Here is a 71742-nt window from a genome sequence, read left to right on the forward strand (position 1 = left end):
CTGCAGAATCCAGAATCCCAGGATAGGGGGATTGGGACTGGTTCACCCTGAGACCCTCTGAGGCCCTTCTTGGGGCGCCCCTGCCCTACCAGTATCAATGTCTCTCCAGTGATTGTCTCTAGGCTCTCAGGGGTACTCCTCCGACTCAGAACCTTCGAGAGCCCCTGGGAACAGCCACGTTAAGGGTCTCAGGAGAGGGCTGAAATCTTGCTTCTGTCTCAAGCTGTGTGGAAAGGCTCTGCCCACCAAAAGCATGACTGAGGGTTGGCCAAGGATCCGCAAGCAGGTGCTGGCTCGGTAGGCGAACTAACTCCTATGCTTCCCCACTCGGACCACATTAGTCATTCAAGTGCCGAGGAGCCATATAAATTCCTGTCACCCTGGTTTATGTGACCACTAAGATTTATTCCAGGCGACAGGTCGTTACGGTTTCTTCTCTTTATGTTTTTTGTCTCAGATTCACTGAAAACTCGTATTTCTGCTCCAAGTTATGGATTGCGAACAGCTATGTTTTTGGTCAGAGAGGCAGTAATAAATCTGAATTTAATAAACTGACAAAAGATCACTATCCCAGAGACAGCCTGAGCCCCTATTCCTCGTCTCCTTTACACAAACACTTTGTATTGAGATGTCTTTCACATAAAAGCCACATTTGCCATCTAACTGTGCACCTCCCCCAATCCATGTTTTGCGGTACCGAGGCTGACCATAGAGTCACAGATGGTCAGAGTCAAGGCTAGTCATAACCCTTGTGTGGGGGAACCTCCCAACTCCAGAATCTGCCAGTCCCGACCGTGTGACCTTGGCATGTCTTCCAACCTGAGCCTCCGTTGCTTCATCTACAGAATGGAAGTCTTCAGCCTGTGCACCTCTCAGGGGTCCTGCAAGGCTGGATTCAGATGAGGGCAGGATGGGCACCATGAAGCCCTGTGCAGTTGGGGAGAGGGGTGGCTGCTCGGTTAGTTTTACATTTTCAGCACGTTAGAGCTGGGGGCCCCTTAGATTCTTCACGTTTTGGTAGAAAACATGAGTTAGCAGCAAATGGACACCTACCCCAGGCCAGCCCACTTGCCTTTCTGGGGCGTGTTGTTACACCTGCCTGCTCCCCACCTCACCTGCCTGCTCCGGGGCAGGTTTGGGGCGAGAGTTCTCTGCAGTGCTGAAGTTTCCTGGGAAGTCTGACCCACGGGAGACGGCTTGGCCCAGGGCCTCAAAGAGCTTTCTGGCTGGACCTGGAGTCAGCACCTACCTGCCTGTCCACCCGTCTGCAGTCGGGAGGGGCTTCGGGGCAGTGTCTGCATAGAGCAGACCTTTAGGAATGACTATTTGAGTGAATTCCAAATTAATCCAAGGAAGCTGATGTTCTGGCTAAACTCCAGGGGAGCATTCTGGTTGGCTGGGAAGCTTTTATTCTAATATCCCATCAGCCCTCCCGAAGTAAAGATGTATATGGCATTTTTGACTTACTCCATACGGATTCAAGGTGAAACATTCATCATTTTATTTTATTTTAATTATTTTATTATTATTAATTTTTATTTTCTAAAGTTTTACATATGTCTCCCCCCCACCCCCCGCTTGATTCCCAACTCTCCCCTCTTCCCCTTCCCCCTCTCTCCCCCCAAGCCATTCCCACCCCGGGCAAGCCCCCACTGCCCCAGTGTCTGTGTCCATTGGTTAAGCTAATATGCATGCATACAAGTCCTTTGGTTGCTTTCTAAGCCCCCCCCCCATTTTCAATGTTAAAAATCATCGTTGATTTTGTTTCCCTCACAACAACATGTAAAACAGTCATGTCTCCAATGCTAATACCCTTGGGTGGTGGGCAGAGTGGGTGTGAATTTAATGTGATGCATCCTTTTATCCACATTTACAGAGTGTCATTTATAGAGTGTTTTTCCTTCTAAAGTTATGGAGATTTATGAAATCCTTATTCTCTTTTCCACCGTGGAACCAACTATTATGAATCAGGTCTTTGACTCCTCTTCAACCAAACCTAACAATAAGCTTTTAAAATCAAGTTATACAAGTCAAAATCCCAGCTGATGACAAGCACAGGTGTGTGCTTTTTATTGATGGTGGTAGTGATTGCTTTGCTTTTGTTTCTGTTTAACTTTGCCTCTGACATTAAAAAAGCAGTTACGGACCTGGCATTATGGTCCTCAGGTAAGAGGGTGGACAAATAAGGCATCCACAGGGACCTGTCCCCACATTGTCACTCTTGTCTCCAGTCTCCTTGTTTGTGTCTCAAACAAATAGCTCTTGTCTTTTGACACCAAGCCCAGAGCAGCACTGAAGCATCCTTCCTACTTGAGAGGTGTAATTTATCATCCGACAGTGTCTGATGCAAATGATTACTCGACAGCCCTAAATGAGGCCGAGTGGACTGATGCGGGGCAGCAGGGAGCCATGAGAAGATAAAGCATTGGAAGGCAGGAAGCTGGGTCCCAACCTCGCTCTGCCTCTAGCTCACTGTTTAACCTGGAGCCTGTCCCTGCCCTGCTCTCTGGGCCTCAGCTTTTCCATCTGACCTGGGTGCTGTCTGGGGAGCCTCGCAGCTCAGAGGAACTCAGGCCTTTCCTAAAAGGGACTTTGATTAGAAGTTGGCCTCCAGGTCTCCAAGAGCTTTGCAGGCCTCAGGGAGTAATGCCTACACAGGCAGGAGGGAGGAGTGGTCCAAGGGAATGGAGGCTCAAGTCCACCCAGAAGATTAAAGACAGAAAAGAATGCTTAGGCAAGAGCCCTTCCCTGACAGTGACTGGCTTACAGCAGAGGATGCTGGGAGCTGGGGCTGCCTCTCAGCTTTGCCAGCAGTCACAGCTCAGCCTCCGTCAGCAGGGCCCCCACCCACCCAAGCAGAGGAACACAGCTTGATGCAGGGGTCATAGTTTTATTGACATAAATGGGATCAGACTTCACCTAAAGTCCTGCAACCTGCTATTTTAAATAGTGATTATGAACATTATTCATTTGTATTATTATGAACATAGAGATCTACCTCACTCATTTTACAGGCTGAGTAGTATTCCATTAAGTGGATGCACATAGTTTATTTACATGAGCTGCTCTTATTGGGCATCTGAAATATTTCCAAGTTCTTCCAAAGCTATAGTGGCAATCCTTATGCATACTTTTGTGTCCATTTTTGTTAGCATTTTCTAGAAGATGTGAATACCTTTTCCTTCACTTTTCTACTATAATAAACAATTAACACCTTTTTGCATATATCTCTGCATATGTGTAGCATTTTGAAGAATATATCCCTTGAAGTAGAATCGCTGAACCAAAGGGGATGAGTACTTTATAATTTACCATTAAATTGCCCTCCTAAAGACCTTATGGATTTATATACTCTTACCAGTGAGAATATGAGAGAATCTGCTTCCCTCTTTATTTTTAAGCTTCTTTCAAACTTTTTAATTTTTGCCAATTTTTCAGGTGGAAAGGGGACTTAAAAAAAAAAGAACTATGTTTCCCTGGTTATTGTTGAGGTTGAGTGTCTGTTTATATCTTTGTTGACATTTTTATTTCTTCTTCAGTAATTTGCCTGTTCAGAGCCTTTGCTGTGTTTTCCTGTGGTGTTATTTGTGTTTTTCATGTTGATTTGGAGAAGCTCTTTATACAATTCATGCTTTATTAATGCTTTACCTGTTTATAGCCTCAAACATTTCCTGCTGGTCTGTCACTATCCTTTAACTTTGCTTATCTCCACCCAATTTTCAAAACTTATTCAGATTTTCCTATTGATTTGTAAATCTTCAGAATATCTACCTTGGTCATGATCTTGCATGTGTGTTTGTGTTTTCCATTTTGTTTTGGACTTTCGTTGAGTCAGAGAAAAATTTATGTTTATTTAGACACTTATACCTTTGCATATCATAAGTCTTTAGAAAGGTTTTCCCCACTATGAGATGAGACATTCACTTTTTTACTGTCATAAACAGCACCTGGTGTGATTCTTTAATCCACCTGAAATGTACTGTGTTATGTGGCATGCCATAGGCATTTCACTCTTTGTTTCCAAAATAGTTGGTCAAATTTTCCAATATCTTTCATTAAACTAGTCATCCTTTCCTCTCTGGTTTATAATCCCAACTTACTCAGATATTTTTTATTTGGACTTAAAAGAGGTAGAAATGATTATTATCAACAATATTTACTTGATTTGCAGGGGTGAGATGAATTGTTATTTGTTTTGGATGGGAAGGGACAGGGATGTGGGATAAAATCAGGGGGAGGCGGTAAAGGCAGTCATGGAATTTGTTGTGAAAAAAGAAAGTCTGAGGAGGAAATGGCAAGAGAGAAAAGTACTGAGTCATAGAAGGAATATGTTATCAGAAGAAATGATGGCCAGGGGGGAAGAATATTTGGGAGGGCCTTAAAAAGAACATGATGCAAACAGAACTGCGTTGGTTCTCCTGGGCCCCAGTGGAAGGGAAAAGGACCACAGTCAGTCCCCTTGTCCTATAGCTTAAGTGGCTGTCACAAAGCCTAGCATAGAATGCTATTAGGTCACGGTTTGTTAATTAACACATATAAGGAAGTAGCGTTGTGGCCATCCATGCTCATTATTAAAAAGAGAGAGAATATAGAGAAGACTAGAGTGATGTTAGCTTCCCTCGATTGAGCATCTACTATGGTCCAGCACTTTATTAGCTGCTTAATATGTATTGTGTTTTATAAAGAAGAAAATTACAGTTCTTGTCATCCCACCACCTGAGATTAACCACCATTAACACTGCTGAATTCCTTCCAGTCTTATTCTTCTGATGTGTTGTATGACAGTAGGTAACATTTTTGAGCCCTTACTTCCATGCCCAGAATTAGTAAAATACTTTATTTAAATCTTTTTTAAATATATTTAAACCTTGTAAGAATCCTAATAGGTTGGCACTATTTGATTTGTATTAAAATTTTTGGAGTGGCATTGGTTAATAAAATTATATAGGTTTTGCCCTAGCTGGTTTGGCTCAGTGGATAGAGCATTGGCCTGCAGACTGAAGGGTCCTGGGTTTGATTCCAGTCAAGGGCACATGCCCAAGTTGCGGGCTCAATCCCTGGTGGGGAGCATGCAGGAGGCAGTCAATCAATGATTCTCTCTTATCATTGATGTTTCTATCTCTCTCTCCCTCTCCCTTCCTCTCTGAAATCAACCAAAACAATTTTTTAAAATTATATAGGTTTTAAGTACACAATTATATGATACATCGTCTCTATATTGCATTTGTTTACCACCCTAAGTCAAATCTCCTTCTGTCACCATATATTTGACCCCCTTTGCCCTTTACCACCCCCTCTTCCCCTCTGGGAATCACCATATTATTGTGTGAGGCACTACTGTTTTAATTTACATATAAGGAAATTGGGACTAGAGAGGTTTTTAAAATGTACCTGTTCTGTATATCTAGTTTTGTAGATTAGTTTTTATCACTTATATCAGGAATGTTTTCCCACAAAATTAACTATTCCACAGGAGAGCTCACTTAAAAGCTTCATAATATTCCATCAAGCTGGGCATGTCATCATTTATTCATCCATTTCAGTATTTCTGTTCAGTGGTTAATGATTTTTTATAGAATAAGTACTGCTGTTAGGAACACCCTTGTACTTAAAACACTTTGTGCATATTTAAGCGCCAGATTTTTTTTTAAATAACAGTGGAATTACCCTGTCAATGTGTATTCAGGGTCTTTCTACATATTATCAAATTGCCTTCTGGAAAGTTCTACCGTTTTATACAACAACAGCAATAAATGACTTTGCCAACACCATTATTAATTTTAAATCCTAAACAATATAAATGGGTAAACAATTATAAATCATCATTTTAGTTCATTTTTATCATAAAGGAGAAACAAAACAGACTGGTTCTTCCAAAATATTTAATTCAGTGCCAGGCACTCTTGTGGGGGCCAATGATGGGACAGTGAACAAGACAAACTTGCCCTAACCAGTTAGCTCAGTGGATAGAGTGTCGGCTTGCAGACCGAAGGGTCCTGGGTTCGATTCCAATCAAGGGCACATACCTCGGTTGCAGGCTCCTCCCTGGCCCAGGCCCTGGTCAGGACTGGTGCAGGAGGCAACCAATTGATGTGTTTCTCTCACATCATATTTCTCTCTGTCTTTCCTTCTCTCTTCCACTCTAAAATCAATGGAAAAAATATCCTCAGGTGAGGATTAAAAAAAAAAAAGAAGAAAAACCCAACCCCAGCCTTCCTGGGACTTGCAACCTAATATCAGGCCATTCCACACATCGTGAATGAATCCAGTTGTAACTTCTACAATGAGCACTTAGTGTTTATCAGCCCCTTTCAAAGTAAAATACTAAGAACTCGTTTAATCCTCACAACCACCTTTCAGGAAGGTACTATTACCTCCATCCTACAGATGTGCAAACTGAGTCACCAAAAGGTCAAGTAAATTGCCCAAGATCTTACAACCAGTAGATAGCAAAATCAAGATTCAAACCCCGGGCAATCCAGCTCGCTGCCCTTAACCACAACCATGCTGCCCTTCCTCGGCTGGAGGACAGAAGTGCAGGGTGTGCTGAGACATGAAAAAGAAAAAGTGGAAAGAAGATAAAGGAAAAGAGGAAAATATAAATAAAATGGATTCAAATAAGCAGTAAAAGAATGAGAAATGGAAGTTCATTTGGGTCAGAGGTATTACCATGAGGTGCTAAACTGTATCTTTCCTCTCCTTTTTTCATAGGAGCAGGTGAGCACAACATGGGGCAAAAATCAACAGATCATACATACACTGGACAATAAACCTGGAACAGTCTAAACGCAGAGGAATGGAATGGTTTAAATTCTCCTGCTGTGAGGCAGCAGAGCAGGGAAGGAGAGAGAGGCCTTTGCCTTTCTAGACCTCAAGGAAAGAGAAATGTAAAGAAACAGCTTGATCCCAGCAGCATTCAACACGGAGCAAATGAGGAGGAGGAAATGGAATCTTGTACTTTTCCTGGGTTTCTGGCCAAATGATCTCCCAGCTTGGCCTGACGCTACCGCCCCCACAGGCTGACCTGCACTTTTGCAGACCTGGGAGCGACATTCCTGTGGGCTGCAGCGCCATCTAGCAGATGTGACGGAGAAATGGCACCAGAACCACTGGGGCCACCCTGGAGTCCTTCTAGACAAGCACCCATCCTGCTAAGTGCTGAGGTCACCATGCACAGACAAGTCCCTGTCCTCGAGATGTTCACCGTCCCTCTGGGGAGAAATCACAGGTTCTAGAGGAGATTTATGCAGGCGTTTGGGGAGCAGGGAGGAGCGAGGCTACACAGAGGAAGCAATATTCAAGTCAGGTCTCTAAAGATGAGTCATTACTTGTCAAGCAGTAAAAGCTGGGAGAAACTTCCGGGAAATGGGACTGGAAGCTCAACGGCCCAGAGTTGGGAAAGGGTTTTGTGCATTCAGGGAAGGTTGAAACGTTCAAACTGAAAGCCAATAGCAACCTCACAGACCTGCTACTTTAACTGCTTTGTTTCAGGCAAGGAGGGGACCTCGAGCATTCACACCACAAGCTGGGAGTGTCCATCCTGGAACCCATGTCTCCTGACTCTTGGCCCAGTGTTCCTTCCATTGAGCACAGGAGTACAAGGCCTGCAGCCAGCTCCCTGGAAAAGGTCACTGCTGCTGGGAGGGCCCGATGCTAGGCTGTGCGCATAGAAGTTAGACCTGGGACTCAGGAAGATGTGCTGGGTTCAAAACCCACCTCTAGCAGTACCCCTGTGACTTTTTCCAAGTCATTATGCTTTGTAAGTCTCAGTTTCTTATCTGTCAGGTGGGAATCATAACTGTCCTTACCTCATATGGTTGTTGTGAGACGGCAAAGAGTTAATCCATGTGAAGTTAATCTGGTTTGGCACAATGTCAGGCATATGCTAAGTGCTCAATAATAAGATGTTAAAATGATAAAAATGGTCACTTTTATTATCATATTATTAGTATTTCTTACTCAAAATTATTTATTATTATTAGTTGATTGATTATTTATGATTTCCTAGTCTGACTGTTTCTTAAGTATGGAGAACTTACTGAAGCCACCGGGGCTAGTCTGTCCGGTAAGAACAAACACAAAAGCCACAGTCCTGTTTCAGACGCGCAGGAACAGAAGGAATGGGGGTGATCAGAAGGCCCCGGGCGGCCGCACCAGACACAGTGGCTGAGAGCTGCAGGGTGGCAGGGTTTACTCCATATAAAGCACTCGCCTCCCAAGGCAGCCTCGGGAGGAAGGGATCTGCTTGTTAGTGGAAATGTCCGCCCTGAGACCAGATGACTGTCAGGGCTGCGCCTTACCTTGGTGAGGCAGGAAGTCATCTCGTCCATTTCACTATCTGCGGCCTTAAACCACCTAATTGAGCTCTGCTTTCCAGGGGAATATGATTTGGTCGGTCATCTGGGAAGCTAACTGTCTGTTTACAGATTTCAAAGTCATGAGCAATGCTCAAAGAAGTCAGGACCCAACATGCATAACCTTGTTTTTCAGAGTCACTCATTCGATTTTAGCTGGAAATGTGAGGAAGAGGCTGAGATGACTGTGCCAGACTGGAGACAAGGCTGGGCCAGAGGGACAGAAGGCAGCTCAGCCTTCCTCCCCAAGTGCCGCCTGGAGAACGCATCTTCGTTTTGAGAAGAAGGGAAGGGCTTTGCGATCCCGACAGCCACAATGGGCATAGGGATATCACCCTAAAACCATTAAATAACAGAACGCATTGAACACTCACGACTCTAACATCTATTTAGAGCAGTGGTTCTCAACCTTCCTAATGCCGCGACCCTTTATTTAATACAGTTCCTCATGCTGTGGTGACCCCCAACCATAAAATTATTTTCGTTGCTACTTCATAACTGTAATTTTGCTACTGTTATGAATCGTAATGTAAATATCTGATATGCAGGGTGTATTTTAATTGTTACAAATTGAACATAATTAAAGCATAGTGATTAATTACAAAAACAATATGTAATTATATATGTGTTTTCCGATGGTCTTAGGCGACCCCTGTGAAAGGGTCGTTCGACCCCCAAAGGGGTCGCGACCCACAGGTTGAGAAGCGCTGATTTAGAGTCTGTCATATGCAAAGCACTTGGAATATTAGTAAATTCAAACACCAGAGTCTAGATGAGGCGAGGAGTATAGTCTAGGAAGGTAAGGAGACGTGGGCAGAGAATACTGCAGCCCAACGCCTGGTTGTCAGGAGACAGGCAGGAAGGGCAGCCTGGCTCTCACAGCAGGAGGCAGCGTGGGAGGAAGGTGTTGAGAAAGTGACAGTTGAGATGGGCCTTAGTAACACACACGATCTGGACCCAAAATGATAGGAGGAAAGAGCTTCTCGGGGGAAACAGCAGTGTGGGCAGACGTGTGAGGGCCTGAAAGTATGAGCGGGGGCCAGGGGGCAGAGCCCCACCATGCCCTGACCGACTGGAGCATAGGGAGTGTGAAGGAGTGGTGTGGGCTATAAGGCCAGAGAAGAAATCACGCAGCAATTCCACTCCCAGGGGTGCACCCGAGAGAGTGGAAAACATGCCTCCACACCAAAGCCTGAACACCAACGCTCATAGCTGCGTTACTCATGAGAGCTCAAAGTGGAAACGCCCCACACGTCCCTCAGCTGATGAATAGATAAATAAGATGTGGTCTATCTACAAACGGAATGCCACTTAGCACCTATAATAATAAAAGCATAATATGCTAATTAGACCAGATGTCCTTCCGGACGACCTTCCGGATGAAACCGGGGCTGCGAGGGAAGCCCAGGTCCTGAGTGCAAGAGGGAAGCTGGTGCTGGCAGCTGGAGGAAGGAAGGCCTACTCTTGCACGAATTTCATGCATCGGGCCTCTAGTTTGACAACAAAAAGGAATGAAGTACATGCTACAACATGGGTTAACCTTAGAAACATACTAAATGAAAGAAGCCAGACACAAAATTATATGATTCCATTTATATGAAAGACCCAGAATAGGCAAGTATATAGAAGCAGAGGGAGAGGGGGGAATTAGGAGTGATGGCTAAAGGGTATGGGCTATCTTTGAGGGAGAATGTTTTCATTCTAAAAGTGATTATGGTGATGATGGCACAACTCCATTAATATACTAAAAGCCATTGGACTGTACACTTTAAACGAGTGAATGGTGAGGTGTGTGAACTGCATCTCAGTAAGTCTATAACTTAAAAAATGGCCCTTTCCCAGAGCCAGTGTGAGGAGCAGTGGGATAGAACACAGAGAACGCCTGGTCTGGCGGCTCCGGTGCAGGAGCGGACATCAAGGCCCAGAAAATAGAAGGATTTGTCCAGGGCCCCTCAGTAGGTCAACAACAGAGCTGGGTGGAGGACGCTAGGCTCTGCCTACAGGCTTGGGGTCCCTCCCTCGCACGGTGCTATTCCCATCGCTTTTACACTCCTGGAAATGGGTCCCTCAAGGAGACTTCATAGCCACACTGCTGAGAGTCTACCTGGACACACGGGGGAAGAGACATGGAATCAGAAGACTTGTTTTCAGATCACAGGGTTGGGAGAAAGGCCACGGTGAGGGCTGCCTCCCCTTTGTAGCATTCCCACCAGCTGGTCACCCAGCAACATCTGAACATCCTGATGACAGGGTACGTGGCACCTCCTGAATGTCCCCTTCCATCTTTGAGCAGCTGTGTAGTAACCAATCCCATCTCCCTTCAGCTTTGTCTTTACAAAAGGAGACCTCAGGGTCATACTTCAGCCAGACCTCTGGGAGGCCTTAAAAGGAACTGCAATTGTGTTTGCATCTTTCCCTCTGACACCTTCACCCCTATCTTCTGCCCCATGAATGATGGCATTTTTGAACATTAAACTTCAGGCTTTCTGGCTCTTCCCACTCTTCGAGAGTTCCGTACCCTCAGCTCACTCCAGGACTCTCCGGCCAGACTCGCCCCTCGCCACTCGGTGAACTGAGTGGCAATTCCGAGTGTCCCCGGACATTTCAATTGGATGTCCCCCTACCACTGCAGCTGTTGGGAACTGACTCATCATGCGTTTACCAAAAGCAGCACCCTCCCCAGACTTCCCTGCCTCTTGTTGGACCAAATGTAGCAGAAAAATATTTTGATACGTTAACAAGCACATTTTCATTCTCTTTTCTTTTTTCAATGCACAGCCTTTCTGCCATTAAAACAAAATCAGGAGGCTAAGACATTCAGGACTTACTGCCTTCGAGCGAAGCTGGCATGGTTGAAATGTAACAGGAAAGCAAAGAATCAAAATTCTTGGCTTTTGAAGTGGGCTTTTGAAATTCACAGCAAAAAGAGTTTTGAGAGCCAAGATTTCGGTTTGGGAGAGCCAGGCTTTTGCAGATAGAATAGGGCCGTGAGCTCTAGAAGCTCAGTTGGGGGCCTGAAAAGCAGAGTCTAAGGAATCAGGGCTTTAATTCCAGCCATTCCATTAAACACATCCTTACCACTGTAGCCCAGCCACTCCCACATCTTCACTCCCTGCCACCTGCCCCGCTCCCCTCAGAACCCTCCCCACTCCAGGCCTGGGACATCATAGCAAAGCCTTACCTGAGCACAGCCTCTATCTCATTCTCTCCCACCCCCACCTGTCCATCTTACACAGCCCACCAGTGATCTTTCTGAAATCCTCCCTCAGACCCCTCCAATGTCTCCTCTTGGCCCTCTAGAAATAATTATAACAACTCAATAAATACTTATTTGTTGGATGTCAGGCATTGTGCTAGATTGGAGTCAGCCAACTAAAGATCCCTGGGCCAAATCAGGCCCACGGCTTGTCTTTGTAAATAAAGTTTTATTGGCATACACACCCACTCACCCATTTGCACATTGTCTGTGGCAGCTTCTGGGCTAGAAGGCAGAGGCAAGTAGTTGTGAAAGAGGCAGTACAGCCCCAAAAGCCTCAAATATTTACTACCGAGCCCTTAACAGAAAAGAAGAAAAAACAAAACTTTAATGACCCATGAGCTAGATGCTGCAAATACCACGGTGAGCAAAACAGAGAGACCAAGGCCTCCCTCCTCCCTCCCTTGCCCACCACTTCCGCCCTTTCTCCCGCCACTCTCTGTCCATGAGCCCTGTGAGAGCACACAGATTCCTAGGTGTTTGGAATTCATCTATCGGTAAAAATAATTTCTTTAATGACAGAGGATTGTCATAGGGTTGTCAGGTACATTTAAAAACCCACCTACTATCTAATATCACTCTCATTTTATATGGGGGGGGGCATTTTATGCTTCAAAAGGTTATCTCTAAAAATAAATAAATAAATCCTCAAGCTACATTAACTTTATGAAATTCATTCTATTGACCTGACTTTCCCCCATTTTGCTGTGAATGATGAACATTCTTCACAAATCATCACAGACTTGTGGTCAGACAAGTAGGAACTGTTAAGTTGGTCAAGGCAGACTGGTTTACTTTGAATTACCCGAATCTGTTATGATCTTCCCATGCAACTTTGCATCCGGAAGGCGCCTCCCCCTTCTCTCCTGCTCACCGTTCGAAGCCCAGCTCAAAAGGAGCAGGGACGTAGGGTTCCCTCCGGCAATAACCCCGGGCCCAGCTGCTCAGACCAGCACCCAGGCTGCCGGCCGCTTGGCGAGTGACAAGGCTGTGAGTATCTGTCAGCCACAGAGCACGGGGACAGCAGTGCCAGGAGGGCTGCCTAGAGTGTGGCCCTTCCCCTGGCAGCACCCTTTGACAGGCATGCTGACAGCTCCATGGCCCAGGTTCACAGCCAAATGCCAGAGAGCTGAGCACCAGCTTCCTGACTAGTCCCTCACATGACCGGGATGCCATGCGGGCCCGGAGGTGCAGCCAACCCAATCAGCAGGTGGTGGCAGAGCCCCAGGACACTGGATACTCAGTGCTCACACGAAGCTTCTGGAACCCACTTAAAATCTATTATAGCTCTGCCATGAAGATAACCCCACCAGGCCTGGTGCCATGCCCACTGTTCTGCATTCAGGGACAAGCATTCTCCAGAAGGCCCACTGGCCGAGCCTTGGAGTGTGCGTACGTCTGTGTGTATGTGTGTGTGTGTGTGAGCACTCATGAAAATCCCCACCGTGGCTGAGATGAACATGAAGCAAGCAGGGGAGGGCCAGCATTTTGGCGGCCGCCCTCCACTGTAGAGGTTAGAGGTTTCATTGTCCTTCTGAGCCAAGTTGTTCCCATTCTCAGTCATTCCCATTTAGTCCGTTTGTGAGGCCCGGGGTGACGTCAGGTTAAAATTCCAGGGGAAATTAGAGACCCTGAGGCCAAACTGGAAAGAAATTTTGAGATCGCCTGGACCCAACACTTCACACTACCAAGAGGGAAACTGAGGCCCAGACAAGAAGAGAATTAATTGGTCAAGACCCACGGGTAGATCTGGAACAAGAAGTAAGACCACTTTTGGTCAGTCCAAACCTCTTCAATGACACACTGAAATGTCCTGATTATCATTCTCCGTAATCCAGAATGAAGGTCGTTTTCCTTCTAGAAAATGGGAGAATAGGTACCAGCTCAGAACCAAGATGTGGTGAGGAAGGGGAGGCTGTGGGGAAGGGGTAGCATGTTCAAGGCAGCAGATAGTTACGCATGATACACTTAACCTTCATAGCACCATTTCCATTAAAGGCTGAAGGAACAGGGTCCTCACATTTGAAGAAAAGACACCACAAAATTTGTTCTCTTAGCTAACAACTTCATATCCAGACCCGGTGGGGAAGCCGAGGTCCCAGGAAGGAGCAGGAACCAAGTGAAGGTCGCACACAGCCAGGTGGAGGGCGGGATCGGGGGCTTGGACTCAAACAGCCCAGCCCAGCTCTTTCCTTGGCCGAGGGTCAGACCATCAGCAATCTGTCCGGAGGCTACCTGCCAATCTTGAACTCGGGGCTTCATCTCAGCTTTCTTACCAGAGTCAGCTGTTCTTTTAGGCCAGTTGGTGCCAGGTTGATATTGTATTTCTCTCCTTGGCCCCAGAGCCAGGGACACTCTCGGAGCCCAAGGTGTGATGTGATGTCTATGTAGTGACCCAGGGAACAGCTAGCTCCGGGCTGGCAGGCTGAAGCTCTGAGTCAGGCCTGGCTAGCTCCGTGAGGATCACCTGCCCGGCAGGAGGGCTAGGGTTTACTGCCCTCCAGCCATGTGTCCCGGCAGAACAGGCCAAACTCTCCAGTAATCCAGGCAGCACCCCTCTCCTGGGGTGTCTTCAGGGCATGTAGAAGGAAGGCTCCGGTCGAGTCTCCTGCTTTCATGCAAAGGGAATGCACAATCTTGGCCTCAGAACCCCCAGTCCCAGACTGGTCTCCAGCACACCCTTCTGTGGGGCCTGTCTAGGAAACCAGCAGGCCAGCTCAGCAAAAGGTGGAGTGGAGGGACAGGCCTTCTCCAAAGAAAGAGCCACAGGCATCAGAAAGTAACACCCTGCCCATGGCCCAGATCCCCCAATTTCTGTGGGCTGAAAGACCTCAGAGATCTAGCCCAAGTCCTCTATGGCACAGGAAAGAAAACAGAGGCCCAGAGAGGCAAAGGAGCTTGCCCGGGGTCACACAGCACTTAGAGCCAGGCTGAAATCTGGTCCTGCTGTCCAGTCATTCTCAGCCCATAGGTGCTTGCAGGGCCCGGAGGTGACAGACCTCACTCAGGCCCCCAAAACACCACGAGGGAAACCTCTCTAGGAGCCACCAGTGCCCTTGCTGCATCAAGTGCAGTTATAGTCATTGCCTTTTACAGCCTCAGGCATCGCACAAAGCACATAGATACACTGCCTTTTTTCATATGTTCAGCATTCCTGTAAGTGCAATTATTACCATTTACATGAAAATTAACCCAAAGGCCCCCACTGGGCCCTCTCTAGCCATCCCTTGTCTCTGTGTCCCCTCACTGTCAAGGCCAGGCCACTGAGCCACGCCAGCCGGGCATATATACATTCTTATCACTGCCATCTCCAGAGAACCCCTGAGACAGGAGGGAAGGACCGCAGACTTCCAGAAGCACAATATGGACTCTCTGATAAACACCATGCGAAATCCCTCTCCAGCCACTGAAGGGCACAGCCTGGGGATGGCCAGCACTCCCCGCAGGTGGCTCACCCTGCGACCAGCACAGGGCCCCGTGGGCTCCCCTAGCCGGAGCCTCCTGGAGAGAGCACGCTGGGAAGAAGCTCGGCCCACAGTAACCCCGGCTCCTCTATTTTTGTTCCATCACACAGGCCAGGGCTCTGTTTCCTGCTCCTCCCCTCCCCTACTCTCCCCCTCCTCCTCCTCTTCCTGCTCTCCACCCACAGTCAGCTGCCTGTCCATCTGAGAAAGCCGCAATTAGAGGCTCTGCAAGCCTTCCTCCTGCCAGCCCGGTGATGCCCTGTCATGGCTGTGCCCTCGCTGTCACTCAGACCCAGCCAGGAACATATCTGGAGAAGGTGGCCCAGAGCGGCAGGGCTGGGCTTCAGGTTCCAGGAAAAGCCATGGCGGAGCTTGAGGGCGCTGGAGCCAGGGACCCTGAGGAAGGGGAACACGTCACTGTTGCCATGTCCCTGGAAGGACGTTGGAGTGTCGGAGCAGATAGAGCAGGGTCACTCTGCCAGGCTCCATGGGACAGAGTGGGAGGGTAGTCACAAGGGGAACATTTTGTTCAAAATAAGAACAATCTCCTTCTCTCCCAAGGTGGCCAGGGTACTTCAGATCCAAGGGCACGCACATAATACTTTGAGTCAGGGAAGTCCAGACTGGAGCCCCTCCTGCCTGTGCCCCAGGGAGCAAGGTACTCAGTAGTCATCTTCTCCAAAATGGATCCGGTGAGGTGTATAGACTCGCTTGGAACTCCTTGAAACACATCGAAAGACAACCTGGAAATTCCCCAAGAGGAGAGAAGCTCAGGATCACATGTGCCCGTCTCAGCCTCCCACACACAGAGGCTGCGATGCCAGCCAGGGCAGCCACAAAGAGCAGAGCCTACCAGGGCAGTGGGCACTGAGAAAGCAGCCCTGGTCAGGAGCCAGACCTTCTTGGGATCAAGTCCCAGCTCTGCTTCTTACCATCTTGACCTCTAGCAAGACATTAGGCCTCTCTGAGCGAGTCTCAGGTTTTTGACCTGTAAAATGGAGCTGTAAACCCAGCCCTACCTCCGTCATAGGGCTGTATAAGGATCAAGTGAGAGAGAAGAGCAAAACCTTGGAGGCTATAGGTTACATATACTCAAAGCAATGATGTGTTGAGAATTTCTGGCTATAATTATTTTTATCCCAGGAACATGGGTGACACACAATCGCGTTCAATAATTAATGTCCATGTAACAAACTTTCCCCGGGTACCTATTGTGCCGGGTTCTGGAATTGCAAACATAAATAAGACAAAATCCTGTGTCCTCCAAGAGAAGCCAACTGGGAAGACAGACTGTAAATTCTTCACTGCAGCATAACGCAGTACACAGAGTGGACACAAGTTACAGTGAAAGCACAGAGGAGAGGAACTTCGCCGGCGCTGGGGGAGGCAGGCATGAGGGCAGCGGAGGAGGGAGCATTAGAATAGAGTCTTAAAAACCGAGGACGAACATGTATGCATCCAATAAGAGGCCACCAAGATATATGAAGCAAAAATTGACAGACTGAAGAGAGAAATAGACAGTTGCATAGTAATAGCTGGAGATATCCACACCCCACTCTCAGTAATGAATGAAGCATCCAGACAGCAGATCAGTAAAGAAGTAAAGGCATTGAGCAGCACAATAAACCAACTGGAGTTAACATGGCACAGACATAATACAGAACACTCCACCCAACAGCAACAGCATATACATTCTCTTTTTTAAAATATATTTTTATTGATTTCAGAGAGGAAATGAGAGGGAGAGAGAGAGAGAGAGAGAGAAACATCAATGATGAGAGAGAATCATTGATTGGCTGCCTCCTGCACTCCCCCTACTGGGGATCGAGCCCGCAACATGGACATGTTCCCTGACCGTGAATTGAACCATGACCTCCTGGTTCATAGGTCGATGTTCAACCACTGAGCCACGCCGGCCGGGCACATATACATTCTTATCAATTACACATGGGACATTCTCCAGGACAGACCACATGTTAGGCCACAGATGAAGTCACAATAGCCAAAACATGGAATCAACCTAAGCAACCATGGACAGATGAAAGAACAAACAAAATGTGGTAGATGTACATGGAATACCATGCAGCCCTGAAAAGGAAGGAAGTTCTGACACATGCTACAACATGGATGAAATGCCAGTCACAAAAGGACCAATATTGTCTGATGCCACCCCTAGACACATCCAGAGAAGTCCGATTCATAGAGACAGAAAGTAGAATGGTGGCTGCCAGGTACTACGGCGGGGAGAGGGGGATGGGCAGTTAGTGTGCAGTGGGTTTGGTTTCAGTTAGGGATAATGAAAACGTTCTGGAGATGGATGGTGGTGATGGTAGCACAATGATGGGAATGTACTTAATGTCACTGAACTGCACACTAAAAAAATGGTTAAAATGTTCAATTTTATGTTATCTGTATTTTACCACAATTTTTAAAAATAAATAGGTTTGAGAGTGGGAATTGGCGGTGTCGGTGGCAATCGTGGACACATTGAGCCGGTCACTAGTGGACGGGGTTGATGAAGAGTCATGAGGGGGCGACAGGTTAAGGTTCTGAAAGGGAGGCGCCAGTGGCGGGACTTGATCTGCTGATTCTCAACTTTTCCTGGAAAAATGAACCATTCCCACCATATGGGGATGAACTCTGTGGACCACACCAGTACCATGCCACCTTCTCACCATCACATGGCCACTTCAGCTTCCCACCTCCACGGAGCGGGGGGGATGGTAACATGATGATGATGCATATGAACTTCTACTTTGGCTTTATGAATGTGGAACTATTGTTTTCTGGCTTGGTGATCAATACAGCTGGAGAAATGGCTGGAGTGTTAGTGGGAGTGTTTTTACTACCAATGTTCTATGAAGGACTCAAGATAGCCCGAGAGAGCCTGCTACGCAAGTCACAAGTCAGCATTCGCTACAATTCCATGCCTGTTCCAGGACCAAATGGGACCATTCTTATGGAGACACACAGAACTGTTGGGCAGCAGATGCTGAGCTTCCCTCCCCTCCTGCAAACAGTGCTGCATCTCACCCAGGTGGTCATCGGCTTCCTCATGCTCCTCTTCGTGACCTACAGTGGGAACCCCTGCGTTGCTGCAGCAGCAGGGGCCGGCACAGGAGACTTTGTCCTCAGCTGGAAGAAGGCAGGGGTAGTGGACATCACAGAGCATTGCCATTAACATCAAACTCCAGGGTGCGGCCTTATCTATTGCAGTGGGAAGCGGTTCAAAATTGGAAGACATTATTCCTACTTGAATCTTCCCTCCTTGCTCCTTAACTCCTTACACACACACCTTCTCAATAGAGGTTTAGCTTACAGTCTCTGAGCTAAAGTGATAACCCCTGACTGTTCTTCTTCCTGCGCTGAGATTCCCATTTCTCCTGAGGTGAAACCACCCATGAGATGTCTTCTCCTCCACCACCATCTTAGATCCAAGATACATGTTCTTGTCTAATCCAGGTAGCTGTCTCTTCAGTGACTTGATCACCTGCTTTCTTTTTTAGTTTTCTGTTTTTATTTTTAACAGACAATCTGAATTTGGTGGGATTTTCCCGGGTTAGTGGTGGAAAAGGATTGACTTTAGCTAGGATTCATGGCAGCTGAGGGAAATTCTTGCCCAACTAAACCCAGAACCCAAACTTAACACTAAAAAATAAGTCTAGTCCTCGGACTCCACGAGTGGGAAATACGTTGTGCCTTTCCCTGGGTGTGATGTGTTGCACCAAAACCTGAGTAGTGCACAGGGGGTGGTTGGAGACTATGAGTCTAGAGCTTACAGAAGTGTGCGTTTTGGGGGTGGCTGACTCATTTATGGTGATCTCACTTAACATTTTGATTAGAATGGACTTGCCAATAAAAACAAAAAAGATATGACAATCAAGTTGAGAAAATAGACATAAGTATTTTAAAATAAAACCATTGACATTTTAAAAAATAATAATAATAAATAAATAGTTTTTTTAAAACTAAAGAACGAGGAGGGAGTATTCCAAGTAGTCCAGGTGGGGGAAAAAAGTCCAGAAAAAAAAAATTGGTTGTGCAAAAGCACAGAGGTACAAAAGCAACTGAATTAGCAAGGTGCCCCCAACATGTAAGACACACAGAGGCATGGGGGGGAAGAGTGGGCGGAGGGGGGCTGTACAAGGTCCCCAAATGTCCTGCTAAGGAGTGTGCAACCCACTCGGTGGGCTCTAGGGAATGACAGGATCGCAGTGTAGCTTAGAACAATGAAACTAGGAGGAGTCTGGGTAGGACGGACAGACAGGCGGGGGAGATGTGTCAAGAGCCACACCTGATCCAGACAGACGTTAAAAGGGAAACTGCTTTCCAGACCACCCCGGGGCTGTGGTGAGAGTGACTCAAGCCATTTGCCTCACGGGGCCACCAGCTGAAGGCGGGCGGGATTCCCCTGAAAATGAAACCAGGACCTGATGCGTTGGTGGGGACCCTGAGCAAGAAGCAGCTCTGCCGTGTGGTCCTCCCTGCACCGCGATGCCTGTTGGGATGACACCGAGCCATGATGAAGGGGCTTGTCTCCCTGCAGACACACCCTGTGGTTTCCACCAACTCACAGGAAGACACGTTCAACTGCTCGAATGTGCAAATGGGCATAAGGAGTGGGCGGGGGCCTCTGTGAAGTCTCTGAATCAAGTCAGTGTGGGAAATCCCAACTCTGAAATTTATAAACGGTGACCGTGGGCTGCCCTGTGTCTATATGGGTCTCCGGTTGCCAATCTACAACATGAAGGAGTTACCCACAGCTCCATGGTTATGCCCCTATCACGGGGAAGGGCAGGACAGTGCCAGACACGGTCAGTGATTAGTCGACCTAGCATGCACACAGCTGCCCATGGATGGGGCACAACGTTCTTCGCTTTTCCCCTTGAGTGGTCGTGGTCTACGATTAGTCTGCCTCTGCCAACTGTAGGTGAGTGTCCCCTCTCTGATTTCCCTTCTCTCTTTCTCTCTCTCTAGTTCCCTTGTGTTTTCCCCCCTAAGTTTTCTTCCTCTTATGAGTGGGGGGCTTGGAATCCTATGGATGGAAGGAGAAAAATAAAGGCAAGTCCTCCCCACCTACCCACAGGGCAAAAAAGCTATGAAATAATCTATGAGTAACATCAGCTGCCTCTTTGCTAAAACTGGCGTGTCATTCCACTCAAAGCACCACTTGGTCTTTCCAAAGGAAGCAAGCCAAGCGAAATATACATATATAGATATCCTCGAGGCAGAATTTGCTGCAAACCGGATTGTCAAAAGTCAATTTGCCAGATGATCAATTCGCTGCCTTGCTGAGAAAGTTCCTCACATGACAGTGTAGTTTCGCCGCCACCATAGCCCTCAGTAGGTGGGCTAGCCCCGAGTGACTAAGGGTCTCCCATGTCACCAAGTGACTTCCGGGATTGCCCCAGGGGGTCACCTACAGTCCAGCCAGCTGGAAGGGAAGAAGCCCATGTTGGAGATGAACATCACCGTCACTTACACTCCATGGCCTGGCCCTAAGTCTCATGTCTGCCTACAACGGGGACTGGGAACGCAGTCCCTGCACAGGCAGCCTCTCCCCAGTGACAACTCTGGGGAGTGACAAGCCCTGCAAAGGAAACACTTATCTTCAGTGGGCAGCTAGCCATCTCTGGCACGGATGTGCTTCAGACACCACGCTTCTCAAATGCTCCATCACACATAGCCAAATGTGGGCCTTTTCTTATTATACACGGCTGCCTCCTCTATTTTGGCAAACTTAGTGTTCCTGCCCCAGCCCCTGCCCCAGCCCCTGCCCCAGCCGTGGACCACGCAAACGAGTGGACTTTTCCTTAAACACTGCTCACACGTGGCCTTATGCTCTGCCCCAGCTTTGACGTCTTCATCTACTTGGCCTCAGCCTGTGTTTCCACCCCAGCCCTGGTCTGCCTGGCATCTCCCCCGGCCCTGCCATTTCACCGATGGACTTCCCTTCAACATAGGCTACTGTTTTCTCTCTTTTTAAAGAGCTGTGCCATCCACCTTGGAAGGGAAGGCCTGTGGAGCTCTAGGAAACACAGTCTAGAGGCGGAAAGCTTAACCAAAGACACTAGGTGAATGCACAGAGAGGCCACATTTTGAGTTCTTTTTGGTAATAAAGGAAGAGGAAACCCTTGCATTTTGAAACTGGGAGAGCTAACCTGGCCTCTCTTTGCCCTCACCACAGAAACCTCCCTAAATAGACCATTTAAATTTGGAACAAAAAAAAAGAATATGGGGACTTCTGCTTCTAGCCATGCTGGGGTAACGGGGACTGACTTACCCTCCAGTCTGAGATGACAACAACAACAAAAGAAGAAAGGGAGGGAGGGCAGATGCTCTTGTCAATATTTATGATTTTCACATGTGGCTATTCATGGGATTAACTTTCTGTGAACACAGGGTGGGGGTCAGGGAACCTGCAGTAAGAGTGGGCCACACTGCAGTATATTCATACAATCAAATACTCCTCAGCTATCAAAATGAACAAACCATAGCCACATGGCCAACATGGCTGATCTCACACACATAACAGTAAAAAATGCTGGTCACAGAAGACATACAATATGATCTCATTCCTATAAAATTCACAAACAGGTGACTTAACTCCATCATACTAGGTCATAAAATAAAAAGAAAGGCAAGAAAATGATTCTCCCCAAAGTGAGAACAGTGCTGACCTGGAATGGGGAAAGAGGGGGCGTGGTCAGGGAGGGGACCCTAGGAGATGACAGGTGTTTGCAAGGCTCCAATTCTTGACCTGGGTGGTGGTTATACAAGGTTTGCTTTATAATTATCCATTAAAATGTATAATTTTTAAAACTTTTCTCTTTGTATAAATCACATTACTAAAAAAAAATAAGAAAAAAGCTAAAGCAAATATGATTAAATATTAACTGTTCTCAATCCTGGCAGGTCTATGTTACATCATTAATCACACTTCTCGGTAATTTGGGGTTTTTCTTTTTCAAATTATTAATTATTATGCTGAGTGAAAGAAGTCAGGCAAAAAAAAAGAGAACATGCATAATATGTGAAATTTTCTATTCCATTTGTATAAAGTTCAAGAAAATGCAGATCAATATTTTACATTAATTAAGCAGAAAGCAGATCAGTGATTCCTGGGAGTGGGGGCAGGGAGGGACACGAGGGAGGGAGCAGGAGTTAACTTTTGGGGGTGACAGATATATATGTTCATTATGTGGTTAGTTTCACATGTGTATAGTAATGTCAAAACTAGAGTCTCAGTGCACAAAATTTGTGCACTTTGGGGGAGTCCCTCAGCCCAGCCTGTGCCCTCGAACAGTCCAGGAGCCCTCAGGGGATGTCTGACTGATGGCTTAGGCCCGCTCCCCTGCCACGGAGGTGGGAGATGCTCCTGCCACTGCGGCTGTGCTCATCAGCAGTAAGCCAGGCTTCTGGCTGAGCAATGCTCCCTCTGTGGGAGTGCACTGATCACCATGGGGCAGCTCCTGCATTGAGCATCACAGCAACCGGTTGTTCCACTGTTTGGTCAATTTGCATATTAGCTTTTTATTATATAGGATGTATCAATTTATACAACTTTAAATTTGGAAGTTTATTGTATGTCAATTATACATCAATAAAGCTGTTTTTTAAAAAATAAACTTTGTTTTGAAATGAGGGAGCTGTTTTTAAAGTCAGAGAAACCTGAGTAAGGAACGGTGATGCTGGCTCCCAGAGGGCTGTGTGTGCCTTTTGGTCCGTCATGGCATCCAGTTATGTGAATGTAATTTTATTCTACCTTTGATGTTAAAAGGGCCTCCAGTCTTCTCCCTCACTCCTTTCTTCTCTCTCCTCCACCCCACCCCTCCTTCTTCTCACTCTATCTCCTCTCTCTCTCTCTCTCTCTCTCTCTCTCTGTCTCCCTCCTCCCTCCTTTTCTCTCTCAGCTTTAGGCGACATGACAACACTCATAATAATGATAAATGATCATTTCTGTCATCGAATAGCATTCTATAGTTTATAACATGCTTTCTCATCTCTGTTGATTCTCACAGCAATCCTTGGGTGTAGTAATGGGAAAATAAAAGGCAACTGTAACCACCTCTGCCTCCTAAGGAGGGTGGTAAATTTCATACCAGTGGGGAAATCAACCTCTCTGCTGCCCCTTCCACTTTCAGACACGGATAATGAAGACAACAGATGAAAGATGCAGCCAATTCTTTAGCTCCCTCCCTTCAGCAGTGTGACAGCCTGTTTTAATGAAAATTTTTTTTTATTTTATTGATTTTTGGAGAGTGGAAGAGAATGGGAGAGAGAGAAACATCATCAATCCGCTGCCTCATGCAGGCCCCCTACTGGGGACCGAGCTCGAAACCCCAGGCATGTGCCCTGACCAGGAGTCGAACCAGTGACTTCTTGGTTCATGGGTTGATGCTCAACCACTGAGCCACACCAGCTGGGCAAAAAAAATTTTTTTAATAAAGTAAGATTACATCTACTAAGCTCTAAATGGAAATAAACTGAGCTTTACATAAATGTAGGCTACGTAACAACGGGAATCCACTCTTTCATAAAGCACGCTCTTAGGAGCACAGCGTGGATCTGCAGTTAGATGAGCCGTGAACGCACAGGCCCTCGTCCCTACCCTGCACTGTCCTCATACACGTGATAGCTCCTCACATATAGGTACGAAGGTACGTTTACATGGACAAATCTGCTTTACACCTTGAAAATCATTCCCTGTAAGTAGAAACAAAACAGACACAATGGAAATTTAAAATACATCCTGGTACTGTCCCAATCAAGAGTGTGTGGCTGAAGCTGGTAACATCGGCAGGCCAGGGGAGGGTTTTATTAGACAAGTCGGGCTGTGGGTTAAACACCCCAGGGCCTTCTCATCATAAATGCAGCCCTGCAGCCCTGCAGTGATGGGGACGGAGCCCCTCGTGAGCACTAAGCTCTTTGGCAGTTAATCGGTGTGAATAACCAGGGATAGATGGGACCATGTATGAGTCCCTGTGATTTCAGAGGTTCCTTGGGGCCAGGCAGGCCTTGTCTAAAATACGTCTGGATGAGCTGGGCTCCTCCTCATCCTCAGGACCTTGTCTTTGGCTGGACTAGACTCCCAGGCTGGGTAAGGAGACAGTTGAGTCTGGAGCCCTCACCTATGAGTGTGCCATTGAGTTGCTTGCTGAATTACCCTCCAAACGATGATTTGGTCCTGTTCTCTGGCAGCCTGCATGATTGGAGTTGAATAGGGAAAGGCTTCCTCTTCTCCACAAGTGGAAAGCAGTTTAAATACAGCAGGCCTGTCAACAGAGCCCCTACATCCGTAGAGAGGCCCAAAGAAGGCAGAGATTTCCAAAGAGCAGTGAGCTCCCCATCGCAGGAGGTATCCAAGCAGAGTATGAGACCAGATGAAAGATTTCCTATTCAAATGGGAGGAGGGAGTGGAGGGTGGCCTAAAGACTTCAGTTTTCCTTTCAGTCCTCAAATGTGGGGCTCCTGTGACATATAGGACCAAATGCTTCATTTACTTGTCATGAACATTAGTACTCATCATTTAAGTTGATCACGTGCCAGGCACTGTGTTGGATACTTTACTGAACCTTCATTTAACCCTGAAAAAAATAAAAATAAACGTCTGCTTTTCACCCCTTTCGCGCAAAAAGGGCATCTACTATATCCGAGTCGGTAGACAATGGAACGGAGGCTCAGGCAGCTGAGCAAAGGTGTCACAGAGCTCCTAAGTGCCAGGCTGGGTCTCGGAACCCAGGGTCTGTGCTCTCTGCTCTCAGGGCACTTCACTCACCCAGGGGCAGGGCTGCGGCAACTGGATCATACAGGAACCGGGCCGGAGCCCCACCTGGGACTGTCCCTCCTCCTCTGGCAACCGTTCAGTTCTCAAGGCTTTTATGCAGAGACAGAGATCAGGGTAACAGAGCTGGGGAAAACAGCGTGTGAGACTGGCGGGGGTGGGGGAAGCAGTCTCTTAAAGGTCAAAGGGCTGCTGTACTGAGAACCGGACAAGGACAGTGAGGGGAGAACACTGAAGCGTTGGTTTCCCGAAATGGACAGTCCAGGGAAGGGAAAGTCTAGCCCAGAGTGTTTCTGTTCCTTTGAGCTACAGCCTTGGTTCCTCTGAGAGACCTTGGCCGGGTGGGATGCTTGAGGCCAGAGCCAGTTCCCGTTGCCCCTCCTCACCATCCCAAACCCCTCCTGGCAGAGAACCCTCCGCCCTCAAGCCTGGGCTGCTGCCTGCAAGCCCCCTCCCTGGGCAGGGCCTGAGCCGTCCTGCAGAGCCTGGGGTTGTCCGGCTGCTCTCAGGTTCTGTGGATAAAAACAGTAGAAGGTGGAAGAAAAATGTCAGACACTTGGCTTTCTCTCTCTCCAAAGGCAGCCCCCAGCGGTGTGCGTTCTCAGACAGGCCCTGGGAAGAAGGATGGTTACTTCCCTTTCTTCCAGGGATAATTACAGAGAAGTAAGAAAGTACCTGTGTTTGAAGGCAAAATGACGGCAATTAATCTCTAAGCACAGGGCCTGGCCGTGAAATTCTTTGGAGAAACAACTTTAGGAGCTTAACGACAATCAAGAGAAGGGAATTGAATTAAGAGAAATGATAATTAAATCAGGAAAGAAGTTTTTGCAAAGGGGATGGTAAAGGAAATTAAAACCAGTAACGCTGAAAAATGTGGAGAGCAGAGCGGGGAGAGGAGAGGGTGTGAAGGGGAAGAGCCAACCGCAGAGCGGGAGATGCAGAGAGTTGGGCGCTCAGGAAAGGAACGTGGAAGCTGTTCTTGAGAGACCAGGTGTCTGAGCTCTCCCAACGTAGGTCTAAATAGGCCCAACTCCTCATGGGGACACGCTCTCCTTTAAGAAAACAGAAGTATCCAGTCCGATGAAGTGTAAAAAAAAGCTGTAGACTTGAAGGAGAGTGGCCACCTGTCCCTGTTTGCCCCGGGCCATGCTGGTTTTAGCATGCAGAGTGCCATGTCCCAGGAAAGCCCTCAGTCAAGGGCCAATGGAGAGGGTCGGTCACCCTCCCCGTGTGGAGGCAGGTGGCCCTGGCTCCCCGCTCGCTATGCAGTCAGCAGCTCCATGGCTTTGGAGGAGCCACGCCATCTCTGTGGGCCTCGGTTAAAATGAGTTGCAGGGGAACCTCAACAGATAAAAGAAGTTGCTGTGTGTCAAGATAGTTGGAACAGTGTCCGTGAGGTAAATGGAAGTTACTAAACAGGAGCTGAACTGAAGAATATTGACAAAGAAAACAGAAAATATTAACAGACACAACGTAACGGTACCTTAAAATAATACATGGTGAGTATGTCAGGGGCCCACAGATTTTCTGGAATGACGTAGGGAACTCAGCACACAGTTGTACGCACAGCGAAGGTTTATTACAGTGAAAGGATATACAATCGGATCATGAGGGGGGAAAGTCTGAGAACTTCCATATTTTCATTTCCCTCTGAGAGGAGGTGATAGGAGAATAAAAGCCATTCAGGCTAGAGTGGGGAAGGGTTTTTGGAGTTTAGAGATCAAGAAGTTCCAGAGGGTCACGAAGATGAACAAGGAAGACGAAAAGGGGGTTTCTAACAGCATTGCTGAGCGTTGTGGGTTGGCTTCCGATTTGATATATTTGCATGTAGTCTTGCTAGGGCTGCTGTGACAAAGTACCACACATGGGGCAGCTTCAACAACAGAAATGCTTGGTCTCCCAGTTTTGGAGGCCAGAGGTCCAAAGTCAAGGTGCTGGCAGGTTGGGTTCCTTCTGAGAGATGTGAGGAAAAGAGCTGTTCCAGGCCTCCCTACTTGGATCGCAGATGGATGTCTTCAAGTTTACATGATGTTTTGTGTCCAAATTTCCCCTGCTCATAAAGACATAAGTCATATCAGGTGAGGGACCATGCTAATGACCTCAATTTAACTTGCTGACCTCTGTAAAGACCCTATCTCCACATAAGATCCCATCTGAGGTATTAGGGGTTAGAACTTCAACATATAAATTTGGGGGGAGGGGGGGACACAATTCAACCCACAACTTGGAAAACATGTAAAAATCAGAACTACTTTCAAAAAACTTTCATTGGAGGGTTGTTTGTGCATTCTGTTTGCACACACAATAGCCCAGGAATATTTGAGTTGTACAGAACCGAAGAGAGTAAGGGAAGGGTGGAAGGAGAGGAGGGTCTGGAGGAAGAGGAGCTAGAAGAAAAGAAGAGAAGAAGGAGGAGGAGGAGGAGGAGGGGAAGCGGAAAAAGAATGAGAAGAGCAGTGGGCTATGTCAAACACCACTCCTGCATCAGTTTTACCTAAGTGTGCTTAAATTTTGGTTTACTGCTAAGCCCACCAACAAGCATGCAAAAGATGTACACAGAATTAATACAAATGCCCATGGCTCCTGACACTGTCCCTGGAGTCTCACAGAGGTATACCCCCAGTCTGGTAGATTCAGCAGGTCTTCTGTTGCAGTGAGGCATCTGCCAGGCACGGGAGCAGAGAGCCATGGTTCCCCGCCTTTGACACCATTGGGATGGATGTGTGGGGGCCACACCAGCCCACCTAGTAAGGAAATCCTTGCCCGGCACAATCATTACATACTTGTGCCTTTCACTTCTCACTGCCTCCTGGAGCCCACTGAAGGTCTCAGTGCAAAGCCTGCTATAAAAGGAAGTCTGACAAGACCTCATTCTGTTCATTCGGGCAGCACGTCTTCTATAAAAAGAGGCACTGCTGCCCTAACCGGTTTGGCTCAGTGGATAGAGCGCCGACCTGCAGACTGAAGGGTCCCAGGTTCGATTCCGGTCAAGGGCATGTACCTTGGTTGCGGACACATCCCCAGTAGGGGGTGTGCAGGAGGCAGCTGATGGATGTTTCTCTCTCATTGATGTTTCTAACTCTCTATTCCTCTCTGTAAAAAATCAATAAAATATAATTTAAAAAAAAAAAAGAGGCACTGCTGAGTCAAAGGGAGAGAACTGAAGGGAGAATCAGGGCTCTGCGGTCTCTCAGGGCCTGCCAGCCCCACGGCTAGCTGACCAAGCATAGCGCCTGGTTATGAATAAGCAAGACGCAAAATCACAGAAGGCAGGTGAAATTCCCCAGGGGCAGCGCAGAGGCTGCTACACAAACAGCATCGTGGGGGAAACTTCAAAGAAGAGCAAGGGACAAAATGAACACACTTGTACAGGTGATGAGCCTGGAATAAACTACAGGCCCAGCCACCTCGGCCCCGCGTTGTGACTGCTGCTTTTGAGAGCCAGGACTCCCAATCTGGTGCTGGCCAAATGTGCGAGGTAGCAGAGGCAGAAACCTTCAGGATGCATGCCAACATCTGAGAACCAATGATTAAATTTCCACAACCCAAACCAAACTAGATAGGGTCCTGGGAGAATGAGTTTGCTTTCTTTTCAGAAATCACATTACCGAGTAAAACAGGTGAGACAATGGGGACACACAACCATGGGATTTATTCTCTATACTAGTGGCCCAGTGCACAAAAATTCATGCACATTAAAAGGGAATTAAAGGAAATATTTTAATATTGCTATTTGCCCTTTCTCTATAATAGAAGTGTCAGAGGTGAAAGAAAATTAGTAAAATGTATATGAAAATCTCCCTCCTGTCAGAATCTGGGACATGCCGCGGGACCCAGAGTCAAGTCCCCGCCCACCCGTGCACGCCTCGAAATAACGCAAGACCCAGACCCAGCCAGACTCACCCCCGTCAAGCCTCACAGGGCAGGGGGTGCAGTCTCAGGTCTCCCGGCGCAGCCTCAGGTCCCCCCCTGCCCGACGCTGGGGTGGGGGGCATGGCCTCAGGTCCCCCATCCCGACCTCAGGTCCCCTGGCCCCGGAGCGAGGTTGCAAAGGCACAAGGACACGAGGGCATGGTGACCATTTGCATATTAGCTCTTTATTATATAGGATTGCCTATGACAGTCAATGGGAAGGAAAGCAAGTGTGCTTGCAGGACCAATTTAACCCTTTCATGTGTAATTCAAGTTCTTCCCCTTATCTCTTCATTTGCTTTCTGAGTACAAACTTCTAGATCATTCCCCAAAAAGAAGCAATCTATGCCTATACCTTTGATTCCCATTTAGTTTATTTGCATGCTTGATCTTGTTTTAATGTCTCTAGCATGGCAAAAAGACCTAGTTGCCAGAGTGACCAGGAAGTTATTTAAACAGTTTGGCCTCTACCTTAACCCTACTTGGTCAACCTCACTGTGTCTTGGTTCACCTACTATTTGTGGTCAAGAGAATGCAAAACAGTGCCATTCAGCTGGCTGCTTTTTCCTATTTTGCCTCTCCATTATTAAGTCTCATGCACCTGTTGACCTCCTATATTTACTAATTCATTGTATTTTTACTAGCTCACCTTGCTGCCGTTACACCCCCACCCCACTTTGATTAACACTGCCCAGCAATCAAAGCCCAGCACTCAGTTTACCTAACTCCCAAGCCTTGCCTCTAGAGAGGTGGGCTGGCTCATGCACAGGCCCAAAACAGGGGGTCACAGTGCAGTTCTAGAAAGCAGCTCTGGGCTGGAACAGGAAGCCTGGTTTGGCCTCTCTTCTGGTAAGAAGATAATCTTGAGCAAGTCCCTTCTCTGGGCCCCAGTCTACTCTGTTGTTTAGGGGAGGACATGGTGAACTCTCAGCACTCCAGCTGAAGCATCCCAGGGTTCGCTGGCTTTGCTATCTGACAGGTGATCATATAGTATGGCCTTCCTGGGGGTTAGGGGGAGGGGAAAGTGCCAGTTTTGCAATCCCTGGCACCACTGCCCACACACTATGAGCATACCAGTTCTTAAACTCTGGTCCCAACTATCGATTCACTAATAGTTGCCCCCTTGAGAGAATTTCCTGTCTGATTTCTCCATAATCACACAGCTATTTAGAACTTGTAGCCCCAGGCAGGACTAAGATCCTAGCATCCAAATGTCCAGCCCTTTTAAGCTGTAAGAGGCCAGGCCAGGTCATTTGTAAAACCCCAATAGAAGGGCAAGGCACACAACAATCAGTAAATGTTTGTTGAACGAATAATATTGTGCTTTCTCTACCACCGCAAGTGTCCCACACAATGAACAAAGCTCAGGACTGAAACAGAGAAACCAATTCCTTCTGCGGGACCTCATACCTCAAACTAGCTATGTAATGCCTGAAGTACACCAAATGGTTGAGTGGCACTTCCTGGAATTGTGTTCTTTTTAAAAGCTCTATTGTGGGACCTCTAATGCTATGACACCCTCCCCTTGCCCTCACACCAAATACTCAATAGTCCATCTATGTGACACTAGTAAGTCAGAGACCTAGAATTAAATCCCAGCTCCTTCACTTACAAGCTAAGTGGTTTAAGCTTCAGTTTCCTCTTGTGTGAATGGGGCGAAGAGTAAATTCATTAGATTGTTGATTGAATAAGAAACCTACTTCTCTAAAATTATTGAGAATAAGCACTGTGAATCGTTCTTCTCATTTAATCATCCTATTTGATGGATCATACTCATAGTCATTTACACATAAGAAAAATGAGATGCAGAGAAATTGGGTCTCCCACATTCTCACAACTGGTAAATTGCAGGGCCAGCAGTGGAACCCAGGTCAGGCAAGCTCCCAGCCCGGAAGACGGGAGTTAAGTTTGGAAGTCCTAGCGTTGCAGCTCAAGCTCCCCAAGGGCAGCTGTAAGGGGATCATGGACATAGGACTCCACATACCGTATTTTCTGTTGAATGAAGCCAGCTTTGTAGACCTTTTCAACATTTTAACTTGATGCCAACACTGCATGATTTCAGAATGTCTTTTTTAATTCTTCCTCTGAGGACATTAGCACCTGGGACAGCTATGGCATGTTTCACCTCTCCCAGGAACAGATCTTTCCTCAACTACTCTTTTACTGAAATGGAAATTTTGGACTGGAACCCAGATTCTTTGTCTGCCGGAGTCGAAGAATGAATCCACGGACAGAAGATGGTATGGTAAAGGTGGAAATTTATTAAAGAACAAATACAGACTCCCACGTGGGGAGAGGGAAAGAGTCCCACAGAATGGACTCCCACTTGGGGAGGAGGAAAGGATCCCACTGAGTTCCTTTTCCCTATGGCTTACAAAGTCTACAGATCCTTGTGCCTTGATATCCCCTCTGATTGGTCACTATTCCCTTGACTGGTTACTATAGTAACTCCTGAGCTCAAAGGTAGAACCTCACATGTGACATGTGAGGTTCTCCCCACCTCTTTCCTTATTGTTTTCCTATTCCCTTTGGGCTTTCTTCTCCTCCTTGATATCCCCTCTGATTGGTCACTAATCCCTTGACTGGTTACTATAGTAACTCCTGAGCTCAAAGGTAGAACCTCACAAGTGACATGTGAGGTTCTCCCCACCTCTTTCCTTATTGTTTTCCTATTCCCTTTGGGCTTTCTTCTCCTCCTTCTGGATGAAGGGCTTCCTTCTCTTTATTTTGTAAATATAGACCTTTTGCTGTTCCCAGCTCCCTCATTCTATGGAAATGTACCTGTGGCAGCTTTTCAGCTCCCTCATTCTATGGAAATATACCTTCTGCTGCTCTGCAACCCTGTGCTTCCTCCATGGTCCCCTTAATTTCCAAAATTTCTAAAATTTCCTAAAACCTGTCTTCTTCACCCCCCAAAATTCCTGTTTCATTACCAAAATGTGTTCTGGGCACTATTGTGTCCAGACGTTCTCGTCTTTCCATCCCCTGGCAGTCTCAGGGACTTGCCCTTTCCGTATGTTGGTTGTTCCTCAATGACTTAAAAGGTTCAGGCCAAGCTGCATTATAATATAATTCATTTTCCTAGTTTAAACACTTAGAATAGAGCCGCTGACAGCATGTGTTAGCTTTTGTCCATCACTCAGAGGTGGCTAGAATTATAGCCCAAAGTCAAAGGAGCCTGAGGATTCTGTGGGCCAACGTAGTCTTAATGCATATCAATTTGTTAGGCTTTCGGAATTACTATAAATAGCTCAAGAAACAATCTAGGGATCCCTATTTAAAAAGAAAGCAACACAAAATGTGTTATATACATACAATGGGATATTATTCATCTTAAAAAGGAAGGAAATTCTGACACGCTATAACATGAACCTTGAGGACATTATGCTAAGTGGAGTATGTGGACAAAAGGGGCCACATGTTGACCTGACAAGCTCAGGGGAGGCCTGCATGGTGGTCTTGCAAACTCAGAGACCTAAAGTAACCACAAAGGATGGTCTGAAATTAAACTTTAACTAAAAGCAGTTATGGTGGGCAGTTACGTCCTAGTCCTAGGCCGCTATCTTCACTGACAAGGTCAACCTTTACCTTAACTGAGCCTATCTGTCTTTTTGCATCTATGATAACATACCCTTGAAATGTTTGGGTAGCTTGTAACTTCCCTTTTTCTGGAGCCCCTGGGGCACAACCAAATGTGCTGGGCACCAGGACAGACACCACAAATTCCTTCATTATCATGTTAATTGTTCCTGCACCCACCTAAGTATGGGTCCATCATTTTACTTTTTATCCAATCCCAGGGGTTTCCCGCTCCCCCCACCCACCCACCCCCACCCTCGCTTTGCTTTATCCCATCTCCTTAATCTATCACCAATGAATTTCCTGTAACCCACCTACATCCCTCCTCTGGTTGCAATGAATAAATACAAATGTAACCGGCCATTCTCCAAAGCATTATCTCAATTCATTGAGGTTCTGCTTCCCGGCATATGTCGACAGTTTGGCTCAAATAAACTCACAAAAATTCTTTACAGGTTCCAATGGTTTTTTTACGTTAACAAGTAAAGCAGTCACCAAGATACAAAATACTGCATGATTCCACTTATATTAAGTACTTAGAGTCAAGTTTACAGAGACACAATGTAGAATGGTGCCAGGGGCTGAGGGAAAAGGGGGAGGTTATTATTTGGTGCATTTAAGTTTCTGTTTTGTAAGATGAAAAAGAGTACTGGAGATGGATAGTGGTGATGGTTGAGCAACAATATGAATGCACTTAATACCACTGATGTGAACACTTAAAAATGGTTAAGATGATATACTTTATCTCACATGTGTTTTACCACAATTTTTAAAATTTGGAAAAAAAAGGAACATCTTGAACACTAAGACTGCATTAGCATTGTATTGTCAGAGCCAAAAGTAGCTACATAATAGATGTTGTACATCGCTGTATCCAACCCCCAATTTTCCTTCTGCTGAATGAAGCAGCTCCTTGCTCTGCCACTACAAGCAGCATTTCTTATAAATTGCTAGCTCAGAATTCAGTGACTTTCCACTATCAGTCCACCAGAGACCACAGCTAAGCAGACAGGGCTAACAGGCAGCACTATGCAGTGAAGAGAACGCACCCAACAACACAACAGCTCCCCCAAGTGGCTCCAGCAGCTCCCCCAGAGAAAAACACACCCGTCTGGATAGAGGAACAGATTTGTTTTCCAAATTAAGATCTTAACTTTTAGCTGTTATTGGTACCACCAACCTGAAAAAAAAAATCCATTATAGATACCATAATCTTTAATTTCTTCAAAATGAAATTAAGACATTGTCCCCCGAATTTCAAAATGAAGATACCCATTTCACACAGTAAGCAATTCCCGGGATCCCAGAGGACCAATTTTTCATTATTTTCTCCCAATAATTTCCCATTTTTTAGTATTTACAAGAGCATGCTTACCCATATATTGCCCTAAGAAATCTTTTTTAAAGATATATACTTTCAACATTTAATTTGGTATTCTGGACCTAAATTGACTTTATAGCCAGGAGTTAAGAAAAACACTTATAAAACAGCTTAACTGTTCTAGAAGTTCTTTTTAAAGCTTCATTTATGAGAAAGTCATTGTTAAAATTATCTGATTCTTAACTAATACACCTTTTTTTTTTTAATTGATTTTTTACAGAGATGAAGGGAGAGGGGATAGAGAGTTAGAAACATCAATGAGAGAGAAACATCGATCAGCTGCCTCCTGCACATTCCCTACTGGGTATGTGCCCGCAACCAAGGTACATGCCCTTGACTGGAATTGAACCCAGGACCTTTCAATCCACAGGCCAATACTCTATCCACTGAGCCAAACCAGCTAGGGCACTAATACACCTCTTTATCATGTTGTGATTCTGCTGGACAACTAAGGGGATTTCACAAGGATATCTTACTCCTTAGAAAATCTGGCTTTTATCCTAGACTCCTGAAGTATGCACCTGTAAGCTATTCTTGGTATTTCCTAGGGTCTACCAGAAACTGAATGCTTATTCCCAGAATGGCAACATAAGCTAAGTGAAACTTCAATTTTTTTAATTTTTTGTTTGGAATTATATCAACTCAGTTTGGAAATGCTGATACCCACTCTGATTAGAGAAGTCTTTAATTTTCACAATGAAAACAAAATCTTATTTGAAAAATCCAACTTATTATATGAATTCTTCAAAATAGGTTTAGCGACAAGTGATAGATGGAAACTCCTGATCTATACTCACAGAATATAAAACTGGGAGAGAGTTCTTAATTCGTAGGTTTTAAGACAAAGAAAAGAATAAGCACACATTTCTGATTTCTATGACTATTCCCCTGGGTACCAGCTGCCTTTGAATATAGATCTGCCTGAGGCAGTCATAGGCACACTCCTTAAAAACCACGGAACGCCCAAAATGACGATCACCAGGACAGAAATACCTAGAAGAAAACAAGCCAAGGCCAATTACAGGACCTTGGATTTGAACTACATGGTCATGTAAGGACCTGTCAATCCCACAAAGAAAACAAGCTCCAAAAGACGTGTTTTCTACATATTTACTTGTAATTGAAAGGCAGAGAGATTAAAGGATCAGACTTGGTATAAATGAATTAAAAAGTTTATTAGCCATAGAAAAAAAATTGATCCTTAAAATCAATTCTCATTAAGTTCCCTGTAAAACAGTAAGCTTACAGAAAATTTCTTTCTCATGAACAGAAAATCACTATGCTTTTGGTCCAAGATATATTGATTTTTTTTTCTCCTTCTTCAGGTGACAGATGGATGTAGCCAAATCTATGAACGAGTGTACTTGCCCCAAATGTGCAACATAAATACAGAAGCGATGAACAGAAGACTCATAACCAATACTGGAACAGGGCCACTGAAAAGAAAGAAGAAAAGGCATGCTTACTTTTAGTAATAATACATCACCATATTCCTTTTTCTTTTTTCTTTTTTTTAATCCTCACCCAAGGAGTGAGGATATTTTTCCCACTGATTTCTAGAGAGAGTGGAAGGGATGGGGGGGGGGGGGGGGGGGGGGGGGTGTGGCGTCAGCATTGTGGTTAGTTAGATAGGAGAAATCCTTCTCTTCTAGTAAAACATACTAAAATTATACAAATAAAATGATCTGATGTCTTAGAGATACTAGTCTCTCTAATTTCATGTATTTGGTATTTCCCATAATAAAAATAAAAACTTCTCCAAACTTTTTAAGTACAAATGATCCAATTATAAAACTATTATTTCGAAGTAAGACTTCTTAGACAACCATCACTGTTTAAGGCAGTGGAGTAAGAGTCCACTAGTGAACAATAAACAATGCACAGAGATCAATGTCCTTGCTATACTATTTTGTTCTTCCAAAATTTGTACAATTATAGGAGTAAACAAATTTAAAAACACATGGGAAGAGAATGTTACCATACTGCACTCAATCACAGCCCCTATTTTAAAGCAAAGTTAGCATATCATCAGCCATAGAGCGCAAAGCTGAGCGTGGAGCTCTCAGAGTCCAAGTGCCAGAGTTTGCAAACTCACTCCATCCTTTATGAGTTGTGACTGTGCCCCATTACCTATCTTCTCCAAGCCTGTTTCCTCATCTGTAAAGTAGGGACAATCACAGTACCTCTCTCATACAGTTACTGAGGTATTAAGTAAGTTAATACACATGGATTATCAAGTTTATAATAAGCTCACCAGAAATGCTACTATTATTCAAAAAGAAAAATTCTAAAATCCTACAAGAGCCAACAAACTCTAAGATGTTACTTGACTGCTCCAAGATGTGGATTTATGAATACGAATTCCCAATTGTGTCCTTTTACCATCTTTCTGGTGGGATGAGACTGTACTTTACAACACTTCAAGGAACAGTTTCTAGCAATTCCTGGGAGTACTCAAGCAGTAGCAACAAGTAAGCCTGGCTGCACAATAGCAGAAAGCCCAGAGCCAGCACAAGCCAGAATCACCCACAGGAGAAAAGCTTTTACCACCTTCTTAAGAAGGGTTTCAAAGAGTCTCCTGGATACCCTAAAGAGCAAGGGGCTTCAATAATCCTCTCTGAAATACTCAGAAAAATTACCTTTAACAAAGACCAAAAGGTTGTCTGAACACAGCCAACTCATATATCCCCAACCCCAAGAAGTACTTCCTGAATACATTCTCACCTTACCATACAAGTCTTTAAATTTGTGATCCAAGCCAAGCTACTGGTCAAGTTAAACTAATCCAAATAAATCTAATTTTGTCTCTTTTCTTCCAGACAGACATATGGATTGTCTCTTTTCTACCAGATAGACATATGGAGCACAGGATTGAACATTCTAGATTATCTGGTTCCGGCTCTTGCTAGAACATAACTTTGCCTCTCTAAACCTGAGCTTCTGAACCTGCAGTGTTCCTATTCCTCATCCACTGGCTGAGTCAGGAAGCAGCTGTAAGCAGTGGTGTCCTAGGGCCTACATGATCAGAAACCTGTGGGATTAAGTCTGCCACACAGTACCAGAAACCCTGGAAAGTGAGGTGAGCAAGGCATGGAACAGGGGTCCCCCAGGTGCCCATTTCCCATCACCTAATGAGCACTCTCAGGCCTTAAGAACTTGGAAAGTGCTATGTTCACCCCAAGGTCTACTCACCACTCACAAAAGGTAAGAAGGCCAAAGAACTTTCGTTAACACAGCCTAATGCAGAAACGTCTATTAGCTGCAATAATATCAGCTTATGGTTCCAGGAAAGCTTTGAAAAACCACCCAACTCATATTCAATGGGCTACTCCTCTTTCTCAGTGTCTGACAACCAAAAAATAACAATTTCATCTAATTAAGCAGTTTTTCCTTCAGTTCTCTCTGTTTCCATTGTTTATTCTGGCTTAGCTACATGAAGATTTTCCCTTGCTTTCACACAATCCATGAAGAGATATCATTCCAGGCCCTAAACTAATTGGTTGATATACAGACAAACCAAACCCGGTCCCCCTGGCCCAAACGAAGCTGTGTGTACTGTAAATTCATCAAAGCCAGCAGCACTGGTGGCAGAGAGACAGTGCTGCCCATCAGCCTGTGACACCTGACAGGAACACAAGGTCTGCTCCCAAGACTTACACTTTGAGGCCGGGGGAGTCTTCCGTGTAGAACCGCCACATCCCCCCAGTGCCTGCTGAGGTCGTGCGGCCCGCGCTCCTTGTTCCACAGCTGGCATTTTTCCTGTTAAGAGAGAAAATGTTACAAACAGTCTTTTTTGGGGGGAACCCTTTTAATGGCGTTATAACATATGCTACCATTACATTGTTAAAGAACCAAAATAAGAAAAAAAAACACATTTTCTCTTGTGAGTACACCCCTAATTCTTGTTTTCACCCCACGGGTCATGATAACTACCATGAACTGAGTACCTGCCACATGCTAATGCACACACTAACCCTGGAAAGCAGTTACCAGTTCTGTTTTATAAGAGGAAAATGAGGCTCAGAAAAGGGTAAGCCAAGTGCCTACCTAAGACCACACGGCCAGCAGGTGGCTGAGCTGAGCTGAGCTGAGGACCCAGTTCTGACTCCAGAGCCCATCCTCTTGCCCAACCATATGGCACCTCATTCGGACAATGTACTTCAGTTTCTCTTCTCAGCATTTTTGTGAAGCCAAGTAACAAACCTCTGCTCTAAAATGTCCGGAATTTGCATACAATCAACCTTTGAACAACATGGGTTTAAACTGTACTGTGTGGATCCACTTACACGAGGTTTTTCCCCCCAATACCATAAATGTATTTTCTCTTCTTTATGATTTTTTAAATAATATTTTCTTTCTTCTAGCTTGCTTTATTGTAAGAATACAGTATATAACATAACAACATACAAAATATGTGTTAATCAACTGTTTATGTTATCAATAAGGCTTCCGGCCAACAGTAAGCTATTATTAGTAGTTAAGTTTTTGGGGGAGTCAAAATTATACGTGGATTTTTGACTGCAGGGGAAAGGGGAGTGTCCCTAACATCCATGTTGTTCAAGAGTCAACTGTAATCTGACTTAAATTACCTTAAGATGTTTTAAAATTACTGTATTTGCTATGAAAGAGACAAAAATATTAAGCTGCAATTATAATCCAGGTCCCAAAATGGAACATATATTTTACCAAAAAAATCATTTTGTAGTCTGTTTTCACTATTTTGATATGCCATAAATCTTGGACAGAGAGGTAGGATATGAAAAAATGGAGAAAACACCCAACTAGAACTTGTCCTTCACAGGAGACCAAGGCTGGTGAGATAGCTGTGTGATGGGAGGCAGCCCTCGCATACAGAAGGCGCTGGACAGCACTGCCACAAGCACTGCCACCAACAGGGGGGAAACCCTTTCCCTCCTCTCCTCAGTCACTGGGGAAGCCCACCCAACAACCGCCCTTCCACCGAGCACGGCTCCCCCACTCCTCCTCTCCCCGTGCTGGAGTGCTACAGTGCGAGCGTAAGCAGGAAGCATGAGAAGTCAGAAGACATCTTCTTCAGCCCACTCCTAAGAAACCCTCGGGAAGGAAAGGAAGAGAGGGGAAGCCTGCCCCATTACGGCCCCTATCATTAACCAAATCCCAGCACACGCTTCCGTAAAATCCCATCCCAGTTATCTGTGGGCTACTGATTCTAAATTTTTTGAAAAGGAAAGCTTGTTTACGATCTCCCACAGATGGAGAAAACAGAAGTGAAAACCTTATCCCTACCATCTCTTTACTAGGTGTACCGGTTAATAATGCAGATTTTTTCAATAGATGGAGTTACACAGATGTTGCTATATATGCGATTTGGTATGTATGCTATTTTGTTGTATTGCTCCTTCAGGTTACCACTTGTCCCAATCGATGGCCCACGCACTTTCTGAGCAGCACTTCAAAACATACGAAGAAGTGGAAAATTGGGTCTCTGAATGGTCTGCCTCAAAACAAGAAAAGTTCTATTGGGATGGTAGCCACAAATTACCTGAAAGATGGGGGAAATGTGTAGCTAGCGATGGACATTACTTTCAATAAAAAGCATTTTTTATGTTTCTCTTGAAATTATCGTGCTTTCTTTGATTACAAAATCCACATTATTACAGTTAATGCGTAACCAGTTAATAATACGGATTTTGTAATCCAAAGAAAACACGGTAATTTCAAGAGAAACATCACAGTGATATCAATGAGCTGAAATCCGTCTCTGCTAAGTTCACATTGTTAGTTTTACATGTACCTACTATAGCCAATAAGAAAAATCTCGTCACTCTTCACATCCTTATGAATCATTTTCTTATATCCCTTCAAGGTGTTTCCCTCTCTACATAAAACTCCACTAGCTCCTTCGAATATCTGAAGACAACAGGGTTGTTTGATTCCTTCCTTCATTGAACGAAATGCTTTAGGAGCAAAAGGGAGGAGTAATAGCTACTGCTACTTTTGGAGTCAGGGAAGGCCTCCCAAAACCTCTGAGCTTAGTCCTAGGAGAATAAACAGAAGCTGTGTGGGGGGAGAGGAAGGGAGGTTCAGAAAACAGTAATAAGTTGACTATTGCTGGATCCCAGGAGCCAGGGAGAAGGGAAGCTGATCGGCAGGAAAAAAAAAGAGTTACCAAGAACCTCGCTATCCGCCCCCCTCACCCTTTTTTTAAAGTTCAGCAAAAAGCAACTAACAGAGAAACTAAGCAGAAGAGTGACAGAACCAGAGCACACGAGGGACTGGAGTGGAAGGGCCTGGAGGGTAGAAGAGTAGAAAATGCAAAAGTCTAGACGAGAAGCTGACGGCTAAATCGGGGCGGTAGGAAGAGAGACGCAAAGAAGTGATGAGCAGCAGGTTTTTGCGTATAATTTAAAGGCCGACAAATGACTGGACAGAGACAGAGCCTAAGAAAAAACCCAAGATGACGCTGAAGTTCTGGCTCTGGGTGAAGGCAGAGCCACATGGACCGGTAAGTTAAGCAACGGGCCTGGGGGGTGGGGGCTGGGATGCTCGGGGACAATGAGTTGGACAAATCCTGTTAAACTGACGGAAATGTGAGTGCACAGCTCAGGTCCAGAGTCAGTTCAATGACACCCGTTTTCTCCACGTTGTCTCTGTCCGTGTTTAACTGTGCAATGAGAATAAAATGTCACCTCCCTCTCTAGACACAAAGACCCAAAGGCCGCTGCTCCCGCGGCCACGTCACGGGGGGCCCGCTTTGTCTTCGTGAACCGTAACATTCTGGGTGACCTTCTCAGGACCGGCGGGTTCTTGGGCCCCCTTCCTCCCGGCCCACAGCCAAGGGGGTCCCCGGGATCCTTACCTCTGCCGGACCGTGCTACCCGCCGCCCGGGCGGCCACCGCTTTACTCGGGGAGCGTCCTGAGGAGCCCACGTTGGTGCCACTGGGGGTCGGGCCAGGCTGCGGAGGGCGACAAGGAGACAGACAGGTGAGCGCCGCCCGCCGGCCCCCAGGCCCCAGGCCCCAGGCCCCAGGCCCCGACAGCCACGACCGGCACCCGCACTGGAGGGTGGGGAAGCAGGGGAGCCGCGGAAGGAGGGCAAGGCGCAAGGCAGAAGTCGGGGCGCCTGGGAGAGGTGGGCACTAAGGAGGGACGGCTGGGGTCACCATACCATTCTGGAAACTGGAGGTGGCAGGGGCCCGAAGCAGACGGCAAGGAAGCAGCGGAGCCACTGGACCGGCGGCTGGAGAAACTGGTTCCGTCCCCGCCCCCAGACCTGCTGGCAGGGCCTCGGACTCCAAGGACGCCAGGGCTGTCCTTCTATCTGCCTGTAGAAATGTGGCTACCGGCGACTTGGTCCGCTGCTGCGTGGGATGTACCGATCTTCCGTCTTCCTCCTTTAGATCACAGCATCCTTCTTGGAGTCCAATTCGTACCAAAGGGCGGATATAGCCATGGCCAGAAGAGAAATTTCCTCCGGCAGTTCACTAGGCACCCACAGACGTGCGCTGATGTGGCCTAACCTACGTGCGCGCCGCGGGGCGTGGTCAGCCCCGCTGAGGCCCCCGGGTGCCCTAGGTAGGAGCAGGCGCGCCGGTGCCTAAGGGTGCGAGACACCCGGGCCATGGCAGAGGAGCGGGCTCGGGGTGAGTTGGCTCCCAACCCGTCCGTGCTGTTTCTGCACCCAGACCTGGGCGTGGGCGGCGCCGAGCGGCTGGTGCTGGACGCGGCGCTGGCACTGCAGGCGCGCGGATGTAGAGTGACGATCTGGACGGCGCACTACGACCCGGGCCACTGCTTCGCCGAGAGCCGCGAACTGCCGGTCCGCTGCGCCGGGGACTGGCTGCCGCGCAGCCTGGGCTGGGGCGGCCGCGGCGCCGCGGTCTGTGCCTACGTGCGCATGATCTTCCTGGCGCTCTACGTGCTGTTTCTCGGCGACGAGGTGTTCGACGTGGTCGTGTGCGACCAGGTGAGGTGACCACGCCGGGCCCTCGCCACGCCCCTTTGCACGCCTCTGGACCTCTCCGGGTCTGCGGTTCCGAAACACTGCACCTGACCCAGGGAGATCAGAGCTGGGCGTGACTGTAGTTCTGGAACTTCACATGACGGGGCCCCGCCCTGAGAAGTTTCATCCAGGAGCCCCGAGATGGGGCCCCGGAATCTGCATTTTTCACTGGCACATCGGTGATTCGGAGCGGATGGGCCTGGGGGCCAGTTCGCTCTAAGAAACACAAGCATTGGGAGTCAGCCTTCAGTCACTGTTTACTTTGGAGTAACTCTTTGCATTATTACTGTTGACACTGTTTCTAGGCTATGCGCATCACCCTGTCCTAGCCTTTGCAGCCAGGTCATGTTAAAACACCAAGCTGAACGTGTCACGCCCCGTTAGAACTTTAACGTGGCTCTCCATTAGTCTTCATAGAAAAGCACAAATGCTCTCACTTGGTACAGAATGCCCACCTGGATGTGGAGTCTAACTATTCTAAACTCCTTGTCTTCCTCCCACTCACGCCCCGCCCCCCAAAATATTTATTTTAAAAAGTAACAATAAAACCTCAAGTAGTATAAAAGAGTATAATATAATTAAAGTCCCATTCCAGTTCCTCTCCCTAAAAATAGCCACTGTTAAACAGTTTCTCCTATGTCCTTACAGAAATTGTCTATGGCTACACCACCATATGTGTGTCTGTTAAGATATGTAAATTTTATCTATAATAATAAAAGTGTAATATGCTAATTAGACCCAACGATCTTCCGGTGAAGTCGCGGCTGGGTCCGGGTGCCTGCCAGCGGCCAGAGGGAAGCCCAGGTCCCGGGTGCCAGAGGGAGGCCAGTGCCACCAGCCGGGGGAAGGAAGGCCTATTCTTGCATGAACTTTGTGCATCGGGCCTCTAGTTTGTAATAATTAGGATTATTACATACCTACTATTAGACAACTTGCTTTTTTTTCCACCAAAAAATTCTATTTGGAACATCCTTATATATCAATATTAGAGATTCACTTAATTCTTCATAGTGGCTGGGAAATCTCTTTTTTAAATGTACAGGTAATTTATATATTCTTCTGTTAAAGGACACTACATTGTGGGTGTTTTGTGAATAGATCAGTTTTGTAATGAACATCCTTGTACCTTCTTTTTGTACTTCTGCAAGTATGTCCTTTGAATAACTTCCCAGAAATAAAATTAGTAGGTCTAAGAGTTGTTCATTTTAAATGTCAATAGCTATTGTCAGATTTGCCTTCTAAAGAGGTGGTGTCACTTTACTCTCCCACATGAAAACAGAGCATTTTGCTTCACGTTCTAGTGCATGTTGGATGTTATCAACCATTTTAATCTTTGCCACACTGATAGGGGAAACAGCATTACATTTGTATTTGTGTTTCTTTATAACTCTTGAGTTACTTTTGACCATCCTTACTTGTGTGGAAGATACTTCTTTTTGAGAAATGTGGACATTTTTCAAACACCCTGCATGTCTAACTAGTTAATAAGCATGAGGCAGCTGAGACTGCAGCAGATAGAGAAAAAACTGAGCTTGGAAGTAAGAGACCTGGATTCAAGTTCCATTCATCTGCTACTTTCTAACTAAGTAGCTTTGGAAAGCTCACCTTCAGGTGTTAAGTGAGCTGGAGATTAAGTGATTTGTAAAATTATCCAACAGGAAAGTCTAGTAATGCCAGCCTGTAGTTCATGCTCAGTAATGATTATGGTTAATATTTATTGAGCACATACTACAGTGGTTCTCAACCTTCTGGCCCTTTAAATACAGTTCCTCATGTTGTGACCCAACCATAAAATTATTTTTGTTGCTACTTCCTAACTGTAATGTTGCTACTGTTATGAATCGTAATGTAAATATCTGATATGCAGGATGGTCTTAGGCGACCCTGGTGAAAGGGTCATTTGACCGCCAAAGGGGTCGCGACCCACAGGTTGAGAACCGCTGACATACTACATGCTAAATTCCTAAGCATTTTACATATCCCATTGCGTTTAGTAATTATAAAAAACACTAGGTCCTGTGCATGAAATTTGTATACAGGGGCAGGGAGGGGGCCCCTCAGCCCGGCCTGCACCCTCTCCAATCCAGGATCCCTCTTGCAATCTGGAACCACTGGCTCCTAACTGCTCACCTGCCTGATGCCCCTAACTGCTCCCCTGCCGGCCTTGTGACCCTAACTGCTCTCCCCTGCTGGCCTGATCCCTTTAACTGCCTATCTGCTCTCTGCTGCCAGCCTGATCACCCTAACTGCCTATCTGCTCTCCCCTCCTGGCCTGGTTGCCCTAACTGTCTATCTGCTCTCCCCTCCTCTCTGTGCCTTTCAGACCCCCTGCGCAGGTGTGCTGAGAGCTCTCCACCTCGGCCCTGCCCCCATCCTGATTGGTTGCTATGTGACGGCGTCCCAGCCAATTTGCATATTCCTCTATTATTAGTATAGATGGGTTTTTTTGGTAACCATAATTGCCACCATGTTACAGAAGAGGAAACTGAGGCCCAGAGAGAGGTAGATTACTTGATCATGGTCACACACCTACCTACTGGAACTGAGATTCAAACCCTGGCAATCTTTATTCCAGAGAGACTGCACTCTGAACTCCTATAGTTCATTCAGTGTCTTAGAAGGTGAAATATACTAGAGCTGCTCTGTCCGGTATGGTAGCTGCTAGCCACAGGTGGCTATTGAGCACTTGAAATGTGGCTAGTCTGAACTGAGGTGTGCTGTCAGTGTAAAATACACACCTGATTTTAAAGAGTTAATGTGGGGAAAAAAGTGTAAAGTATCCCATTAACTATTATAGTATTGATTACATTTTCAGTGGTGATATTTTAGATAAAATATATTAACATTTATTTAACCCATTAAAAATTTTAATGTGGTTATTAGCTTTTCATTTTCATTGGACTGCTTATTCTAGAGAAAATACTCAGCTTGCAACTTTAAATGTTTAGCACACACCCAGAGAATGTCTACCAGCCTTTAATACACCAGGTGTTGGACTGGGTGAGAGTCTGTAGCAACACAAAGCAGAATGAGACATTGCCCACGAGGAGCCCACAGACTAGTAGGCAGCATGTGTCTGTTCTTTTGATTTACTTGAAGATTAGTTGACCAGTTAGTTACTTTACCTGTTTTTGATCTTTGCTTTGGCTAGGTGTCTGCCTGTATCCCAGTGTTCAAGCTGGCCAGACGGCGTAAGAAGATCTTGTTTTATTGTCACTTCCCTGATCTGCTTCTTACCAAGAGGGATTCTTTTCTTAAACGTCTATACAGGGCCCCGATTGACTGGGTAGAAGAATACACCACAGGTATGGCTGACTGCATCTTGGTCAACAGTCAGTTCACAGCTGCTATATTTAAGAAAACGTTTAAGTCCCTGTCTCACAGAGACCCCGATGTCCTCTACCCATCTCTGAATGTTACCAGCTTTGACTCAGCTGTCCCTGAAAAGCTTGATGGTCTAGTCCCCGAGGGAAAAAAATTCCTGTTCCTCTCCATCAACCGATACGAAAGGAAGAAAAACCTGCCTTTGGCGCTGGAAGCCCTAGTAAAGCTGCGTGGAAGACTGACATCCCAAGACTGGGACGGGGTTCATCTGATTATGGCTGGTGGTTATGACGAGAGAGTCCTGGAGAATGTGGAACACTATCAGGAACTGAAGAAAATGGCCCAGCAGTTTGACCTTGACCAGTCTGTGACCTTCCTGCGGTCTTTCTCGGACAAACAGAAAATCTCACTCCTCCACGGCTGCACATGTGTGATTTACACACCCAGCAATGAACATTTTGGCATTGTCCCTGTGGAGGCCATGTACATGCAGTGCCCAGTCGTTGCTGTTAATTCAGGTGGGCCCTTGGAGTCCATTGTCCACAGTGTCACAGGGTTTCTGTGTGAGCCTGACCCCGTGCAATTCTCAGAAGCAATAGAAAAGTTCATCCATGAACCTTCCTTAAAAGTCACAATGGGACTGGCTGGCAGAGCCAGGGTGAAGGAAAAGTTTTCCTCTGAAGCATTTACAGAACAGCTCTACCAATATGTCACCAGACTGCTGGTATAATCAGATATATTAAAGGTCTTTTTGCTACATTCATTATTATATAGAATGTAGATCCAGTTTTGGAACCATAAAAGAAACCTAGAATCTAGTGCCGAAGAGTTGTTTTTTGAACACATTTCATTTTTTAATCTGAGCCATCTTCCTATACACCACACCTTCCTGTTTCATAAACCAATATCTTTTTTGCTATAATAATTCTGTCTTATCAGTGTTAATTAAAATGTGATACGATTCCATGTGTTAATTATATTTTCTCTAGATTATTGCTGCTCTGAGTATAAATTTTGAGTCATGTTGTGCCTTAATTATTTTTGACAGTTGGTGTGTCATTGTCAAAGTTGAAGAATTTGGCTTCATAACATATTGAAAACAGGGTCACTGTAGTTCCCAGAATCAGTGCACCTGTTCCTTGTCCTCTTGGGAAATGTTGGTTAGCCATAACTTTGCCTGGTCCCATAGCAAGGATGCTCTGTATGTTTTGTACAAAACATATTCTTGCACACTGAGACAAGTCAATAAAAGATGTTTATCAGAGCCCTGACCTGTTTGGTTCAGTGGATAGAGTGTCGGCCTACGGACTCAAGGGTCCCAGGTTCGATTCCAGTCAAGGGCATGTACCTTGGTTGCGGGCACATCCCCAGTAGGGGCTGTGCAGGAGGCAACTGATTGATGTTTCTCTTTCATCGATGTTCCTAACTCTCTATCCCTCTCCCTTCCTCTCTGTAAAAAATCAATAAAATATATTTTTTTAAAAAAAGATGTTTATTATAGGAAAAGATGGTACAATATTAAACTTTGGCTTCCGTGATCCATACGTAGATATGACAGCCAAGCCTGAAGTCAGAAACTAAGAGTGAACTGGATGTTGAAGTGAAGACGGATTGTTGTCACGCATGTAGTGCTTAGGGTTTATTTCCTCATGCCTGCTGGTTCATCAGCTCTGTTAATGTTTGTGTCGTATTAAGTAAGTACTCCTAAGTGTGAGGCACAAATGCTTTTTACCCTTCAAGGCTTGCCTCATGCCACTGCTATGGAGCTTACCTTGACCCTCCACCCACCTCCCAGAGTGGAAATGATCTTGCCCAAGAGCCCACAACTGAAAGTGAGTGAGCCAGGATTCAGCCCATGGTTACCTGGTCCATCCAGGACTGCACGTACCAGAATCTCTCACTGCACCCCTTTAATACCATAAATGTCATTTAATACTTTATGAAATTAAAAATTAATACAGTATTCTGAGTCATATCAAAGTGAGGGGACAAGATGCTCTTCTGTCTTCAAATTAATCCTCTGGTCCTAAAAGATCTAATGTCCCGCACCCACTGCTCTATTCCAGCCCCTTGAGAATCACTGCATGAGGCCATATTGCCTGCCCCCCCCCCCCCCCCCCCCCGTAGCAGACATTGGGTCTTTCAAAGTCCTAGTAGAGTTACCAGCATCATTTACTTGCATGAAGCAGAAATTCAAGCTTAACTCAAAATATTTTGAGTATTTGAAAGAATCTAAGCCAGAAAATACAATCATGCTCTAGCTCTCTATTCTTAACAAGAGGACTGGGGTTTGGGTGGGGCTCACAGTAAGGGTGACCTGGCCTTGTTACCCAGAAATATGACCACAAGCAAATGCTAAAATATCTTGCAGGAAGCGCTATCCCAGGCCAGCCACAGATGTCATTTAAGACAAATATAGTCTAGAAAAGGTGTGTGTGTGTGTCTGTTGAGGTTTTATAGGGGCACTAGTTTAGCACAGGTGTGACCTCTCTGGCCTGCCACTCTCCCAAGAAGTCATCAGGCAGACTTAGAACAGTCTGCTATGATGATGAACTCAGATTGGCCTTTGGTTTTCTGTGTTACTTGCCTAGAATTCCAATTTTTGAGAAGGTGTCCTGATGGTGATAATCCTAAAGTGTAAATTTCCTTATCTGTTAAATGGGTATAATCAGGTCTAAGTAGCCCACCCCACAAGGTGTTTGTGAAGAAAGGACAAATAGAGTGCAGGAGAGGCACTGAATCAGTATATGAATGATGGAGACAAAGGGTGTGAAGCTGATTTGTAAACTTAGAGTATCATAAACTTGTGAGAGATGAAGGCAGCCTTCCACAGGCCTGGATGAATTGCCCCAGTCTGTTACCACCCCAGCGAGGGAAAGTCACACCACGGGGAAACAGGCGGATGGTATAAACAACCTCAATAAGGTGTATTTCCCTCTCAGTGCTTAACACAGTATCAGGAGTTTTCCCAACTGTCAAGACCGTGAGACTGAAGTAAAGATAAACAAATAGACCCAGCTAACAGAGAGTCCTAAAATAGATCTGCACGTATGTAGTCAATTGATTATTGCCAAAGGTACTGAGATAATTAATTCAATAGGGAAAAGAGAGTCTTTTCAAGAAATAGTGCTGGAACGAATAAACACAGTGTGGTATATTCATACAATGGAACATTCTGCAATAAAAAGGAATCGACTACTGACAAGCACAGTGACATGGATGAGTCTCAAAAATACCGAGTGACAGAAACAAAAGAGTTCACATTGTATGATCCCATTAATATGAAACTTTAGAGAAAAAATACCTAATCTATAGCAACAGAAGGCAGATCATTGCCTGTTCTTTGCCTAGTCAGGAAAGAACACAAAGGAACTTTTTTTGGATGATGGAAATGTTTTATATCTTTATCGTGGTGGTTATAATGCTGTAAAATTTGTCAGAATTCATGAAATGATGCTTAAAATGAGTGCACATTATTATATGTAAATTATACCTCATACAGTTGAGGTTTTTTTAAAAGCACATGTGATGTAGTCCCATTTTTATAGGAAATAAAAGGTTTTTTAAATGAACAAATGTCAAAGTATATATGACTATATAATTATAAAAGTTTATAAGAATGTATAACCAGGTGGTAACAGTGATTATAAAAGTTTATTCAAGTCTTTTAAGTCTTGCTCTGGCTGGTTTGGCTCTGTGGCTAGAGCGTCGGCCTGTGGACTGAAGGGTCCCAGGTTCGATTCCTGTCAAGGGCACATGCCTGGGTTGCAGGCTCAATCCCCACTAGGGGATGTGTAGGAGGCAGCCAATCAATTATTCTCATCATTGGTGTTTCTATCTCTCTCTCCGTCTCCCTTCCTCTCTGAAATCAATAAAAATAATTTTTTTTAAAAAGTCTTTTAAGTCTTAAAAGGTGAGTGTGATGATCAGTATGGATAAATTTTTCTTTTGTTTCCTTGTATATATTTATATTCTAGTAGATGGTTTTCTCATAAAAAAATGAACATGAAAAAAAGTATAAAGTAATCCTATTGGTCACGTACATTTTTACAACATAGCTTTGGACATTTGTGTTTCCAACTATTGCCCTACTTGGGATGTACAATTTGTCCTAATTAATCTTTTATCATTATATATTTAGATTACTCCAACTTTCTGCTACTATAAGCAGCCTAGACAAAAAAAAAATTGACTTTATATTCTAAAAGCAAATATTTAACATTTTAAAAAGCAAATTTTAAAAACAATAGAAAAAGTAGGCATATGACATATGACAAAATTGCCTAGCAATACAGAAAATAAAAGCAATTTAAAAAAATCACTGATTATGTTATTTTCAAACCAAAGTACCATGTTGATCAGCTTCCTTTCAGCCAAACTGTATGCTCCCTTTGCATGTGGAACCAGGAAACCTGATTTATCAATTTAATAGAGGAATACAGTATCATATGTCAGGATGTATGTACCATTATTTAAATTTTTTAACAAGTGACTGTATTAGTCAGGACTCTTGGTCACAAGCTAGAGCTGGGTTTCTGACTAATACAGTTTATAACTGTAAAGGAGAAAAAGGCAGAAAAAGAAAATGCTTAGGAAGCTATAGGAATAGATCTTGCCATGCAAGGAAAAGGTCATACCTGCGCCAGTGGGGTGCAGGGCTATGGCTAGTCTTGAGGTTCCAATGGTACCAGAAATCCAAAAGCCACCAGAGCAGCATGTTTTTATATAAAACTTCATTGTAGATGAGTTTCTTCCTCTTGCCAGGGAACATGGCAACCAATAGCAACCAAGACCTCCATCTCACTGCCTATAAGAGGAACCAGCCCACTTTTCCAGAGTTTGAAAAGACAAAAGTGAAAATTCTGATGTCTCCTCTTAAATTAATGAAGCAAGCCAAGGGGGAAGGTAGTGTGGTTTCCCTGACACAGGTCAACTCCCATCGACTGCGTTGGACCCAGGATCCCATGGCCCCAGCAATCCTCTAGCTGGGAGAAAGGAGCCCGGGTGCACAGAGGAAGGAAGAGGAAGCAGTTCCCAGAAGAAGGTGACTTAGGCAGATAAAGTATCCTCTCCAGTATTCGAAGCCAACCCTTCCCACATACCTTTCACCCATTGCATCCCCTCCACAATAAATCTTGCTGTAACTATTTAGGATCTACCTTGTGCATTTGACTGGGGATAAAGAAATGAAATAGTTACCAGTTTAATACTCGTTGACTTGTATAATTCTACATTGCCTGATATTAATATTCCCAGACCTTTCTTTTTCACATTTGAATAATCACATTTCACCCATGTTTCAATTTTGACTAATTCTTGGGGATGGGAGTTGTCTAATAAACAGGGAAACATTTTTTTTTTTCAGAGAGAACATATGCATGTGCATGATTAATCCCTGTTGCCTTTATATGTAAATATAATGATTGTATATCAAATTCTTGAATCCCATGTTTTTCTTTCAAAGCTTTGTAAATGTTGTGTATCACCTGTGAGGGCAGCTTGTCCTATAGCATGTTCTTGGGAAAGTAGGCTGTGAAAGATGCTTCAGGAAAAAAGCTTCATGGTCATATAAGTACTGGAAATGTTCCCTATAACCGGAAACGGACCTGTAGCATAGTACAGGCCATGTGACATCCAGAGGTAATGGAGAGGCCTTAACTTTATTCCCAGGATAGCCAACCTATTTGACCAGAGTGATATTGAAAAAAAGCAGATGACCAATGATATGGCAATAGTTACCATTTGCTGGGACTTATAATATCAACTCATTGGATCCCCGCAGCAGCTCTGTATGGTTGATAGAATTTTTCAACCCATTTAAACACATGAGAAAACTGAGGCACCAAGAGCTTAATAAAATAAGCTAGAAAATGGCAAATTCAAACCCAAGGAGTCGGCGCCACATGACTCACAGCCTTAGGAGCTGGCAGGTAAGGGCACAATAAAGGCAACTTCTCTACCTTTCCCAAATCTGGAAAACATAAGGCATCATTGCATCAAAAAGGAAAGGGACTTTTCCACCCTACAGTTCCTGTCACAGAATTTGCCACTGAATTACAGCGAAGGCACTTGGGGGGGGGTAATCTGATTGTCGTCAGCGCAAGTGCTCAAACTCTGCTGTTGGCCAACGTCCAGGACCCATCACTGAATACTCATCACCTCATCAATGCAGCCTCCTGGACTGACGGGCAAAACAACATCCAAATATTCATTGCACATCTGTGCCAGGCAGATTATACATTAGCAATTCAGATCTGGCCTGTGTACAGGCAGTTTCTGAAAATGTGTCTGTTTGGGTGAGATGCCTCGTTGTCTGGGACGGATAATAAGGCAACTCGGTCTAATCTTGAAGAACAATCAACCCATCTTGCGAAGGTGACTGGCTGTGTGTGTTCTTGCCCTGGCAGCCTTGGAACAATGGCCCCATAATGCACTCGCCTCAGCTGGCAATGAAGTCCCTTCCTGATTAGTAGCCCTGGCTGATGTCAATCACCACGAGATGCACCATTGTCCTCTGGTCCCCAACACAGTTTATTTACAGGAAAACAAAGGCTTTGGGGAGCTATGGCTGCTTCCCAGAGATTGCAAAATAGATTGAGCTGTCAAGCACACAAAGTAGATGAAGATTAATGAGTTGTGCGGACAATAAATATGATGAGATGACCATGAATATGCTAATGGGCATTATCCATATACACCGTAATTGCTACCAAAATTAAAAGGTGGCATGAAGGAGATGGGTCAGGGGGTGACAGGGAGATAATCTTGGATGCCTGAGACGCTCACCCCAGATAAGACCCTCTACAGGTTTCCTTTCCCCGATTAAACCATCTCTAAGCATCATTGTTCACAAGCTGTCTGAATAGGCTCCTTTCACACAGGGATGTAAGGGTGAGGTGAGGGGGGGACTGGAAAGTTACTTTAGGAAAAGGTGTAATTAGAATAAGAAAGGTGCTTATCAGAGGCAAGAAGTGACCAGCTGTCAGGCTCCCTCCTCATCCCCTGGGACAGAACTGACGAGGGATGTCACTTCAAACTATAGACCCCTTCCCACCCCAGAGCCACAAGGATTATTATAAACATGAGAATGTTATTTAGATCACTTTCAGGGAGGAGCAAGTGATTTTTCAAAGTGTTTGGATACTCTGATGATTTTTTTTAAAGATAAACTTAGTAGAGCAATTTGAAGAACGCAATGTTTAAAGGAGAATGACATTTTGTTTCCATGAATGATTTGATTTGGGGAAATCTATATATCCCGTAGGACCCTGGCATGACTGAGTCCCCCCCAGGCATTCTCTGACCCCAATCACCCTCTTCCTTCTTTTTTACCCTCTTTGACTTGTTGATATAAGTCTGTGGGTGGAGGTTAAGTTAGCATAACAATATACTGAAGCAATGGTGAGGCCATAAGCACTAGAAAGAGGAAGCCTCTCTTGTTTCATAGTTTCTCTTCCCCACAGGACGCAGGACCGGGAACCTGGACCTCCTCCCCCAGGGGTCTGTGGAGCAGGAGCATCACCCCTGGTGGTAAGGGGTCACCTTCGCTCCTGCAGGATAGAGAGCAAACACATATTCTTGGCCTCCCCCAGGCGAAGGGGAGCAGGATGAAACCAGCCTGTCAGGAAGAGGGCAGGAGGGTAGGAAAGAGGAAGGGAGATGGGAGAAAAAAGGGGTCCCAGAGACTGACTCCATACGGGCTGAGATCCACCTCACAGAGGGAAGAAAAGAATTTTTCACAAATCTATGAAACAACCTCACCGAAAGGGCTGGGAGGGAAAGGTGCTGCCCTAAGTAATTGTGGAAATTCGTGTGTAAAACTAAAGGCAAAGGAATGGCCCATAAGCACTTCATTCTAGTTTGACAAGTTGTTCCCCATAAAGCAAGGATGAGGAATCCTGAAACCACTCTACCTGGGAACTGGGGTTGGACAATGAAATATAAACGGATGGCAGAGAATGGGAGCCAGGTTTTTCATGGTTGGAGTGGGATTCATAGGTGAGCAAGGGGATGAGGCTTAGAATGATGGAATATGGGAAAATGTTAACACAGGGGTAAGTTTTCAGGTGAGCGCCTTGGACAGAACATCATTTCCCCCAAGGTAAGCACAGGAAAAGAACTCCAGCCTCCGCCTGCTTCCCGCCTTCGAACGCAGATGGAGGGAGGGGGGGTGCGGGGGTGGGGGTGAGGGCACAGCCACCTCGCAATCCTGAAGGAATAACTCTGAGGCTGGAGGCCTTGATCGGACCACCAAACAGCTGAATAAGAGCAGCAGCGCCTCCTGCAGACATCCTGTTAAGGAAAGGGTGCCGTCCCCATGGTTCACACCGTTGCTGGTTGGGTTTCTTGTTCTTTGCAACCTGAAGCATCATAACCATACGGTTATTGTGAGGACTAATTAGAATCATCCACGTGCCTGGTGTGCAGTGAGCGCTCAATAAGTGGGAAGTTACTGCTGTGACTGTAGACGATAGCCCCCTTGTTAGGGAGCTCAGTGCAGTTAAGAAGACAGAAGGGGGGGATGAGGAGGAAGGTGAGGGAGGGAAGACAGAGGGCAGGGAGGATGGCTGGGGAGGTGGGCAAGCACAGAAGCACAGAGCCGAGGGAGGGGAGAGAGAGAGAGAGAGAGAGAGAGAGAGAGAGAGAGAGAGGGAAAGAACGGAAGGGGAGGGGTTGAAGAGAGAAGCAGGACAGTAGGAAAGAAGACAGAGAAGGGGTCCCCGTAATAACTGAAGCAGAAGATAAAATAGTCACAAAGAAGAACTCAGAGTCAAACGTTGGTTAAAAGGAAGGAAAGAACAGCGCTATTCCTTGTAAACCTAGACTTCTCGACTGAGACTCGGAACCACTATATTGCTCTGCAGAATTTGTGTACATTTAACTATATAACAAATGGAAAGGCCCCTGGGTGCGGCAGACACTTCGTAAATGTTTGCTGAGTTGAGTGGCATCTGTTTGAAATTAGCCACTTCAGAAGGATCCAAAGAACCTAATTGGTTGCAGCCCATTTCATCCTTCCTGAGTGGGTATGGCCCATGAGGAGAGCCTAACCTCTTCCTATTGGAAAGAGGATTCGGAAAGGGACCACTTTCCTTACAAGATATGGTGCTTATCTTAATATGAAGGTGCAGGGCTCTGCAACCAGGTAAATACTGTGTGACAAACAGGAATGCCATGGCTGCACTGATCAAAGTCAGTTTTTCTCCAGGTAATTAAACAACAAAGTCAACAAAATCAGAGTAGATGAAAACAAAACAGCTTTAAAATACCTATTTAGGGTCATTTGAAAACAGACAATAGTAGATATTATAGAATTTTTATTGATTTTCTTAATAATAATAGTATATGTGATATAAGAGTATGTTCTTATTTCTGGGAGATTTATGCTGAAATATACAGGGATGGGGAGTCATAATGTCTGAAAATTACTTTCAAATGGTTTTGCAAAATAATTTTTAAAGAAATGGAAATCGGATAAAGCCAATATGGGAGCATGTTAAAGCTGATAATGAGCTTATTGAAACTGGTGACCTTGATTCATTCATTTTTGTGATCCTCTTCATCCACGCACAACTCCCCACCCAAATCCATTCTCTGGCTAGCATGGCACATGGTGGACATTCAATATGTCCACTGAATTAATATTAAAAATAAAATTATCTTTACAGGCTAACATTTGCATAACTAAGTAAAGACGTGGTTTCAAGCCATTTGCAAAGAAATACCCACAACTAATCGCTTTCTTAAGTAAACATAATCTGCTTAAAATCACAATTGAACATTGATTTTTTTCTCACAGAGTCTAGCTAGTGTCAAGCCTACTTTTCCTCTGTCCCAAGATGCTCAAACCTGACCATCCATTCGCAGAAGGCTGGACCCCTGCACCCCACACAACTTTCCAGGGGTCTGTTCCTGCTGCCCCCACTCAAAGTCTCTTCACGTCAAGACGTTGGGAGCAAACCATGTGGGCAAAGGCAATTTGATGGAAAACAGTACATACGTTGCATGTTTTTTTAAATGGTTTCAAAACCTGGCAATGGAAAACATTTATTTGCAACTAGCTTGTAAAAATTAAAGTAATGAAAACATTACCGAAGAAGCAATGAACTCTAGTACACTGTTTGAGAATGAATTAGACATTTTAAAAACACTTTTCTTATTCCAAAGGAAATTTTGTCCGTTGTAGAAAAATCAGAAAATGGGGACAAGAAAAATGAAGTCATCCTCACCCTGAGATGACTGCCATGTTATTGTAGGTCCTTTTGTATAATTCTATATAATAAAAACCTAATATGCAAATTGACCAAACAGTGGAACAACTGGTTGCTATGATGCACACTGACCACCAGGGGGCAGACACTCGATGCAGGAGCTGTCCGCAGGCCCCAGGCCAGCCAAGTTGGGTGCCAGTGGGGGTGCACCTAATCACCTCACCAGTCGCCCCACAGATCAGCCCTGATCGCCAGCCAGGCCTAGGGACCCTACCCATGCACAAATTTTGTGCATTGGGCCTCTAGTAGTAGTAATAATAATAATAATAACAATAACAGTAATAATAAATAATTTTAAAGTAATGGGTATTACTATTCACTGGGTACTGACTATGTACCATGCACATTTTGGTCCTCACAACAAGAATATGAGATACAGATGAAGAAATCCGGGCTCAGAGAGGGTATGGCACTTGCCTAGGATCACACAACTACTAAGTGTTGAGTCAGAGTCAGACCCTCAGATCTGTCTACCTCCAAAGCCCAAACTTATCACCACCACACTCTCCCATAAATGTCTATCATTTTTTACCAAAAAAAAAAGTCTAAACAGTCCACTCTTGTTGTATCATTATATTGCTTTCAGCTTGTGCTCATTTTCTATTGCTGTTGAACAAATGACCATAAAATTAGTGGCTTAAAACCTCCACTACCATGCTCTCATACTATAGGGCATCCTGGGTTGGGGTCTTCCTGGGGGGGCTGGTAACTGAAGACCTTCCATAGCCTGAGATCCCAGGGGCCTGCACTTTGTAGCTTCCCAGGCTGATCTCTAACCTACATAACCAGTAGTTCTCCCAGAGCTCCCTTATCCCCTCCAGGCATGTGAGAAGTCCTACACCTCTGTCCAAGGATCGGATATGCACCCAGGAGCACTCTCTCTCTATCTCTCTAGCCCCTCACCTGTCTGGTGCTGTCTCACCACTTCTGTGCCACATGAGACGTGGCACCTCGCCACGTGTGGACTTCTCAGAGGCCTGGAGCGCCAGCCCTGACAGTCTTTAATTCCTCCAAGCTTAGCAAGTGGTTTCCTCTACATACAGTTCCACTCTGAGGTTTAACCCCAAAGCGAAATGGTGTATTTGTCAGTTATTTTCCACCAATGCTGCATAGCAAACCACTCTAGAACTAGGTGGCCTCCACCGACAGCATCTATTTTTCTCACTCACAGGTCTGTGCTTCCCGCTGGAGGACAGCTGGGGTTGACTCCAGGGGTGGGTTGGATTCAGATTTGCTCCACATGACTCCTTGGAACGACAGCTGCTTGAGACAAGTTCTTCCTGGAAAAATCGAAGAAGCGCCAGAGAATATAAAAACACACCCCCCTTTAAGGCCTTGACTCTTCCATTCACATCCCTCTGGTCTAAACAAGCCTCTTGGTCAAGTCCAACACCAGGGAGGCAGGAACTGGGTTCTGTCGTTCTGTTCTGCGAGGTCACAAGACAGAGGGAGAGAGCGACGCTCAGGGTGAACGAGGAAACCCGAGGAGGGAGCACCTCTCTTCCCAGGAGGCTTGAGAAGGTTCGCAGATGAGATGGCCTCCGTTGCAGTTGTTTACCAAATGGCTCAACAAAGAGGGACATTTGGGCAGAAATTGTAGGTTACGGGACGGAGAAGTGGAGATGTCAGCATGTGTTGAGTCGAAAAAGCCTTGTGCGATGGGCAATGAGCCTGGGGGGGTGGGGGGGGGGGAGTCGAATCACGGAGGATTTGATCAGCCAGGCTATGGATTCTGGGGGTTGGACTTTGTTCTCGAAGCCCTGGGGCATCAGTGATGGGTTTTTAAACCGGGAAGAAGTCTGACTACTTTTTCCTGGGGCTGACAAGCAGGAGGCGAATGTGGGTCTTCTCCCTCCTAAAGCAATGCTCTTCCCAGGAGGGTCTGCCACTGGACAACCGGTCATGCCAGGCCCCAAATACCAACACGTCTTCCTCTGCCCCCTCATGCCGAGCATCACCACCAGCTCTTCACCTAACAGTGAAGAACGAGGATGAAGAGGTCACTTCTAAGGGCCCTGGAAAAAGGAACTGCTCCATTCCACACGACCTACTTACAAAACTTGGAGGCTACGCCATCAACATAAAGGCCTCGTCTCCATCATTGATTTTGGCTGGTGACTAGGAATGTTTGAGCAACGTACAAATTTACGGTTAGAAGACATTATCTCCTGAACATTGCAACCCCGCCCCCAATCACCTCTTTAAATTCAGATTGTTTTCTCATTTCATCATTTCGATCGGAGTTTTCATCGTGGACAGATCTTTACAGGTCAGCCCTAGACCATGGATTTATTTGCACCCATAAACAAAACCCTGATGTTAATCGCAAACTATTTCTGATTCTCAGTGAACGCTCTTAAACATCTTGCGTCCCAGGGGACTCTTTGCCCTGTCATATGAAGATGCTATTTCAAGATTTATACTTCCCCAAAGAAGCGAGGAGATCATAAAGCCTAATGTATTCCGTGGTTTGGAATGATAATGTTGCAAAGAGGTGAGGGAATATTTCACTGTAGATCGTTACAACATCCCTGTAAGTTGTTAATATACTACTTACTGCTTCCCTTTAAATATTCATCCAGCTCCTGTTTATGGAGTGACTCCTATGCCTCAGTGTGGACAATGGGTTGGGGCTCGGGGACTAGCGAGGACAAAGCTGCGGACAGCTCCCTGGCGTGAGGGAGGAGGGTTGTGGGTGGAGATAGAAGGGAAGAAGCTGCGGAGTCAAAATGGCCAGTCATGGGCAGTGTGCGGAGACCAGAGGGGAGAGGGCTTTGGCAAGAAGGAGGGACAGCGGGGTCCAGGGCTGATGCTGGATGTAGCCACAGAGATGTCTGTCCCTGGAGGCTTGGCCGGCAGGGGCACATGCAGAGCCGCATGCAGGGAGGATGAGGAAGGGGGAAGGAAAAAGGCATGCGATGCAGGGAAGCGACCAGAATGGAGGGTGATTCCACTTAACCTACCTTTTCTGCTTATCTCCACCTCGGTCCTGGGCTCGAGTTGCTGCCAATCTAGTAACAGAGCAGAGAGGCACCTGGCAAGGACCTTAGTGAGGAAAGCCGGGGTGAAGATGAAGAAATCTATGTTCTGTCCCCTGGGGAGAATCTCAGGAAGCTTCTCAGAACGATGAGGCGGTGTTATTCTGTGTTTAGGCACAGTCTTTGAAAACAGGATTCGGATCCCAGCACCTCCCTCCCTAACTAGGTGACCTTGAGCCTCGGTTCTCCCATCTGCAAACTGCAGATAGTAATAGGACCCGTCTCTTCAGATGAGGTTACATGGGACAGCAAATGCGCGCACTTGGCGAAGGGCCTGGCACAGTGTGAACACTTCCTACCTGTTGGTCTTTGCTGTTATTCTAAGTCAGCGTTTCTCAACCTGTGGGTCGCAACCCCTTTGGCGGTACAACGACCCTTTCACAGGGGTCGCCTAAGACCATCCTGCATATCAGATATTTACATTATGATTCACAACAGTGGCAACATTACAGTTATGCAATAGCAACGAAAATAATTTTATGGTTGGGTCACAACATGAGGAACTGTATTTAAAGGGCCAGAAGGTTGAGAACCACTGTTCTAAGTGGCAATCGCCTAAGCACACTGATGCCAGGGTTTATTCAAAGGCAAGGAGGAGCCATCCATACCTTCAGGGAAGGGAGTGATGGGGTCCGTCTTCAGTTTAGAAAGGAGCCTGGAGGCACGTGGTGCTGGTGCCACGGCTGGGACAGGGAGGCGGGGTCACGTCCTGATGTGGGTGCAGGACCAGGGAAGGCTCATTTGAAAGTGGGAAGAACTGAATCTGCATAAAGCAAAGAGGCGGTAGGTGGAAATGAAGATCTTGGGAGAGAAGGCAGTGGGGGTGGAGGGTGGGGAGAGAGAGGAAATCGAGGTTCCAACTGGTGAATTTTTAGGTGGATTCTCCTTTCCTACACACCATAAACTTCAGTTTGCTTTACATTTGCACTAACATTTAAAAATCGATGGGAGTACTGGAAGATAAAACTGGAGAAATACGGGCTGCACAATGTATCCACGTTCCACCCACCACAGGAGCCGCAGAAGGACCGTGTGCTCGCGGCGGCTGGAGATGAGGACGTTGGAGGCCCCACAAGCGCAGCTCAGCACCCAGGCCCGGAGCCCGTGTCAGGAAGGCACCCAGGTCCCTGGTCCTCACTGCCAGCCTGTGTTCACCCTGCCATCCAGGTGGTGTAAGTGTTCTACCCTTTTCCCTCTGATGCCGATGGGGAGCAGGGCCCCACGTGCACTCATGGGAATGTTTTCCAACCATGACTCAATGGGGGCACTTTGGGGTACCGTAGAGGCCAGGAAGAGTCAAAGGGCAAAGCGTTTCCTTGTTTAATAGAATCAGAATCAGGACATTTCAGTGCCAATATGGGCTCTGTGTGTATTAATGGGACCAGTGGGGACGGGTTATGCCGGAAGCCAATTCCAGCATGTCCGCAGGGCTGAATCATCTGGAAGTGGCTGAGGGCATTTCCCCAAACCTGAAAGGATGCATAAATGATTGCTGGCTGCAGACAGTTGAGGGCATCTCAATCTACATGTTATTGCCTCCTACTGGCCAAACACCTGAATAGCCGTAGGCATTTCCCCCAGTCTGACAATGGATTCTGTATAGTAGCCCTGGTCTTTGATGTATATCTACCTTGCCTTAGGACAATTTGTGTTAACAAACAGCAAGGTATCCTGAGACAAGAGAAGAACTTAGTTCCTCTAGCTAAGTCTTCTCTGACTCCCCAAAATGCCTTCCAAAATTATGTTCAGATGTAGGGATGCGGCTCTGCACCTCTGACCACTGCACAGCCACCCCCATGACAGGAGGCAGCTCCACCCCAGCGCACTGCGGGCTCCTCAGTCTGCCCTCCTCTCCATGGCAGGGAGGATGCTGGCAACGGGCACCAGTAGAAGCAGCTTTGATCAAAATCTCTTGTCTTCACACACTATGTCCCCCAATCAATTTCACTTTTTAAAAATCCCGTGTCTTCACACACCATGTCCTTCAGCTCTCCTTCACTTCCTGTCTCATTTAAACCTCAGGACCACTGGCGAGACAGGAGTGAAATCAGTATGTTCCCATTTTACAGGTGAGACCACTGAAGCTGCGGGTAAGCACAGCCTCTGAGCATCAGAGCTGGAGTCCAAATCCAGTTCTTCTGACTTCCCAGATCAAGTGTCCTGGTACCTAAGGAGAAATCCTGAACCTGGACCGCTCGCTAGGAGTGGAAGATGCCACTTTAAAGGCTTTAAAAGCTCTGGAGGTGGTGGGAATCCTCCTTGAACAAAGTCTTCTTTTACAACTTCCCAGATCTCCCAGGCAGAGCCAGGGCTGTCCCTGTAGGAATATTCTATATGTGAACAAGCATCGCCCTCTGGTGGCCAGTGGACAAAGTGCATCATAGTCTTAACTCCAGAACAAGAACAGGGTGGTCTCCCAGCCTCCTTTGGCGGGCCACGTGAGATAGTGACAGTTTTTTATTCTGGGCACTCTACTGACTGGCTCAACCAACGAATGAGATGTCCATCAGCCCAGGAGAGGGCTCCTGAGAACCTGGCTGAGGGGCTGGGTCTGAGGGCATTTGTCAGAGCTGCTCCAGTGCTCACCAAGGAGACCTCAGGTGTCCCTGAAACCCACCACAAGGCCCCACGCTCACCCCTCCTGCAGGAAGCCTTGTGGGCTCCCTCCAGCTCTCCTGAAGCAGGTGACAGCTGTATGCCCTGGCTTGTCGCCTCCCCCCCACCCCCCCACCCGCCAAAACGAGCCAGGATGGTGGGTGATATCTCCTCAACTTTTCAAATTCTAAATGCAGGGGCCAGTCTTGTCCGGGACCTGAAATAAAGCCAGACCCAGCCCAGATCCAGTGAGTAAGTGAATGAGTTTGTTGGATCAGAGAAAAGTTCAGCTCAGCCATCGTCTCGCAGGCCCACCCTGGGCCCAACAGAAGAGCGAGGCTCCTCTGGAGAAACACGGGCTTGTAGGTGGCGCACCTGTCGGTGCTTCGCTGCAGGTTCAAGGATGAGGCCAGAGAAAGAATCTCCGGGTAGAGTGGGGTGAGCATCAGGCCTGCAATGTTTGCTGCCTCCATTTCTCCAAGGAGCACCCAGAGTGGCTGTTTGGGACGTCTCTTTCCCGCAAGCCTCGGCGAGGAGCGAGCCAGCGGACCTGGGATCGATTCTGGGGAATTATCTGGGTGCCTCTATTTTCTCATCTATCCAATAGGAGCAAAAAATATTGATGATCAGTTTTCAAACATACAATGAGACAATTAATAAAAACCTGTTCGCATGATGGTCAGTCTTTCTGGTAACTTCTGTGTTCTCAACCCTGGTAGGCATCTCCTACCAGACGTTCATTCAGTCACTGCTGCAAAACATGGGATGGTGGTTGGAGTCTGCGTGCTGGGGGCAGCCTGCCTTAGTTGGAGTTTTTGCTCTGACACTTACCAACTCTGGCCCCTTTTGCATCTTATCCAATTTCTCTGGGTCCAGACAGCCCAGCTAGAAAAAGGAAATGATGGGGGCACTCACATCAGAGGAGTATTGTGAGCGTGAATAATCAAACACACATAGAGACAGGAGGAGAGTGACTGGCTCTTAGGAAATGCTCAGAAAAGCAGACTCTTCCTGCGTTATTATGTAGAAGCTGCTTGTTATGAGGTTGGCTTGGCCTGGAAGGATGTATCTCAAAGATGGAACTGAGCTGCCTTTCACATAAAAATTGATCTTCCTAATGCATGCACTTGGTATGAACTCCTTCACCCTGTGCCCCACATGGCATCGATGTGAGCGAGAAAACAGTATATGCCTTGGAGACATCTGTTGCTCTAATGTTTATTGAATTAAGTAATTAATAGGTTCTTTATTTTTTCAACAGGTTAGCACTGCATGCATGAATTTGTAAATGAGGAAGCAATATAAATGGAAATGCTGGGTGTGATCTCCACCCTGTGACTGCACCAAGCAGAGGCTAGTGGCAGAAATGGGAGCCATACATCTACTGAGAGCCCTGAAGACTTTCGTGCCAACCCAGGACCATTTAATATTTCCATTAATGACCTGAAGGATGGAATCGAGACCCAGCTAATCAGATCTCTGCACGATACGAAGCTGGAAGGGATCTTAGCTACTTTGGAGGCCAAGATTAAAATGCAATCCAAGCTTGACGAATTGCAGAGATGGGCCTAAATCAATAAAGAGAGTGGCAATAAAGATAAATGCCAGCTGCTCGGAACAGGGCCGAGCAAATTACCCAGGTACCAAATGGTGAGGAGAGGAATGAGTTCTGAGGGGGCTGGGAGGAGCTACGTGGATGCAAATTCATCAAGCATTTGAACAGTGGAGGCTCAGCTCTGCCCCCTGGTGGTGTAAGAACAACCCAGAGAGCTTGGCGAGATGCAGATTTCCAGGCCACAGGCGGGAGGTTGGGATTCGGTTGGTCTGGAAAGGGCAGTGCTTTAAGAAAGCCAAGAGGTCAGCAGCCTCTGACCACATGCACCACTATTTCCCACTAAATGTTTACTCTGGGACACTTATTCCATGGGATGCTATGCAAGAATTAACTTCTACAGTCAAATACGCTCAGGAATGCTCCCTTTCAAACAAGAAAAAAAATCATAAGGTAAGTGAGCATATTGATGATTCCAACATTTTCTGCAGTGACATAAACATCTTAACTTGGTTTAATCCCCAACTTGTTGACCAGGGAGCCACTTCTTCGTGTAACAGCAGCAGCATCTTGGGGACACACTTCAGAAACTGTGATTCCCACCGAGCCTCTCCCTGGGCTAATGCTCCAGGATTTCTCAGACCTTTCACTGACCTGTGTTGAAACTTATCCGGGGGCCTGGAACTTGCAATCCTCTTAAAGGCTGCTCGGTCCTCACCTTCCCTGGGTCTGAACTTCCCTCTAACATGTAGAGAAGTAGAAAGCATATTAGCTTGAGCTTCCAGACTTAGGTTTCCTCTCGCCTGGTCACAGTGCACCCGTGTCCCAGGCTGGGGAGGAGGGAGGGAGAGTGCTTTTCCTTCTTTGTTCATTGTCTTCCTTGATCTTGTGTCAGACAGAACCCCATGTGCCATGGGCCCCCTTACAAAACCTCATTTCTCAGCCTCCTGCACAGGTGAGGTGGTTAGTCAGAAGTATACAGAGGTCACTGGGGGGATTCCTGGGGAATTACTTTAAAGGGGCTGACCGATTGGAAGGCAGCCTTTCCCCTCTTCCCCACTCCCTTCCTCTTCCTAGTAGGAGCACTGGCAGCCACCCTGGGCCAGGAGGTGAAGTTGCCGGTGGGAGCCATCCACAGAGGATGGAAGAACTGTGAGCCCACCAGAGCAACCTCGCACCGCCCGAGAGAAAAAGGGGCAGCCTGTTTTGTTTAAGCCATTGTTTTTTCAAGTCTCTGTTATCAGCTGTGAAACGCACTTTTGAGCTCATACAGAGCAGAACCAGCAAAGCCTTTTGGTTGTTTTTCACAAATCTCAGCCCTGCTGGGTTACCATCCTGACTGTGTCCCTACATGTCTTTGCTGTACCTCGTGTGTGTGTGTGTGTGTGTGTGTATGTGTGTGTGTGTGTATGTGTGTGTGTGTATGTGTGTGTGTGTGTATGTGTGTGTGTGTGTATGTGTGTGTGTATGTGTGTATGTGTGTGTGTATGTGTGTGTGTATGTGTGTGTGTATGTGTGTGTGTATGTGTGTGTGTATGTGTGTGTATGTGTGTGTGTATGTGTGTGTATGTGTGTATGTGTGTGTGTGTATGTGTGTGTGTATGTGTGTGTGTATGTGTGTGTGTGTGTATGTGTGTGTATGTGTGTGTGTGTGTGTGTGTGTGTGTGTACGCACTCTTATCCTCTCTTTGGCATAAAGCAGTTATATTGCCTGAGCCCAGCACAGTTCCCAGGCAGCCATGCCTGTGCCTTTGCCTTCCTCTTCCTCTTTCCCCATTTATTGGGATTAACTACAGAATGGAATTAACTCAGAATGACATTTTTGAGAGCCGTACACCCAACTAGAATGAACTTCCCTTTTGGAATCTCTGTCTTTAGAACGTTTTTTTTTTTCTAAAGCTCTGTCATCTTCATCCTTTATCCGAAATCAGTGAGTGACTCCTGAGAAGAAGTGGGTTGAATGGAAACTCCATGTCACGAACCCCCTTTATATCACCAATGAGACTTGTTGAAAAGAAAAGAAAAATCATGCAGCTGCAAAGAAAAGCAAGAAATGAGCATAATCAAGAGTCAGGGGACACATGTGATTCACTCCAGTGATGGATCAGAGGGCAGAAGGGTCCTGTCGGCAGCTATGTCCCCTGCCCCCCCCCCCCCCCACGGGGCCACCTCCAGCTCCAGGGGCCCATGGAGATCTGGTCTTCGCTCTCCACTCTGTTAGACGTCCCTCTTCCCCCCAGAGCAGGCCCTCATTTTGCCGCCCGGTGCCTGCCCAAGGAGGAACGAAGATCCACTGGAGTTTCTTTCTGCGTCTGCCCTGCGGTCTCAACAGCAACACAAAAGCCTTTGAACTTTTCCTCTCCTGTTCCTTGACTGAGAGCTTTCTTTGCAAGGAACTGTTTTCCGAGTTCAAACCTAATGAGACCATTGCATTTTCTGAGAGATTCAAATGGAAGACTCTCCTGGGAGAAGGACCCAGCGTCCACTGAATGCCTATGGCTGAGCGGTGCATACGCATCACCGCTATCCGTGGTTCAGCCCCTTCTCACCATCTTCCTGTCTCTGAACAGGCCTCACTAACTTCGCTGCAAAACCCCGAAGGCTTTCGCCAATGTAAGGAATACAGACCTGCACAGGGCATCCATTTTCTCCCAATAATGCAGGTGGCATGTACGTGCCTTAAAATGGGCAGAAGTCCATCTACACGATGGAATACTATGCTGCTGTTAAAAAGAAGGAACTCTTACCATTTGCAATAGCATGGATGGAACTGGAGAGCATTATGCTAAGTGAAACAAGCCAGTCAATGAAGGAAAAATACCACATGATCTCACTCTTTCATGGATAATTAAGACCATTACAAACTTTTGAACAATAATAAATACAGTGGCAGAGCTGCCTCAAACTGATTGTCGGACTTCAGTGGTAAGGCCAGGGAGGGTTGGGGGACAGGAGGGAGGGGAGTAAGAGATCAACCGAAGGACTTGTATGCACCCATATAACCATAACTAATGGACATAAGACACTGGGGGGTAAGGGAGGGCAGGGGCTTGTCAAGGGTGGGGGGGAAAAAAGGACACTTATGTAATACCCTTTGTAATACTTTTAGCGGAAAAAAAAAACAAAAAAACGGGCAGAAGTCACGTGTTATCATGCACTCTTCATCCCCATGCCTCCTGGTGATTGAATGAATGAATGAACAAATGAATGAACGCTGAATAAATATCGAACAAGTTAAATATTTATAAACATGCACAAACTCAAAGGGTTTCGCTGGAGAATGACTGGGCTCTTACTCCCCAGTACTCCAAACAGAAACCACGCTGTTCTTTCCTGAATAGCTCCCAGATGACATCCTCCTCCTTGCAGAGAGCACTGTCCCCCTGAAAACTTCCGCAAGTAGGAGAGCTGGGTGTCTGTAACATGTCAAGTCATTTTTCCATTATACTCACGGGGCTGGTGACCGGATGCCTTGTGCTTCATCTTCTGCATCCTTCGGGCAAATACGCCAGCCGGTGCTCAATTCTCCAATTGACTGGACGGCTCAGGGAGCAAACCCTCAAATCTGATTACAGGAAAATTCATTTCTTGAAGTCCTCCCTCAGGGTTCAGAGCTCATAAAAGAAACCTCCAGAGGCCCCTGCTTAGGAAAGAGAAGCCCCCGTGTTGCAAATCTGCAGATGGGCAATAATTAACCTGAACTAATTACGGCCTAGCCCCGGGTCAGCCTCCCCAGATCAAGGCGGACTCCTGACAGACAGGTTTTCAGAGGAAGAACTTTTCACTCAAACACTCAAAGAACATTCAGCAGATTTTAACACGAAAGAGCCTGACCCAAATAGCACCCCCTACCAGGCAACAGTGGAACCGGCTGGAGGGCCACTGTGGGGAGGCTCACAGCTGGCGCCCCAATAAAGTGAACGTGCGGGGCTGCTTTCCCTGGAACCAGCTACGAGATTCTTAAGGATTTTGAAACAAACACAGCCACAGATATCAACACAAAGACAAACAGCAAGCTACAAAAGCCACGTTTTATTTAATATATTAAAAGATGACAGCCCTGGCCGGGTGGCTCAGTCAGTTGGAATGTCCTCCCGCACCCCAAAAGGTTGTGAGTTTGATTCTCCGTCACGGCATATAACTAGGTTGCGGATTCTATCCCCAGGGAAGGCACCTAGGGGAGGCAACCGATTGATGTTTCTCTCACGCATCAATGATTCTCTCTCTCTCTCTCTCTCCCCCTTCCTCTCTCTCTAAAAATCAATAAAAACTTATCCTTGGGTGAGGATTTAAAAAAAAGATGACATGGAAAAATAAGGGGGGAGGGGATGAATAATCCAAAAGAAAAAAGAGTAAATTATAAGGAAAGATAGTCTGCCACAGAAACAATAGCCAGTCAACCCATGGTGTTTTAAATGTTCAATCTCACCCCAGTAATAAAAAAAAAAAATTGAAGCCCTGACCAGTTTGGCTCAGTGGATAGAGTACCGGCCTGCGGATTGAAAGGTCCCAGGTTCGATTCCAGTCAAGGGCATGTACCTGGGTTGCGGGCACATCCCCAGTGGGAGATGTGCAGGAGGCAGCTGATCGATGTTTCTAACTCTCTATCCCTCTCCCTTCCTCTCTGTAAAAAATCAATAATTTTTTTTTTTTTAAATTGAACAATCGGAACTTTTTGTCTTACCAGCTGGGTAGTTTCTTCTGTTCATGATAATGGTCATGTTCCTAAAGGTGGTGAACGGGGCACTTCTATACACTGCTGCTGGGAGTGAACAATGCAACTTTTGGAAGGCAATTGGCAAAATATGCGTATCCTTTAACCTTTCAACTTAAAAACTTTATCCCCAGGGCAGTGGTTCTCAAGCACAGGCCACTTTGCCACCCAGGGGACATTTGGCAATTTGGAGATATTGACTGTTGGTATTGGGGGAGGGTGTGCTACCGGCATCAGTGAGTAGAGGCCAGGGATGCTGCTAAGCGTCCTCCGATGCACAGGACAGCCTCCAGAATAAGAATGATTGGTCCAAGACATCAATAGTGTTGCCATTGAGAAGCCCTGCCTTAGGGGAGAACGTCAGGCAAGTACACAGGGATACAGATGCGAGGGTATGCATGCAGCATCGTATCAAAGGGTAAAAATGAAACACTGCACGTCAACAGGGGACCAGTGAAATAAGTCACACTCCGTCCTGCACGAGAATACCATCAAGCCACCAACTATTACATAAATCTGTTTCCTGACGCGGAAATACATTCATCCGGGAGTGCTATATGAGCGGACCCAGCCTCCGAATCCCAGGCCCAGCATGGTAAGATTTTTTTTGTCTGCATATATGTTTTTAAAAAAAGTCTGAGCACCTTTAACCACCACATCACATGTTTGACAGTGATTTCCTTTAGGTGGAAACACAGCAGGCAATTTTAATTGTTTGTTTTAGCTTAGCAATGTCTCCTACTTTTCTGCCATCTGCACGGCTAATGGGGACCTGGTAATGTACTGTTTAAGAGTAGAGTCAGCCACCGCGTGTTCCTGCTGGGTCCTTCGCCACCAGCGTGACACAGGAAGCCCTGGGACCTGTGAGGCTGTGTCCCCACATGCCACCAAGCAGCTGGGGCTGCCACCCTAGGTTAATCCCAAACCCCATAAAGTCACCTGATGGCATCATGTCAAGCCTTCCCTTTTCTCTTCCTGGAAATCACCCCAAAACAACAGTTTCCATTGAATCCGGGACATGTAAAACTCCAGAACCCACATCATTCAGAAGGACTGCCCAAAGCCATGGAAAGACAGCAGGAGCCTGGGCAGGGAACGTGGGAGAGAAGTGGAGCAGCTAAGGCCGCAAACGGAACTCTGCAAGGGGCCCGACCCCTGTCCTGCAGAACCTGAGCAGCTTGTTCACAGCGGAGGGAACGGAGCGGCTGTGGGCTTGCCTGAAGACATTGTCTGGACATGGTTTGGTTTTAAGAAGCAAGGGGAGGGGTGGCCAAATGAGAGATCACCCAAATTAGCCATATTTGCAGGGAGCTGTCTTCCTCTGAAGCAGCTGAGAAGAGAGTGAGTTTGAATGGCAAAAACAAACACCACCATCCCCCCCGACCCCCCAAAAAAGAAATAAAATAAAAACCAACTTCTTGCCTGGCTGGTATGGCTTAGTGGTTGGGCATCAACCCATGGACCAGGTCACGGTGCCTGGCTGGATCCCCAGAAGGGGGCATACAGGAGACAGCAGATCCATGATTCTCATTCATTGATGTTTATCTCTCTCTCCCTCTCCCTTCCTCTCTCTGAAACAAACAAACAAAAACCCCAGCTTCTTACTTCCATTGGCTTGGGAGCCACAAAGGTTAAACAAACTCATGGACAATAGCTTGTATCTTTTTTCTTTCTTTCTAATGCTGTGCTGGGGACACAGTGGGAGCAATCAGACATGCTTCCTGCCTTTGCAGAGCCCACAGTCTGGTGGGGAGCCAGATGGTAGTCAAATAATTCCACAAATTGCAAATGCAATACGGTGGGTAAGAGCTTAGACTTGGGAGGCAGGTAAGCCCAGGATGGAGCCCTACTCCTGAGGAGGCTCTGCTCACCTGCCACAGGTGGAGTCGTTGTGGGGTTCAGTGAAGGCACCGCGTGCAAGTCACTTAGCACAGTGCCAGGCCCAAGGTAGGTGCTCACAGGTGTTTGCTATTGTTAGCAATACAACTAACACTATCAATAGCAGCAGCAGTAGTAAGAAGAGTAAGATGAAGGTAAAACAAAAGTTGTAAGGACCCACAACAGGGTGCGGGGGAGGGGGCTCGATGAGATGGTGGATCATGCAAGTTTCTGTGGGGAAGAGCTAAGCAGCAGTTCTCAACCTGTGGGCCGCGACCCTTTGGGGATCGAACGACCCTTTTGCAAGGGTCGCCTAAATACATCCTGCATATCAGATATTTACATTACAATTCATAACAGTAGCAAAATTACAGTTATGAAGTAGCAACGAAAATAATTTATGGTTGGGGGTCACCACAACATGAGGAACTGTATTAAAGGGTCGTGGCATTAGGAAGGTTGAGAACCACTGAGCTAGAGAAAGCACAAAGAACGTAAGTCTTCAGGAATTTACAAAAATCTTGGGATGATTTGGATTCCGCCAGTGTCTGGCACTGGTATTACAGCTGAGCTTAGCTGGATCTCAGGGGCTAGGAGACCCCTGTTGACACCTGAGCCCATTCTAACACAGAGGGCCCCCTCCCCCACCCCATTCTGCCTCTGCTGACAGCAGGTGGGAGCTGCCTGGCAGGGAGCTAATGAAATGTTTACTGAAAAGATTAGCTTGTCAGTGGAGCCTGGGCAGATGGCTATTGATCCTCTGCTGTCTGTCACCCCCTTTCCATCTGAGACTAGGTGTGGGAGCAGGTTCCCTCTGCCCCAGAACTCGGGCCGCAGGCACTGTGGCACCAGAAGAGAGGGCTGCAATGTGGGTGAATCTCTTAGGAATGTGCTGTGGTCAGAGTGGTCCCCTAGAAGCCCCACCTCTGCTCTCGTGGATTGTTCAGCTGTGAATCGTGGAAAGAGCAAAAGAAATATCAGACTGAAGTTCAAATCCTGACTTTATTATTCTGTGACCTCGGACTCTTGGAGACTCAATTATTCTCATCTGGAAAATGGGACAATACCTACTTCATGGAAGTGTTTCAAGACCAATCAGGAAGTGGGTATCAAAGTCCCAAGAATCAACATTGTTGAAGGGATATTTGTCTGATTTTTTTTTTAGATGAGAAAAATGAGGCCAAGTTGAGAACTCTTGTCCTAGTCCATGAATTTTTCTGAGGTGTAATGCCAGTTAGTGGTCTTGGGTAATCTAGCTTGTAGGATGTCCTAAAAAGCATGACTCTGACAGGTGGGCAATGCTGAGCCACTGAAGGATGTGACTTGATAAAATATGAGAGTAGCAAGATCACTCTGGCTGAAGGGAGGTGAGGCTGCAGTTTGTCACAGCTAAAGTAATGGCAGTGGGCGACAGGCTCCATGGAGATGGAATGTATAGGCTGGATGATTGATGGATGGATTGGACATGAGAGATGGGGGAGGGACGACTCCAATGAGCATGGTAATACTTGCAATGAGGTGTGGGACTCGGGCACCTCCACAGGACAGGGAGGAAGAGGGGCCAAACAGAACCCACTGATGGTCTCTATGTTCTTGGAGGGAGAGGTGAGGGTGTCTGATCAGGACATGAATGGAAAGTCAGGGCCTTAAGGGAAGTGAGGAAGTTGTAGAACAGTCACTGTGGGAATGGAAGAGAGAGAACTCACCTGAGCCACATGGAAGGCCTGCCAGGTGGTGGGGGCCTGGCTGGGATGGAGAACACGAGCGTGTATAGGAAGAGAAGAGCTGGGTCTGAGGGATGCCCAGGCTACAAATGGACAGGACCTGGGAACCGATGGCAAGTGGGGGTGGGGGAGGAGCTTGCTCAGATTGCTGGGCTGGGGGGTTTGGGTGTCACTCAACCCCACTGCACATATGGGGAGGGGTGATGGGAACAAGTTGGGGGAATTTTAGGACAGGCAGCCTGGGGCTGCTTTAAACTTGTGAGCAGGTTTCTACCCCTTCTCATCAGCCTCTTGCTTGTCACCCTTCCCTGGCATGAAAATTGACAAACATGACTGTCTGCCACCTGGAGACCAGAGAGGATGCTGCCTCAGCATTCCAAAGGCCCCAGTGCACATGCAGAGTGGAGCGAGGACCAGGCCAGGAGCAGCCAGCTACCGCTGACCCCGTGACCCTGGGCATTTCTCTTCCTCTTCCTTTTTCTCAGCTTTAGTTTTCAGTTCCCCCATACAGACATTAGGATTATTTCCAGGAATCTAAGGACTCCAGTCAGTGCGAACTTCTTCCAAGTGCAGTTTTACCTGTGAGTGTGTTTTGTTTTGATTTATAACCTGAAGTGCTGGGGAGGGGGACGTGGAGCTCAGAAACACAAACACACAGTAAATAGCCAATGTCTCAACAAGATCTGAACGTACAACGTTTCCTGTTAATTAATGGCTTCTTTTGAGGTTATTAAGTTAGACTGGGTAGGTGTGTGGCCTTTCTTTCTACTGCCCTTCCAATTAACAGGCACTTTGCTTGGTAAATGTTAATTTAGAGTAATTGGGCGTGCAGAAGAGGGAAGTGCAGGCAGGGGAAAACAATGATCCCGCCACTGTAGGTTAATTGCTAGTAAGTATTGTTCCTGCAGCCCTGGTCCCGGATGATTAATGGCCG

General features: G+C 46.3%; 2 protein-coding genes and 1 pseudogene across 2 annotated transcripts; 2 read left to right on the top strand and 1 right to left on the bottom strand.

Moving 5' to 3' along the window:
* Positions 1–17683: 17683 nt before the first annotated feature.
* On the top strand, positions 17684–18255 carry LOC139020465 (high affinity copper uptake protein 1 pseudogene; annotated as a pseudogene).
* A 16631-nt stretch (positions 18256–34886) lies between these two features.
* On the bottom strand, positions 34887–40985 carry SEC61B (SEC61 translocon subunit beta). Its single transcript, XM_070431083.1, has 4 exons — positions 40879–40985; positions 40569–40666; positions 37388–37489; positions 34887–35166 (listed from the first exon to the last, which is right to left on the bottom strand). The coding sequence occupies exons 1-4, from the start codon at positions 40879–40881 to the stop codon at positions 35079–35081; spliced, it is 291 nt and encodes a 96-aa protein (XP_070287184.1). The 5' UTR covers positions 40882–40985; the 3' UTR covers positions 34887–35078.
* A 269-nt stretch (positions 40986–41254) lies between these two features.
* Positions 41255–47132, top strand: ALG2 (ALG2 alpha-1,3/1,6-mannosyltransferase). The gene is made up of 2 exons (XM_070431082.1): positions 41255–41676; positions 44864–47132. Exons 1-2 carry the CDS (start codon positions 41332–41334, stop codon positions 45764–45766), a joined length of 1248 nt encoding a protein of 415 aa, XP_070287183.1. The 5' UTR covers positions 41255–41331; the 3' UTR covers positions 45767–47132.
* The last annotated feature ends 24610 nt before the right edge of the window (positions 47133–71742 follow it).

This window comes from Myotis yumanensis, unplaced genomic scaffold, assembly GCF_028538775.1.
Source record: "Myotis yumanensis isolate MYYU_CA2020_CCGP unplaced genomic scaffold, mMyoYum1.0.hap1 SCAF_12, whole genome shotgun sequence".
Lineage (NCBI taxonomy): Eukaryota > Metazoa > Chordata > Mammalia > Chiroptera > Vespertilionidae > Myotis > Myotis yumanensis.

Coding starts and splice junctions, on each gene's coding strand:
- SEC61B (XM_070431083.1), bottom strand. Junction 37,490..40,568: donor GGTAGCACGGTCCGGCAGAG/GTAAGGATCCCG, acceptor CTCTCTTAACAG/GAAAAATGCCAGCTGTGGAA. Junction 35,167..37,387: donor GACTCCCCCGGCCTCAAAGT/GTAAGTCTTGGG, acceptor CTTTCTTTTCAG/TGGCCCTGTTCCAGTATTGG.
- ALG2 (XM_070431082.1), top strand. CDS start 41,332: ATGGCAGAGGAGCGGGCTCGGGGTGAGTTGGCTCCCAACCCGTCCGTG. Junction 41,677..44,863: donor ACGTGGTCGTGTGCGACCAG/GTGAGGTGACCA, acceptor TGCTTTGGCTAG/GTGTCTGCCTGTATCCCAGT.